The sequence below is a fragment of the Mixophyes fleayi genome, chromosome 4 (assembly GCF_038048845.1).
Source record: "Mixophyes fleayi isolate aMixFle1 chromosome 4, aMixFle1.hap1, whole genome shotgun sequence".
NCBI classification, from domain to species: domain Eukaryota; kingdom Metazoa; phylum Chordata; class Amphibia; order Anura; family Limnodynastidae; genus Mixophyes; species Mixophyes fleayi.
In genome coordinates this window covers 1,414,311-1,486,399 of record NC_134405.1, presented here as the reverse complement: position 1 = coordinate 1,486,399, position 72,089 = coordinate 1,414,311, and the positions used below count along the sequence as shown (strand labels likewise).

General features: G+C 43.6%; 1 protein-coding gene across 1 annotated transcript; it reads left to right on the top strand.

Annotated features, from left to right (window-relative positions):
* Nucleotides 1-18,420: 18,420 nt before the first annotated feature.
* LOC142149662 (asialoglycoprotein receptor 1-like) lies at nt 18,421-61,278 on the top strand. The gene is made up of 8 exons (XM_075204976.1): nt 18,421-18,482; nt 18,771-18,881; nt 41,592-41,702; nt 45,917-46,012; nt 52,048-52,122; nt 54,184-54,335; nt 59,180-59,286; nt 60,897-61,278. The coding sequence occupies exons 1-8, from the start codon at nt 18,467-18,469 to the stop codon at nt 61,039-61,041; spliced, it is 813 nt and encodes a 270-aa protein (XP_075061077.1). The 5' UTR covers nt 18,421-18,466; the 3' UTR covers nt 61,042-61,278.
* Nucleotides 61,279-72,089: the final 10,811 nt, after the last annotated feature.

The window sequence follows — 72,089 nt, the reverse complement described above, 5'->3', positions numbered from 1 at the left end:
ACAGACTATCAATTCATCGCCGCTTGAATCCGCCATTAGAGAACAGTCAGTGCTTGGATGTCTTGGATGGTGAAGGCCTTCCTCGTGGAAGATGTAGTTCATTTTTATAAACATCAATTTCTCCACATTTTTGGGACGTAACCTTCTACGGCGATCACTGACTAAGTTCCCGGCTGTGCTGAACACTCGTTCAGAGTACACACTGGAGGGTGGGCAGCTTAGGTATTGCAAAGCAAGTTTGTACATGGGTTTCCAAATGGCCTGCTTTTCTTCCCAGTAAGGAAAGGGACTGTCTGACATTTCCATATCAATTACTTCTTGAAAATAATCCTCCACCATCCTTTTCATGTTGATACTCGTATTGGATGGAGTTATGGGCAAGGTCACACATTTTTTTGAAAAATCTTTTAAACCAGCCCAGATGTTAAACTGTTCTGGTCTGCCCTGTGCGTCATCTCTGCTTGTGTTTGGAAAGTGCATATTGTTGCCAGAACCTCACCCGCCACTGATGCAGAACTTGCACAATCAACCGCATACTCAGCAGCGCCCTCGTCGGATACCCAAATCTCCCCAACATCATCTTCTAAAGACAAAGGGCTAGATTTACTAAGCTGCGGGTTTGCAAAAAAGTGGGGATGTTGCCTATAGCAACCATTAAGATTCTAGCTTTCATTTATTTAGTACTTTCTACAAAATGACAGCTAGAATCTGATTGGTTGCTATAGGCAACATCCCCACATTTTCAAACCCGCAGCTTAGTAAATCTAGCCCAAAGTGTCATCCTCACAGTGGCGGATCCAGGGGGGGGGGCGATAGGGGCGATCGCCCCCCCTAGCAGACACTTGCTGCTGACGACTGCACACTATGTGCAGGTCCGTCCAGCCGTGACAGCTTAAAACACAATCAGAGCAGCCGGGCAGCACACTGTCCCTGCCTGTCACGGCTGGACGGACCTGCACATAGTGTGCAGCCGTCAGCAGCCTACGATTTTAGAAAGGGGCGGGGCCTAAATCGCCCCGGGTAGAGTACTTTTCTAGATCCGCCCCTGGTTCCTCACTTGGTGTATCACCGGCTACACTCGGGCTGTTCAGGCACACATAATCAGAAATGCTGAAGGGGCCCTTCTTTATGGGTACACTATCAGAATGCTCACGATTAGACATACCACTGGTGGATGGACTCTCCACAGGGATTGGTGTCATTTCTGATTCAGAGCATACATTATCCTCTAATGTCTTACTGTTTTCTTGCTCGGCTTTGACGCATAACAGTAGTTGTGCACCACTTTTAGACTCCAAATTACTTGGTCTTGCTCGGTCACGAGTGACCGTACAAGAAGAAGGCTCGGTAACATTTTTGGATCTGCCACTAATAGAGAAAGGCAAAGGCCTCATTCTTTCTTTGCCACTGCGTGTGTAGAATGGCATGTTGGCAATTTTTTTTTATCGGCACTTAACTTTTCCTCAGTTACACTTCTTTTTCGCTTCAACGCGGTAACATTTTTTTAGGTGTGTGTTTTTTCCCCAGATTTAAAAAGACTATGTACTTTTACATCGCCTTTCCCAGATGACGTACTGGGAACACTACCATCAGGACTGGTGACAGAACCTGGTTGCGGATTCTGCTCATATGTGGACTGCTTTGAATCCATTTTAATGAGCCCAAATCACTTGTAGTGCAAAATATTGTATTAGATAGATATTGCTGACAAAGATGACTTTTATTGACAGCCAGGAAAGTTAGTGTAAAACACTGGGGAATATGAGACACCCCAAAAGCACTTGCCCACAAAAGAAAAAACCTCCTCTATCCTCCTCTATTACTGCTCTAACAATTGCAAATGGTATTAATATTATAATTGAAGATATTAGTATAGACCCTCTTATCTGTACACTACATGCTCTGTCCCTGCGCTAATACAGCCTGTGACCTAACCCTGCTCTCTCCCTCTGTCAAATGGCGATGGATTGCTGTGGAAGTATTTATGCTTTTCAAATCTCGCGAGAACCGAGCTCCGAAATACGAATACATCACGATGACGTTTTGCCTCGATTTCGATTCCGAATGGGCGGGAGAGCTCGGTACTCGGATAGGCGATTTTCGGATGGATTCGGTTCATGGGGAACCGAGACCGCCCATCTCTAGTATCGATAGACACTGTAGTTGTAGCAGCTGCAGCCATTACATCTATAGTAGCGGCAGGCATTGTAGTAGTAGCAGACACAGTAACAGGCATTGGAGCTGTTAATTCACACTCTTCATGCACACAGTTAACTTGCACTTTACCTTCCATGTCTTCACATTGAATAAACATATACTGACTTTTCAGCTGTGAGCTTGCATGCACCTCCACCTCAGCCCATGTTATCCAAAGTTTCCTTAACTTCAGGATCCTTCCCAGGCCAATTGTTGAAATCAGGTCTTCTGGATTATTTCCACATGAAACTGGAACAGAGCTCTGAGCTTCCCCTGGACAATGTCCAAATACACATGGTTTGCTTTCATCCCCAGCCAAACTGGTCTGTAAATTGAACTCAGGGAGAGCTGGGCCCAAGCTAGGCCCTGAAGCCTGGGGACTCTCCTCCAAAACTCCACCCCCAGAGTTTGCTTCCTGGTGTTTGGGCCTAGGGTAAGCCCAGAAGCCTGGGGCCTCTCCATCTCCTTCTTCCCAGGTTTCCGAATGATCCCCTGGGTGCTATGTCAGGGATCTTTTGGTTCACTGCAGCTAGCAACAACACCTCCTTCCACCCAGCCGTAATGCACTCACAATATTGGGGGCATTATCAGAAATGACATATCCTGAGGAGAATGCAAGCGGGAAAAGCCATGTTGCAATGACATCCCTTCGTTTTTCAAACAGGTTGTCAGCGGTATGCTTCTTAGTGAAGTCGGTGAAACACAGAGTAGCCTGCCTCTGAAAGATCTGGCGTTGTTTTTTAGATGCTGCTGCTGTTCCTGCTGCTGATGGTGATTCACCAACCCAATGGGCTGTCACAGTCATATAATCTTTAGTTTGCCCAGTTCCGCTTGTCCACATTTCTGTGGTTAAGTGTACAGTGGGTAGAATGGCATTTTGTTGCCCAATAATTAGAATTTTTCTAACCTTCTGGTACAGGTGAGGAATTGCTTGTCTAGTAAAATGGTGTTGAGATGGAATTTAGTAACGGGGACACAGGACCTCAAATAACTGTCTACAACCTGCTGCATTAATTGTGGATAATGGACGCAGAACTAATACTAGTATAGTCGCCATTGCGCCCGAGACCCGCTGTGCGACTGGGTGACAGCTTTCATACTTGCTTCCTCTTGCAAAGGATTATTTATGTCAGGATCTGCCTGCAAGCTTATGCATTGCATGCTGCTTTGCCTGGCAGCTCCTGCCTTTTGGTCCTTATTATTGTATTTATATTGGCAGTACCTCTATTCACCAGAGGTGTTGCTATTGTGCCTTACTTGTTTCTATCAGGGGTTAACCTGCTCTGTAATTATCTCTTGCACCTGGATGTGTCCCTTCTTAAACCTGTCACTTCCAGCATACATTGCTGGTTATTGTTGTTGTTACACTCTGTTGTCTCAAGCTGTTGTTGTTACTTCCTGTTGTTACATGCTGCTGTGCTTCCTTTCTGCTGTACTTGTGGTTTACCTGCTACCTGGGATCAGAGCCGGATTTAGACCACATGGGGCCCTAGGCAAGATACTGTTTTGGGGCCCCCTCCCTGAAAAAATCCATAGCACTATAGTTTTTTAGCATAACATATACCCCTATTCAGGGGCTGGCTGGAAGACTTTAGCCCGGGGGGGCAAGCATATAGCACTGGCCCATAAGTAGCGGCCCATTTTTAAAGGGTGGTCTCACCTCCAGCCCTGGGAGGGCCCACTTGGGACCGCTGGGCCCTAGGCAATTGCCTAGGTTGCCTAATGGTAAATCCGGCCCTGCCTGGGATCTCTTCATATTACCGCTTACCTGCATCAGCCATCTACCCATTATTTGATTCTGCATTTTCCTGCAGGGGGACTAACGCTCAAGGATTTTTCTGAGGAATCCTGGATAGGGGAGGAGTCATCTAGCCTTAGCAACTTGGATGCAGGACTAACTCCGATCACTAGTGAGCATATTGATGATGAAGGTGTTGGGGGTGTAGATTGCAGGTGCTGGGATCTAGATGAGAGAAGGGAGGTAGCTGATGCTGGACTGCTTGTTATTATTTTTTAGCATAAGTTTCTGATTTTACCAACAGCTTGCCATGAACTCGCTTCAAATGGCATAGCATGGGTGAGGTTCCTAGATGGCTAAGGTCCCTACCTCTACTGACTGTGGCTTTACAATGCTACAAATGGCTAGACAACTGTTGTCAGGATTTGGGTAAAAATAATTCCACAAATAAGAGGTGGATTTTTTGGTCTTATGACAAGCCTGGAATATGGCCTTCTTCTTATCACTGGCAAGAACGTATTCCACCGGTGCAGGACTTACACTAACATTATCATCAACATCCTCATTAGCGCCATCGTCAGCTACACAAATATCCCCCTCATCCTGTTGCCAATCCAAAGTGGCATCCTCAGTTTCTATATCACCAGCTATACTTGGGCTGCTCATCCACACATTTGCATAAATGGTGAAAGGAGGCTTCTTTATGAGTACAGTATCAGAATGGTCAAGCTTAGACATAGCACTCGTGGATAGGCTCTCTTCAGGGATTTGTGACATTTTCCGAACATACAGTTTCTTCAACTGCCTTATTGTTTTTTCCAGCTCGGCTTTTACACATGAAATGTTTTTTCCACCTCTTTTTTACTCAGAATGACAAGGTCTTGCATCAGACCTTAGAAGAAGGTACCTCTCTAACAACTGCAGAGCTAGCACTCATACATAAAGGCAAATGCCTGATTCTTTCTTTGCCACTGCGTGTGTAGGATGGCATATTGGCAAATTTTTGTTTTTCTACAGTTAACTGCCTCTCTATAGAAGTATTTTTTTTCTTAACCAATGTAAAAGCTTGTTATTTGGATTTAAATTTTCCTGGCTTAAACCCACTATACACTTGAGCATAGGTTTTAGTAGGTGACGTAGAGGGACTAGTATCATCATGACTGGTGCCAGCAGCTGTTGAATGCTCCTGCTCTTCTGTGGACTGATCAGATTTCATATCGATGGCACTGAGCAATGTTACTGGACACTAGAGAGTTACAAAAATACTGCTATCCTTCATTTCTCTGTGTGAGCAATGGCACAGAGCACTGGAGCAATGGCACTGGAGACTGGAGAGTGACAAGAACACTGCTACCTCTACTTATTCTGTGTGAACAATGGCACTGGAGACTGGAGAGTGCCAAGAACACTGCTACCTCTACTTATTCTGTGTGAGCAATGGCAGCATTGGAGACTTTAGAATCCAAAATTTGAGTAATCTCAAGCTCTTCTTGTTGAGAAAATTTGGGCGCTGCAGAGAAAGGTGTAGGTGAAGAGAACCTATTGATGATCAAAGGTTTCGGGAGAGATATGTTGAAGGAGTTAGAGATGTGGAGCGAGGAAGGAAGCTTCAATTTGAAGGAAACTGGGTTGATGACCGGTAGAATCTTATATGGGCAATGAACCGAGGAGCAAATTTCATTGAGTGCACCTTAAGACGAATGTTCCGGGTGGAAAACCACACTTTGTCTCTGGCCTTGAGGGCAGGTACAGTGCGAGGTTTCTTATCTGCTGCGGTCATGTAACGAATTAATGTTTTTTTGAGCTGGGACAAAACCCGAGACCAGGTAGAGGAGAAATTCCGTAGAAGTTCTGTAGCAGCAGGAACATGGGTGGGCGGGAAGGCTCAAAACCTGGGAAGGATAGGATGTAGACCATAGACAATAAAGAATGGAGTGGAAGAGGTGAATTCGGGGAACAAATTATTCTAAGCAAATTCTGTCCATGGTAAGAGGTCAGTCCAATTGTCTTGATTGGAGGAAGAAAACACTCTGATAAAGGTCTCAAGGTATTGGTTCACCGTCTCCGTTTGGCCGTTGGACTGCGGGTGGTAGACGGATGAGAAATTAAGTTGAACATCCAGAGCTTTACATAATGCACCCCAAGACTTGGATGTAAACTGGACCCCTCTATCAGAGACAATCTCTTGTGGACAACAATGTAACCAAAATATTTCTTTGATGAAGTGCTACGCTAGGATTGAGGACGAGGGTAGACCCACTAGAGGTATAAAGTGGGCCTTTTAGAAAAATGGTCTACCACGACCCAGATGGTATTATACCCCTTGCTGATAGGGAAGTTGGTAACGAAGTCCATGTAGGCCACCAATCAACACCGTCCATCACTGTATCGCTGTGTAGCTCGGGCACTGGATGGTGGCAGAACCTGGAAAAGAGGTGGTCTCAGGACAGGATGTGAGCATCACATGATCACCTCACATTATACCCTGATGTGTCCTCTCTGGTCTGGTATGTGCTGCTACTGCTTTCCGGTCCTACTGCCCCTTGTACTATGGCTGAAGGGTGTCTTTAGTAATACCACTGTGAGCCCTGCAGGTAGATTGCTAGGACGCTTCTAGGAATATGATCTGCCCCCATTCTGCAGAGCTTGGGGCATGTCCCACTAGTGCCCAGACTTATGATACCACTGCTATTACTTACACATACTATAGAACCGTCACATATGTGTGTGGGGACTGGTTTTCATTCAGTCCCATTGGTTCTTCTTCCCTTTGAAAATCACCTAAAATATGCCGCCATCTGAAATAAGAACTTGGACGGTCTTTGGAACCAAAATGTTTCCAATTGCTCTGCACATATTTATCTTATCTTACAACATTTTCTTCAGTATTCTGCACCCACACCCACAACAAGAGCAATAACGGGAACCTTGGTGAGGGGTAATAGAAACACAACATCATTTCTTTTTTTGCTTTTCAAACTGAGTGCTAAATATACTTTTCAACTTTATTTCCCCTTCTATTGGCTTCCTGTTTTCTATCTTCAACAATCTCTATTCTCTAAAACTGACTTTTTCAGATATTTATCATAAATGTAAATTACATCGTTCAGTGTTACACTAACACTCAGTGCTGCTCTGCTATAAAGTAAATTATTTTCTCCTGTCACGTTACTGGGCCACCTATAGGCTACCTAATAGAGATGCTTAGGCTCGGTTCCTCGGAAACCGAACACACCCGAACTTAGGGGATTCGTCGGTACTTTCGCGCTTTTTCGGATTCAAAGCAAAATGTCATTGTGACGTCGTCGGACCTCGGATCTCGCGAGTTTTGGAATCTATAAATACCGATCTCCATGGCAATTTAGCGCCATTTGAGAGAGGGATACAGAAGGGGTAGGATAGGGTGTAGAGCAGTTGTGCAGACAAACTTACAGAATTGAAAGAGGAGGGTGGTAGCAGTGTTAAAGAAAGCTCCATTGCTAATTGTCATTGCTGAAATTCAAATATACTAGTCCTTGCAGGCTTCTCTTATGAATTTGCACCAAAAAGTGTAGGGTGTTATCCAAATGGATTCACAGCAGTACACAGAAGAGCAGGAGCAGCAAGCAGCTGCTGCAACCAGTCCTGATTATAGTTATCCTTGTATGTCATCTGGTAAAGCCTATGTAAAAGTACATAGTCTTTTAAAGTCAGGGAAAAAAAACATAAACCTTTTACCGTGGTGAAGAAAAAAAGAGCTGTACTCCATGAAAAGTTATCTACCGGAAAAAAAAATTGCCAACATGTCATTCTACACAGTGGCCAAGAAAGAATGAGGCCTTTGCCTTTCTCTATGAGTGCGAGATCTAAAATTGTTACTGCAGCTCCTTCTTGTAACATCACTTGTGACCAAGCAAGACCAAGTAATTCGGACTCCAAAAGTGGTGCACAACCAGTGGCGGATCCAGGGGGGGGGGGGGGGGGGGGCGATCGGGGCGATCACCCCCCTAGCAGGGGCTTGCTGCCGGCGGCTGCACACTGTGCAGGTCCGTTTGGCAGTGACAGTGTGCTGCCCGGCTGCTCTGATTGTGTTTTAAACACAATCAGAGCAGCGGGGCAGCACACTGTCACTGCCAAGCGGACCTGCACATACTGTGCAGCCGCCGGCAGCCTTAGAAATTAGAAAGGGGGCGGGGCCTAAATCACCCCCCCTAAAATCGCCTGGGGTATAGCAAAAGTCTGGATCCGCCCCTGTGCACAACTACTGTTACGTGTAAAAGCCGAGCTGGAAGAAAACAGTAAGGCATTAGAGGAAAATGTATGCTCAGATTTAGAAATGACACCAATCCCTGAGGAGAGTCCATGCGCGAGTACTATGTGTAATCGTGACCATTCTGATAGTGTACCCATGAAGAAGGTCCCTTTCAATCTTTCTGCAGATGTGTGCCTGAACAGCCCCAGTGTAGCCGGTGATACACTAATTGAGGATGCCACTTTGGAATTTGAACAGGATTAGAGGAATATTTGTGTAGCCGACGAGGGCGCTAATGAGGATGTTGATGAGGATGATGTTGTTTGTGTAAGTCCTGCACCAGTGGAAGCAGTTCTGGCACGTGATAAGAAGAAGGCCATTGTCATGCCTGGACATAAGACCAAAAAAGCCACTTCTTATGTGTGGAATTATTTCTACCCAAAACCTGCCAACAGTTGTCTAGACATTTGTAGTGTATGTAAAGCCAAAGTCAGTAGAGGGAGGGGCCTTAACCATCTAGGAACCTCATCCATGTTATGCCATTTGACGCGAGTTCATGGCAAGGTGTTGGGAAAATCTGAAAGTTATGGTAAAAAAATAACAACAAGCCGTCCATCATCAGCTAGGGCCCTTCTCTCACCTACATCCCGACGCCTGCAATCTACACCCACAACACTGTCCTCATCAATATCCTCAGTAGCGATCGGAGTTAGTCCGGCATCCAAGTTGGTAAGGCTAGATGACTCCTGCACTATCCTTGATTCCTTTGACGAATTCTTGAGCATTAGTCAAACTGATGCTGCTTTTGCTGCTGCTGGGGGTGAATCTTCATCCCAGAAGCAGATCAAGAAGAAGACTACTAGTAGTTTACAACAATTGACTGTTAAACAATCCTTTGCAAGAGGAAGAAAGTATGAAAGATGTCACCCAGTCGTAAAGCGGATCACAGACGCCATATCAACTATGCTCATATTAGATCTGCGTCCAATGTCCACTATTAATGTAATTGGTTTTAGACTGTTACTTGAGGTCTTGTGTCCCCGTTACCAAATTCCTTCACGACACCATTTCAGTAGAAAAGCTATTCCTCACCTCTACCAGAAGGTTCGTAAAAATGTTATTATTGGGTTGCAAAATGCCATCCTACCCACTGTACACTTAACCACAGATATGTGGACAACAGAACTGGGCAAACGAAAGATTATATGACTGTGACAGCCCACTGGGTTGGTGATTCGCCTTCACCAGCAGGGACAGCATCAGCATGTACCCAAGTATGTCACATTTGTCGGAGGCAGGCTACTCTGTGTATCACCGGCCTCACTAAGAGGCATACAGCTGACAATCTGTTACAAAAACTAGGGGATGTCATTGCAACATGGCTTATCCCGCTTGGACTCTCGTCAGGATATGTCACTTCTGATAACGCCACCAATATTGTGAAAGCATTACAGCTGGGTGAAATCCATCACATTTCCTGTTTTGCTCACACAATTAACTTGGTGGTACAAAGCTTTTTAAAAAATGACAGGGACGTGCAGGAGATGCTGTCTGTGGCCCATATAATATATGGACATTTCCGGCATTTGGCAACAGCGTGTAGGAGATTGCAGGAGCTGCAAGAGCAATTTAATTTGCCCTACCACCAACTGAAGGAAGAGGTGGTGATAAGGTAGAATTCCACCCTGTATATGCTTCTGAGGATGTAGGAACAGCGAAAAGCCATCCCCGCCTACTCCACGAGCCATGACATTGGGAAAGTAGGGGGGATGTATTTTAGTCAAGTGCAGTGGAGAATACTTTCCGTGTTGTGAAGTAGGCACCTGTGAAGTGAGTTCAGACACTGATAGCTTGAGTCACGTTATTCCCTTAATTCGACTTTTGGAAAATCAGCTTGAGAAACTGAAGGAGGAGATTAAACAAAGCAATTTCACTAAGTTTGTCGGACTTGTAAATCAAGTACTTTATTCGCTTCACCAGGATCCAAGAGTTATCAAAATCTTGAAATCGGATCACTACATTTTAGCGACTGCTTGAACCTCAGTTTAAGACATATGTCTTCTCTTTGTTTCCAACTGACCCAGATCTGAAGAGATGCAAGGAGCTCCTGGTGAGCAAGATGACAGCTCAAGTGTTATGTGACAGGATGGCGTCTCCTCCTTCAGTTTCTCACTCAACTGCTGCTAGGAAAAAACTTAACTTTCCCAAGAGAACCAGGGATGATGCAGATGACAATGCACCAAATTTTGACATCTGGTCTGGTCTAAAAGAATTGACCAAAAAACGTAAAACTTCTGCCGTAACTCCACCGGATCCTACTATCAACATCCAAAGGATGGTGAAGGATTATTTTCACAACGTCATAGAAATAGACACATCAGACATTCCCTTTACATACTGGGAGCAAAAAAAGGGAATTTGGAGACCCATGTACAAACTCGCTTTGCACTGAATAAGCTGCCCACCTTCCAGTGTGTACTCGAAAATAGTTTTCAGCACATCCGGGAACCTTGTCAGCGATCGCCGTAGAAGGCAACTTCCATAAAATGTGGAAAAGATGATGTTCATAAAAATGAACTTCAAGTTCCACGAGGAAGGCCTTTCCCGCCAACTACATCAAAGTACAGAGAGTTCTGTAATGGTGGATTCCAGCGGTGATGAATTAATAATGTGTGAGGATGATGTACACACTGATGATTGTGAGGATGAGGCTGAGGATGATGACAACAACATCTTGCCACTGTAGAGTTCATTAACACCACTGTTACCTTAGGTGGCTTAAGGCCATTGTTACCTTGTTTTGTGGGGGCCCAAACAAACCAAGCACTTCAGCCACAAGAAATCAATAGCAAAGTAATTAAAAACAAAAAGTGATAGTGATACATTGTGCTGAATATATGTGATTACAATTGTCAGTACTTCATTCTGCATTGATACGATCAAATAGGGCTGCAGGAATCCTAATATGTCTCTATATATGACTATACAATGTGCAATGTATACAATGTATATACACCATGTGAGAACTGCAGGATAAAATGTGTATATAGGCCACCAATCATCACCGTCCATCGCTGTATCGCTGTGTAGCTCGGGCACTGGATGGTGGCAGAACCTGGAATAGAGGTGGTCTCATGACAGGATGTGAGCATCACATGATCACCTCACATTATACCCTGGAGTGTCCTCTCTGGTCTGGTATGTGCTGCTGCTGCTGTCCAGTCCTACTGCCCCTTGTACCATGGCTGAAGGGTGTCTTTAGTAATACCACTGTGAGCCCTGCAGGTAGATTGCTAGGACGCTTCTAGGAATATAATCTGCCCCCATTCTGCAGAGTTGGGGCATGTCCCATAGTGCCCAGACTTATGATACCACTGTTATTACACATACTATAGAACCGTCACATATGTGTGTGGGGACTGGTTTTGTTTCTCGCCCGTTGGTTCTTCTTCCCTTTGAAAATCACCTAAAAAATTGCCGCCATCTGAAATAAGAACTTGGACGGTCTTTGGAACTAAGATGTTTCCAATTGCTCTGCACATATTTATCTTATCTTACAACATTTTCTTCAGAATTCTGCACCCACACCCACAACAAGAGCAATAACGGGAACCTTGGTGAGGGGTAATAGAAACACAACATCCTTTCTTTTTTTGCTTTTCAAACTGAGTGTTAAATATACATTTCAACTTTATTTCCCCGTCTAGTGACTTCCTGTTTTCTCTCTACCAAGAATCTTTATTCTCCAAAATTAACATTTTGAGATATTTATCATAAATGTAAATTACATCGTTCAGTGTTACACTAACATACAGTGCTCAGTGTTACACTAACATACAGTGCTCAGTATTACACTAACATACAGTGCTCAGTGTTACACTAACATACAGTGCTCAGTATTACACTAACATACAGTGCTCAGTGTTACACTAACATACAGTGCTCAGTGTTACACTAACATACAGTGCTCAGTGTTACACTAACATACAGTGCTCAGTGTTACACTAACATACAGTGCTCAGTGTTACACTAACACTCAGTGCTCAGTGTTACACTAACATACAGTGCTCAGTGTTACACTAACATACAGTGCTCAGTATTACACTACCACTTTTTCTTGCCCTGATAATCAGGGCCGGATTAACCCGAGGTTTAACTGGGCTACAGCCCAGGGGCCTCGGGCATCCAGGGGGCCCTTGACAGAGCTCAGCAGAATTATTGATCAGGACAGGGGCGGGGGCGCCCCGACCCGATCAATACTAAGCTCTGTCACTGCAGTCCTCCTTCTACGGCGCTCAGTAATCTCCTTACTGAGGAGATCTCGTGAGAGTGTCACGAGATCTCCTCAGTAAGCAGCTTACAGCGCGCCGCGGAAGGAGGACTGCAGTGACAGGAGAAGGTAAGCGCTTGGGGGGGGAGGGGCGGTCGGCTAACAGGGGGGCCAGTCTGCTAACGGGGGGGCCTCACGGGGGAATGGGGGCCCCCTTAGCCCAGGGGCCTCCATTCCGTTAATCCGGCCCTGCTGATAAGGCTGTCTCCTTCTACAATCGCACTCTTACCGCTGCACTTGACTCTGTCGCCCCAGCTGTCACCGTCAAGCTTCGTCGGTCCCCGCCACAACCGTGGCACACTAAACTTACCCGCTATCTTCAAAAATGCTTCCGCAGTGCAGAACGGCTTTGGAGAAAGTCACGCACTGATGCTGACTTCCTACACTTCAAGTTCATGCTCGCATCTTATAGTTCGGCCCTTTCCCTCTCTAAACAATCTTTCTTCAAAGCTCTCATTTCTTCCCAATCCTCTAACCCCCGTTGGCTTTTTGCCACCTTCAACTCCCTCCTCTCCCCTCCCCCTCTCCCACTCCCCACCACGCTCTCTGCTGTTGACTTTGCTACCCACTTCACCTCCAAGATTAAGTCTATACGTCATGACATCTCCCAGCAGTCCCTTCTTACCCCACCCTCTCCCCCCTCCATGTCCATTCTGTCCCCCTTCTCACCCTCCTCTGCTGCTGCTATCTCCTTTCTCCCCTCCCCTCCAGCTAGCTCACCCTCCTTCTCTTCCTTCACTCCGGTATGTGCAGATGAAGTCCATACCCTTCTCTCTTCCTCTCCCCCCTCCACTTGCACACAGGACCCAATCCCCTCCCACCTTCTCTGCTCCCTCTCTCCCGAAGCTTGCTCCCACCTTGCCCACCTCCTCAACCTCTCCCTCTCCTCTGGAATCTTCCCCTCCTCTTTTAAACATACTCTTGTCTCCTCCATACTCAAGAAACCGTCCTTTGATCCCGCCTCTCTCTCTAATTACCGCCCTATTTCACTTCTTACTTTTGCCTCCAAACTCCTTGAATGGGTTGTCTACAACCGTCTCACCTCCTTTCTTTCCTCTCACTCACTACTTGACCCGCTCCAATCTGGTTTTCGCCCCCTCCACTCCACTGAAACTGCCCTCACTAAGGTCGCTAATGACCTTCTCCTTGCTAAAACCAATAGACACTACTCCCTTCTTATCCTTCTTGACCTCTCTGCTGCCTTCGATACCGTTGACCACGCACTCCTTTTGCAAACTCTCAAATCTTTAGGCCTATGTAACACTGTCCTCTCCTGGTTTTCCTCTTACCTTACCAACCGCTCATTCTCAGTCTCTACTCATGATTCTACATCACTCCCTCTTCCCCTACCCGTTGGCGTTCCTCAAGGCTCCGTTCTTGGCCCCCTGCTTTTCTCCCTCTACACCTCCTCCCTTGGTGTCCTCATCCGCTCCTTTGGCCTCCAGTACCACCTCTATGCTGATGATACCCAAATCTATCTTTTATCCCCTGACCTCTCCCCTTCCCTTCTGTCTCGTGTCTCCTCCTGTCTCTCGGCCATCTCATCTTGGATGTCCCAACGCTTCCTTAAACTCAATATTTCCAAGACCGAGCTTATAGTCTTCCCCCCTGCCAAGACTCTCCCACCTCCCCCCCTCTCTATTTCTGTTAATAACACTACCCTCGTTTCTGTCCCCCAAGTCCGATGCCTTGGGGTCATCCTTGATTCCTCCCTCTCATTTAAGCCTCACATTCTGTCCCTCTCTAAATCCTGTTACTTCCACCTTCGGAATATATCTAAGATACGTCCCTTTCTCACCACGGAAGCCACGAAAACCCTTGTTCACTCGCTTATTATCTCTCGCCTTGACTACTGTAACCTTCTTCTCTCTGGCCTACCTGTTTCTCGCCTTGAAACTCTTAAGTCTATCCTCAATGCTGCTGCCCGCCTCATTTTTCTCTCCCGCCGCTCTATCTCTGCGGTCTCTCTCCAACAGTCACTACATTGGCTCCCCATACCCTACAGAATTTAAACTCCTCACCCCTCACCTTTAAAGCTCTTAGTCAATCTTCCCCTCTCTACATCTCCAATCTCATCTCTACCTACACTCCTACCCGCTCCCTCCGCTCTGCCTCTGACCGCCGCCTCACTACTTCACTGATCACCTCCTCTCACTCTCGTCTTCAGGACTTTGCCCGGGCTGCTCCCCTGCTGTGGAACTAACTTCCACGTTCCATCAGGTTAGCATCTGCTCTCAAAGGCTTCAAGCATGCCTTTAAGACTCATTATTTTATTCAAGTCTATCAGTCCTCCTAACTTTCTTGTCCTGGCTGTCTCCCCTAGTTAGTACCCCCATTTATGTGTATCCCCCTCCCTCTAGGTTGTTAGCTCTCATGAGCAGGGCCCTCTTTCCTTGTGTGCTCCTTCTACAGTTCCTTCACCCTCTGTACCTCTTGGCTGCTTCGCTAGCCCTGTTTTCCCTGTTTTATTAATCTTCGGCCTTCTTCTTGCTGATTTCTACTATCCCTTTCTCTATCTGTCAGATATAATCTAATTTGCTTTACCCTGTCACCTGTCTTTGTATATATTTGTATCATGTTGTGTCTTGGTTCTGTTTTCTGTATATGAAATGTACGGCGCTGCGGACCCTTTGTGGCGCCTTATAAGTCAAAGATTATAATAATAATAATAATTACACTAACACTCAGTGCTCAGTGTTACACTAACACTCAGTGCTCAGTGTTACACTACAATACAGGTATCTTTAAGCCAATCCCTGGAGTATCCTCAGACATAGTCCGGTGGTACCCAAGCAGGAAACCCCAGTGATTGCCTTCATGAGACTGATATTTATATGTTTCCCTTTATGTTGTATTCTAGTTGTAAGGATCCATCTAGAATTGAGAACTGGTGCTTTATCTATCTTCTTAATATGGACAGGAAGATTCTGGCAAAGTCTCTCTTTAATAGGGTAATGAAATATTCTAACCTGGTGGGTTTTGTTATGATACCGAGCTTAATGTATCACTGTGCTGCACAGCTGCCTACCCGATACCTACCCAAGGTTCAAAATCACCAAGGCAAATATCCAAAATAAATAGGTTTATTGAACAAATTGTTAGCACCAAACAGCAATAAACATATTTAAATAATAACCTGCAACAAATATCACTACAGTCGGCACAGACAACATACAGGGTATAATGAAAACACCTAACCGGTTTCTTAGCCATTCTCAGGGGGGGCTGTCTATCCATCTTCTACTGGCTACAGCAAGGCAGCAGTCTTGAGTAACTGTCACTCTGCTTTTGACAGACACACAGCTCCCCAAGACCTAGAGAGAGTAGATCAGGACAAAGGCAGCACTCCAAGGAACCAAGGACCGATTGTCCCTTTCCTGCCAGGGCAGAGACCGAGGCCTCAATGCTAGCCTGACTTCAGCTATCACTGGATAGTAAATGCCTAGTGATGCTGACCCAGAAACTCTCTCAAATATGTTGAAGATAACAGGGGTTGGTTGTGGTGTGGATCTGTAAATCAGTCTTGGAAGTCGTTACAACTTGATCTGGAACAGGTGGCTGTGTTGGCAGGGGGGCATCATATCCTCTTCCGGAACAATTAACTTGCCCTCCTCGGGCCTTGTCTCCTAATAGTGGTGTGGCTTCCTCCCTGTCTGAAGGATGAAGCTGGTGCAGGTGGTGCCTCCTGGCATCCATTTGTTTGATGTCTGCCTCCCCCAGTATAACATACAGGGCAGCCAGTGGTTGGTATTCACTTGACAAGTCCTCATCCTCCGAACCTATAAATGGCCAGTTGTAACACAGCTCAGACTAGTCAGTGAGAGTTTCACTATGATCTTCCACCAGAAAGGAGGGAGGAGGGAAGGGGTTGCAGGCAGTGCTTCCTAGCCTTCACCTGGTCGAGGTCGGCATCCCCATGAAAGCTAGCGGTTTAGCTGGTTGCACACACTTCTCTTTAGAAGCCTCGTTCCCAGCATCCACTTTGATGTGGTCCTTCCCCAACTGGGTTGGGTGGGGAGCAAGTAGCTGACTCCCTGTAGCTTACCCATAACATCATCAGCTGGATGGGGCATCTTTTCACTGGGGATGACCTCCATACACTGGATGACCAGTTCTTCTGCTAGTGGATGAAGCTGCGGAAGCTGGTGCCTTTCGGCATCCACCCTTCAGCACTGGTCTTGCCAGGTTGAGCTAATGAGCTGTTCACAATCTGATGTCTCTACTTGTGCCAGTTCAAAACACTCTTCTAAGGATTCCAGCTACTCCAGGATTATTGCCCTACGATCCTGATAACAATAAGGAACACCACACTGTTGACATTCAGTTACTAGTGCAATCCGGTCCATCCATTCCGAAGGATCTATTGGGGTTGATTCCCAGGATTCTTGCCGCTCATTTGCTTTTGTACAAGCAATAGGCCCCTTGGAAGCCTAGCAGAACAGCTGGATATGAGGGCTGGGATTCAACAATGCTTCAGCTGGCTTTTCCTTTGATCACTGACTCAGCGTTTTGGATTTTCTCTAACAGAAACTTGGATCTCTTGAGACAGTTGGCATAACTTCCAGGTGACTGATTTAATGAGCATCTCCCACCCAAGTTCTTCGGTCAGACCTCGGTTTATAGCATCCTTTTTGCACAGGTAGAAGGCATCCATGAGTGCTCTCATCTGCTCCCAGTTGTAGGCTCCTATTTTTTAACTCTGCTCAGACATTGAAGAAGTGCTCCCAGAGATAAGGGCACTTATTACTTATTGGTGAAGGTGATAACTCCACACACTGCAGCCTTACTGGGGTCCATTCATCTAGGACCGCCATCTTGCCAGAGGACCTATAACAATTCTGTCCCTTTTTCTGGGGCGTTATGGTGGGGTTGATACCCACTCTAATCGCTGTAGGGCTGGGACCCACTCGACTGGCAGTTGGGCTATGAAACACTACAGTGTACTCTTTGGGGAAGGGACCCACTCTACTTGCTGTGGGGTTACGACCCACCACTGCGTAATCTGCGGGGCTGAAACCCACTACTCTTTCTGATATCTCAGGGCCTTGTCCCAAAATCTCACACTGCTGGCTGGGTGCATGGACCCGCTGACAGGCTGGTCTGTAGGTGGGCTCTAGCTTCAACCTACTGCAGGTGTCACAATTCCTTAGTGGGGCTCTCTTCATACATGGTGGGGCTGGGACCCACTACACGCTCTCTGCTCCAAGGGCTTCCGAGGCCTAATCAGTATCTGCAGCAGGGTTCTGTCCTGCTGTCACCTCACTTAGTACCTCTCACATCTAGGTGCACTGTAATCCTAGCCTAATCCCGGAGTCATCTGTCTGTGATCCCCCTTGTGGGACACGGACCACTATTCTGTACTGCTCGAAGGGTGAACACACCGACCCCATGCCAGTACCCTTGTCGCCCTTGAATCCCTTTGCAGCTCCCAACTACTACTTACTGGTATCCAAGCAACTATGCCACAGACTGTAGTGTGCACGGTTGGTGCTTCAGGTATTAGCAGAGCCCTGGACCACACCTCGTGTGTGATTACCCTGCAGCTCTACCTGGCTTACCTAACCAGGACTGGGTGATTATTGAACTTTTGATAGCACAGAGCAATACACTAAGCCCGGTATCATCACAGGTTAATCCTTTATTTGTACATTCCAATTATAAATATGTAGACAGTTACATCCTATCTGGGGCTGGAATTATAAAGAAAATTATTAAATTCCACCAAATGATGCAAAAATCTACATAAAACCCTAACAGGAGAAATGGTTAATAGAATGGGTGCACTTATCATTTATCACAATATCTAAATGTAAGACACTGAGTTCTGCTTTTCACTCCGCTTATCACATTTTGAGAAGATGGAAGTTGATAAAAAGTTTTACTGTATAACTTTAGTACAGTGTAAGTTCCTAAAGTGCACAGCACAGAACACAACAGATCCACACACAGAGAAATAAGGGAGACCAATGATATGGAAATGAGGACAGGTAATTGTGTTGGTGTTATTGTGTCAAGTAACAAAAATTGCAAGGATTGGTCTGGTCACACAGGAGATATAAATATGGAGGCTCTACCCGCTTTCAAATGAACAGAGTAGAACCCTCTTCTGACCAGTGGCATGTGTCACACTGGGCATTCTCAGAATAGGGTCTGGAGGTCAGTGTGACATCACAGAGACCCTACCCAAATTCTGCTGTGGTGCTGGGTGATGCACTGTTCTGCCCCTGTGTCGTCATATTTTGTGGTTCGTAATTATTGTCTCTAATTTTCTTTAGAAACTGCTAATCAGGAAGACGAGGAAGACGTGTACGTCAATATGAGTGATCACAATGTACTAGAAAGACTGGAGAATCTACTGAGGACGATTAAAGAGACAGAAGATAAGGGTAAAGGTTTGGTGCTGAGTCTGAATGCCTATAACTAATACTCCGCTGCGTCAGAATGATGCATGAAAGCTAAGCACTGCTTCTTATAGGAAAACCTGTTGTAAAGGGCAGAACTAGAGGCAGGATGAACATATCATTAAGTATTCCATGTATATAGTTTAGCTCAGAAATACACTGCAGGTAACACCTACCAGGTCTATTCACAGCCTTGTACCCCTGGCCCGGTACTGTGATGTGGGTAAGAGCTCGCACCTATGCTAATATCCAAGATGATAAAATACTGTATTTTAAATAATATAAAAAAGACAATCACTCAACAAAAGTAAGCAAAAGAGCCTTACTGTGCATAGTAATAGATACAAGGGAATCCCAAGTTAGGACAGAGATCCATCACATAGTCCTTAGAGCAGTTGCTGGGACAGCTCCATCACTCTCCAGCTAACTTCTGCTTAATACCTATTTGTCAGCCGTCCTGCCCGGGTATCACCAACTACCTTGTCTTCCTTCTGTCCTCCTGGGCCCATATCGATCTACCAACCATGATTCCCACACTAGTGCATTGTAGGAACAGGAGAAATTTATCTTAAGATGGAAGATCATGTCTTATCTTTAGGGGTAACCAGGTTCCCATGGGTTCCTTGCAGGCTCTGTACAGTACAGGAGAAAAAGGAGAGGACAGCGAGGAACTATTCTTATGGACCAGTGACCACATCTCAGTGAGGTGGGTTTAGTTCCTTCTGCAGGTTAACGCCTCAGAAACACCTGTTGGCTGACACTATAAGGGGCTTTCATTGGGCAGTGGTCCTGTTATCCTCAGTTTGTCTCTTCCCTAGGAAAGAACCCAGATCAGGCTCTTTTAGGGGTGTAGGTATTAGGCACAAAGAGGGGGCAAAAGGTTACAGCAATGTTTGAGAATTACACTAATGTAAATAACTGAGGGATATGGGTTTATAAATAAGCATGACATAAACATTATATAACACAGTACAAGGGAATTTGGGAACATTGGAGAATCTTACTACATGCATGATGAGTGTGCTTGGTACCCACCTCCTTGTCACCGTCAGTTTACATGATCACCACATATCATCAGAATAAGTGTGGGGGGCGGGGACTAAGGTGTATGTCATACTGCAACTTCTCTTACTGCCTTCTTTGCAACAATATCAAATTCCAGTCATATATATATATATATACACATATACAAGTTAACCCGTGCATGATACTCATGCATTCTAGTCAAGTCAAGCTACTTAAGGTGTTAAAAAGGTTCTTGTCATGCATTTGGGCCTAGCCCAGGCCTCAACCACCAACCACTCCCCACTGTCACCCCCAGCAACCACCAACCACTCCCAACTGTCACTTCTCCTTCAAGAAATATATATATATTTTTTTAAAATCTTTATAAACACTTTTAACAATTAACAAATTAAAAACATCTTAGTATACCAAATTTCAGCCCTTTCTGAATTTTTTTTTCCACACACACTAAGAATTTAGTAGGTCAGTGTATAACTCCGCCCAGCAGGTGGCGCTGCAGCTTAGTTTTATTTTTTCCACACACACACAGACAGACTAATACACGCCACTAGACATTTATATTATAGATATATATATATATGGCAGACCCATAATAGCAGGCATAGATTCCCTTACCTCTCACATTTCAGAGTATGTAGACATTTTTCTACATAAGTATGTAAATAATCTTGAATCCTTTCTCAAGGACACAACCAGTGTCCTAAAAATGTTTAAACATTTTCAGTGGAAACCCAACTATATATGGGTCACAACTGACGTGCAATCCCTGTACACTTCCATTAAACATCAGAAAGGAGTTGAGGCCTGTAAAGAATACCTAGACTCAGACCCTGACCTTGGCTTAGATCACAAAGACTTCATTTGTGAACTCATGACTTTTATTCTCACACACAACTATTTTAAATTTTTAGACGAATTCTATTTACAGACAGTTGGCACCGCTATGGGCACAATTTTTGCACCGAGCTTTGCGAATCTTGTTATGGGCAGTTGGGAACAACAATATATCTATAATCCCAACCCATATTCAGAAAATATAATTTTATATAAAAGATACATCGATGATATCATATTAGTCTGGAATGGCAACAAAGAACACCTTAACCATTTCCTTTCTTATCTAAACCTGAATGAGTATAATCTTTCGTTTACAGCAAAAGTTGACACCTTACAAGTAGAATACCTGGACCTAATCCTTACACATACAGGTGATGCAGTAATTACTAAAAACTTTATTAAGGAAGTAGACACTAACAGCTACTTACATTTTAAAAGTGCTCATTTAAAGAAATGGAAGACAAATATACCTTTTTCGCAATTTCAAAGGATTAAAAGAAATTGTAGCAATGAAGCCTCCTGTAAAGAACAATTGTCTGTGTATGCCGACAGATTTAAGAAAAGAGGCTACCCTGAGCAACTCATAAAAGGAGCAATAGAAAAAACACAAGCAATCGATAGACTTGATCTCCTCGAATACCATAAAAATGAAAATAGGAAGGACACAGTTTCATTTATCACCCAATACAATAGCGGTGAAGCAAAAACTAATTCTACTATTAATAAACATTGGAACATTCTAAAGAAAGATCCCGTACTCAGCAGCATCCTCCCAGATAAACCAGTAGTTATCTTTAAGAAAAACAAGAACCTGAAAGATCTCCTGGCTCCAAGCATGCTTGCAAATGAAAAACAAACTACGAACACTTTCCTAGCCATCAAAGGTTTTTTTAAATGTAATCACTGCAACATCTGCAGATACACCAATCAAAAAAAGACTTTTTATAATTTTAACAATAGCAAAGAATATCACACTAAGCACTTTATGAACTGTCTGACCACCTCGGTGATATACTTATTAGAATGCTCATGCGGTCTCAAGTACATAGGAAAGACCAAACGCCCCCTAAAACTGAGGATACAAGAACACGTGAGGAACATTGAAAAAAAGTTGAAAGCCACTCAGTATCACGCCATTTCTTAGAGAAACATAATTCAAATCCTTGCGAACTAAACTTCAGAGCAATTGAAAATGTTACATTAGGTCCACGAGGCGGGGCCCTAGATACCAAACTCTCACAAAGGGAAATGTTGTGGATCTTTGAATTAGGGACCCAGCCCCACAAGGCCTTAATGACTACTACGAAATAGCTCATTTTTTGTAACCGTTATGAAGTACCTTAATAATGGATGTCTCCTGCTGTTTTAAATCCTATTTTACTATTATTATTTTAAGTTCCATAGTTTTCTTTTATTCTTTTATTAATACCTTTTTAGGAGTGTATTAACTAGTGTTTTTATTAATATGTTTTCTGTATATGCTTTATTGGTATGTTTTTTATTTTATTTTATTTTTTCAATATTCATCACATGTACTGTATATTATATACATATTATATATATTTATATATATGTCCTCATGGCAATATGACCCCTATGTTTATATAGATATATAGGGACTTGCAATTATGACATTAAATGTCACTTTGATAATATCACGTGGGCTCCACACAGTATGCCCTTATCCAACATGGCCACCGATGTATCCCTCTATAGGGACACTGCCCACACTCTGTAAACTCCTGTTGCATACCTAGTTTTCCACCTTTTAAAACCCTTAAAAGGCACAGGATAGATGTCCCCACAAAGAATCTTACTGCATCATCCACAAATGAATGCTTAACGCACAGCCGCTACATCGCGGGTTAGAATGCCGTTTCGCGCATGCGCGATGACGTCATCGATGACGCGGGCCCAAAATGGCGCCGCGCATCGCATATAACAGACCTAAACTCTCACACAAGCCATTCTATTACTCCTGATGAAGTTCTTTGAATGAACGAAATGCGTTGAGCCCCTACACCACATCTGAAAGACCACTGGCTGTACTGCTACACCCTGAGACACATACCATTAGAATTTCCTGCACTGAGCTTCTGTGTGGAGCCTGCTGAGAGACTTCTACTACCTAAGGGGATGAGACTGCAGACCAGTCACTTACAGATAAGCCTATTTAAAGCATATATATTGTGAGTTTGCACTCTAAATGCTATACTTGAATAAAATGTCTATATAAAATACTACACCATATGGCTTCTTATATATTTCCTTTTATGATGAGCCGATAAGTTTGGTGTTGCGGTTGTTTTAGAACATACATTTTATCCATCGCTAAGGAGAATTGGTTGCAGATCATACTCCGGGATTTCTAAGGAGCTACTATACAGATAAGCGGTTTGATTTTATATATCTGGTACGCACACCACTTCTATTTATTCTGCACGATCAACTTTAGAATATCTTTATCCTGTACTACAGTGATTTTGAGTTACCTGCGGTGCATATACAGACACCGTCCTGTTTTAACTCCTCTGGACTATTATGTGTACATTTGTGCTTATATGTTTATATACACAGTATACACCTGAAGGCGCCGCCCTTTACCATTTATATCTTACTATATATATATGTATATATATTATTTACACACAGGTGGAAATGGGTATACAGGGGTATGTCATACCACCACTATTCATACTGCCTTCATTGTGACAAATGTAGGCAAGTCTCTCTAGAAGTTTGGAGGATTATCAAAGCTGAGAGATGGGGCGGTAATTTGAGAGAGACTTTGGGTCAGAATTTTGTTTTTTCAGAATAGTAATTGTCACTGCCTGCTTGAGTAGTGATGGAAAGATACCAGTAGAGAGAGATAGATTACATATTTTAGTTAGAGGTAGAATAAGCACAGGAGACAGGGATCTACCAATTTGTGAGGGTATAGGATCAAGAGGACAGGAGGTACAGTAGGAAGATAAGGAGAGAGTAGATACATCGATTGATAGAACATAGATTCATCTTCATTTGTGAGAACAAATGAAGAGAGTGTGTCATAGGGTGCTGGGAAGGAATTGAGCGGATTGCTTGTCAAGGAAGATGATACCATTTCTAGTCGGATATTATTTTTGAAATAGGAAGCAAGATCCTGGGCACTGATAGTAGTTGGAGGGTTTAGGGTGGGAGAGTTGAGAAGATCCTGAGCTTAGCTGAGAGATTGGAAGTATGCTTGTTTAGCTGTATCCAGAGCATTTTGATAGACATGATAGATAGCAGTATATGTGAGGAAATCATTAGAGGTTGGAGATTTACACCTCCACACAGTGACGATCTGATCTTTGGGAAAATTTTTGAAGGTTTCGTGTACTGTAATGTGCCACGGTTGACATCGAAGTTGACGTGATGTATAAATATTCACTAGAGCCATTCGCTCAAGGGCTGGTGCTAGGGATGATTAAAATGAACTGCCCTATCAGCGGAGGAATATGTAGAGATTGGGGAGTGAAGGTGTTGGAGAGAGATGTAAAACTGTTAAAGATTAAAAGAGTTAAGATTTCTGCGAGTATGAGGAGTATAACAGCAGAGAATTTAATATACTGGGAGTGAGCGTGTAGTTGATAAGGTGATGATCCGAGAGGGGGAAAGGTGTGTATGGAAATCAGAAACTGTCCATAGTCTAGAGAAAACAAGATCAAGACAGTGGCCATCCTAATGAGTAGCGGATTCAATCCACTGTGAGAGGTCAAGTGTATGATCTGGCAGGCAGTGGTGGGGTGCAGTATGTATGTATGTATGATCTGGCAGGCAGTGGTAGGGTGCAGTATATATGTATGTATGATCTGGCAGGCAGTGGTAGGGTGCAGTATGTATGTATGATCTGGCAGGCAGTGGTGGGGTGCAGTATATATGTATGTATGATCTGGCAGGCAGTGGTAGGGTGCATTATGTATGTATGATCTGGCAGGCAGTGGTGGGGTGCAGTATGTATGTATGTATGATCTGGCAGGCAGTGGTGGGGTGCAGTATGTATGTATGTATGATCTGGCAGGCAGTGGTAGGGTGCAGTATATATGTATGTATGATCTGGCAGGCAGTGGTAGGGTGCAGTATGTATGTATGATCTGGCAGGCAGTGGTGGGGTGCAGTATGTATGTATGATCTGGCAGGCAGTGGTGGGGTGCAGTATGTATGTATGATCTGGCAGGCAGCGGTAGGGTGCAGTATGTATGTATGATCTGGCAGGCAGTGGTGGGGTGCAGTATGTATGTATGTATGATCTGGCAGGCAGTGGTGTGGTGCAGTATATATATCTGTTCTGGCAGGCAGTGGTGAGGTGCAGTATGAATGTATGATCTGGCAGGCAGTGGTGGGGTGCAGTATGTATGTATGATCTGGCAGTCAGTGGTGGGGTGCAACATGTATGTATGATCTGGCAGGCAGTGGTAGAGTCTAGTATATATGTATGATCTAGCAGGCAGTGGGGAGGTGCAACATGTATGTATGATCTGGCAGGCAGTGGGGAGTTGCAACATGTATGTATGATCTGGCTGGCAGTGGTGGGCTGCAACATGTATGTATGGCCTCACAAGCAGTAGTGGAGTGCAGTATATATGTCTGTTCTGACAGGCAGTGGTGGGGTGCAGTATGTATGTATGTATGTATGATCTGGCACACAGTGGTGGGGTGCAACATGTATGTATGATTTCACAGGCAGTGGTGAGGTGCAACATATATGTATGATCTGGCAGGCAGTGGTGGGCTGTAACATGTATGTATGGCCTCACAAGCAGTGTTTTGGTGCAGTATATATGTAAGATCTCACAGGCAGTGGTGAGGTGCAACATATATGTATGATCTGGCAGGCAGTGGTGGGCTGTAACATGTATGTATGGCCTCACAAGCAGTGTTGGGGTGCAGTATATATGTAAGATCTCACAGGCAGTGGTGGGCTGGAACATGTATGTATGATCTGGCAGGCAGTGGTGGGGTGCAATATGTATGTATGTATGTATGTATGTTCTGGCAGGCAGTGGTGGGCTGGAACATGTATGTATGGCCTCACAGGCAGTGTTGGGGTGCAGTATATATCTATGATCCGGCTGGCAGTGGTGGACTTGCTGCTTCTTTGTTTTTAGACCTTTTGTCAGATGTGTCTATGGTATAATGAAGTAACATTACAAGCATTTCATAAGTGTCAAAGGATTTTATTGACAATTACATTAAGTTTATGCAGAGAGTCAATATTTGCAGTGTTGATCCTTCTTTTTGAAGACCTCTGCAATTCGCCCTGCCATGCTGTCAATCAACTTCTGGGCCACATACTGACTGATGGGCGCCCATTCTTCCCTAATCAATGCTTGGAGTTTGTCAGAATTTGTGGGTTTTTATTTGTCCACCCGTCTCTTGAGGATTGACCACAAGTTCTCAATAAGATTAAGGTCTAGGGAGTTTCCTGGCCATGGACCCAAAATATTGATGTTTTGATCCCGAGCCACATGCCCATTGTAGGCACTTTTGGTGGTGGACCGGGGTCAGCATGGGCACTCGGACCAGTACGCAGCCCCATACACAGCAAGCTGCGATGTACTATATGTTCTGACACTTTTATATCATACCCAGCATTATCTTTTTCAGCAATTTGTGCTACAGTAGCCCTTCTGTGTATTGGACCAGGCAGGCTATCCTTTGCTCCCCACGTACATCGGTGAGCCTTGGATGCCCAAGACCCTATCGCTGGTTCACTGGTTGTCCTTCCTTGAACCTCTTTTGGTAGGTACTAAACATTGTATACCAGGAACACACCACAAGACCTGCCGTTTTAGAGATGGTGTGACCCAGTTGTCTAACCATCATAAATTGGTCCTTGTCACAAATTGCTCAGATCTTTACATTTTCCTGCTTCCAAAACCTACAATTAACTGTTCACTTGCTGCCTAATTTATCCCACCCCTGGACAGGTGTCATTGTAACAAGATAATTAATGGTATTCACTTCTCTGTGTTTTCTTGTTACCAATTGTGCATATATAATGTATTCTGACTACTAACTTGATAGACATACCAAATAAAAATATATAAATTTAAAGAAGAGGAAGAGGATCTTAATTATTCACATTATTTCTACCTGGATACTTCACCACTTAATTATTTATAGAGAAAATATGTCGTCTAATTTGCATAATATTACTGCACTTACTTTTAAACCAAAATGCTGCAAATTAGATATAAAACTAAAGCATCAGACCTTTAGCATAATGTATATGTATATATGTAAGCAAATAAATGGCCATTTTATAGTGTTAACTACACACCTACATATTCTCATTGTCTATACATCATCTAAACTGTCCATTCAAGGATAATATACAGCTGGAAACATTATACAAAGCTCTCAAATGTGTCTATGGTGTGATCAGATATATAAACTGTCCCTTAGGATGTAAGCTCGTATGAGCAGGGCCCCTCTCCCCTCCTGTCTTCATACAGACTCTCCTGCTCCGCCCTCACTCCATATGTCTGCCCGGAGTTTCCGAAGCATTGGTACCTTGTGTTTATTGTTCTGTGATGTTTACCCTGTATGGTCTACTGCTCGTATTATGTAAGGCGCTGCGAAAACCCTGTGGCGCCAAACAAATACATGATAATAATAATAATAATAATATAAACATCTTCAATCAGACATTCAGAGACTCCATAAATATCATTCTAATCTCCAGTCAATCCACAATTATTATAATACTCCAGAACATATAAACTACGTCAATTTCATCTTATGAGAGAACTTCATTTAGCTGTAGAGTTTCATTGAGTCCCAATGGGCTCAACGCATTTAGTTGATGTATCCAGAATACTTCTTGGATACACAGTTTGTTGAACCTATCCCCTCCCCCCCCTGCGCTGTGTTCTTTATAAATGCGACCCCCACTTCTGATAAACTTTCCCCTCCTCCGTTCTGATAAGAGTTACAATGACGTGACACACTATGAGTTTATTTTCTGCTTTGGATGTTGCGTCTTTGGTCCATAACTCTGGATGTGAGTGTTCTGGTCCTTCCTACATAATAAGTAGGGATGTGCACCGGCGACTTTTGAGGTCTCGTGTTTTGTGTTTTGGATCCGGATTTTCTCGATGTTTTGGGTTCGGATATGTTTTGCAAAACACCTGCCGAAACGTTTTGGTTCGGATTTAAGGTTTTGGATTCGGATTTTTTTTTGAAAAAAAACTAAAAAGTGTAAAAATCAAGTTTTTGGGCTTATTTTCACTCCTACGCTATTATTAACCTCAATAACATTCAATAACAATAATTTCCACTAATTTAAAGGCTATTCTGAACACCTAACACCTCACAATAATTTTTTTTTTTTAGTACAAAACGTTGCAACGAGGTATCTTTCTGGACTGCGTAGAGGAGTGTTCCCCACAATACAATTAAAAACCCATCAACTGGTCTGAATTACACCCAAAAATAGTATCTGGACTGCGTAGAGAACTGGCCACTGGCCACCACAATATAATATATAGAAAACCTTCAACAGGTCAGAATTACACCCAAAAATAGTATCTGGACTGCGTAGCGTAGTGGGCACTGGGCACCACAATAAAAAATATATAGAAAACCTTCAACAGGTCAGAATTACACCCAAAAATAGTATCTGGACTGCGTAGAGGACTGGCCACTGGCCACCACAATATAATATATAGAAAACATTCAACAGGTCTGCATTACACCCAAAAATAGTATCTGTACTGCGTAGAGGACTGGCCACTGGCCACCACAATATAATGTATAGAAAACCTTCAACAGGTCTGCATTACACCCAAAAATAATATCTGGACTGCATAGAGGACTGGCCACTGGCCACTACAATATAATATATAGAAAACCTTCAACAGGTCAGAATTACACCCAAAAATAGTATCTGGACTGCGTAGAGTAGTGGGCACTGGGCACCACAATAAAAAATATATAGAAAACCTTCAACAGGTCAGAATTACACCCAAAAATAGTATCTGGACTGCGTAGAGGACTGGCCACTGGGCACCACAATAAAAAATATATAGAAAACCTTCAACAGGTCAGAATTACACCCAAAAATAGTATCTGGACTGCGTAGAGTAGTGGGCACTGGGCACCACAATAAAAAATATATAGAAAACCTTCAACAGGTCAGAATTACACCCAAAAATAGTATCTGGACTGCGTAGAGGACAGGCCACTGGCCACCACAATATAATATATAGAAAACATTCAACAGGTCTGCATTACACCCAAAAATAGTATCTGTACTGCGTAGAGGACTGGCCACTGGCCACCACAATATAATATATAGAAAACCTTCAACAGGTCTGCATTACACCCAAAAATAGTATCTGGGCTGCATAGAGGACTGGCCACTGGCCACCACAATATAATATATAGAAAACCTTCAACAGATCAGAATTACACCCAAAAATAGTATCTGGACTGCGTAGAGTAGTGGGCACTGGGCACCACAATAAAAAATATATAGAAAACCTTCAACAGGTCAGAATTACACCCAAAAATAGTATCTGGACTGCGTAGAGGACTGGCCACTGGGCACCACAATAAAAAATATATAGAAAACCTTCAACAGGTCAGAATTACACCCAAAAATAGTATCTGGACTGCGTAGAGTAGTGGGCACTGGGCACCACAATAAAAAATATATAGAAAACCTTCAACAGGTCAGAATTACACCCAAAAATAGTATCTGGACTGCGTAGAGGACAGGCCACTGGCCACCACAATATAATATATAGAAAACATTCAACAGGTCTGCATTACACCCAAAAATAGTATCTGTACTGCGTAGAGGACTGGCCACTGGCCACCACAATATAATATATAGAAAACCTTCAACAGGTCTGCATTACACCCAAAAATAGTATCTGGGCTGCATAGAGGACTGGCCACTGGCCACCACAATATAATATATAGAAAACCTTCAACAGGTCAGAATTACACCCAAAAATAGTATCTGGACTGCGTAGAGTAGTGGGCACTGGGCACCAGAATAAAAAATATATAGAAAACCTTCAACAGGTCAGAATTACACCCAAAAATAGTATCTGGACTGCGTAGAGGACTGGCCACTGGGCACCACAATAAAAAATATATAGAAAACCTTCAACAGGTCTGCATTACACCCAAAAATAGTATCTGGACTGCATAGAGGACTGGCCACTGGCCACCACAATATAATATATAGAAAACCTTCAACAGGTCAGAATTACACCCAAAAATAGTATCTGGACTGCGTAGAGTAGTGGGCACTGGGCACCACAATAAAATATATAAAAAACCTTCAACAGGTCTGCATTACACTGCACATACGGCTGCTCCTCCATCCTCTCCATCATATACATGTTGGAGTTTCAGCGTGTGAAAACCTCTTGTTTTTGATAATGTCAGTGCATTTTGAATATTTTTCAATTTGCCCCACACCACTGAATGTACTTTATCTATGATACGCATCTATCTATCTTGACTGCGTAGTGTGGTGGCCCCGGTACACAATTTGGTACCGAGGCCACAATATAATTAAAAAACCCTCCACGGGTCAGAATTCCACCAAAAAAGGGTATGGACTGCGTAGTGTGGTGTGCCCGGAACACAATTTTTTACAGCGCCAACAATATAATTAAAAAATTGGGCATCAACTGTCACCGTTGTTTAATATCTGATACACCTAAATATGGACTGCACAGTGGAGTGGCCCCGGTAGTAAATTTGGTGCCGGGGTCACAATACCTCCTCCAACTTCCAAGTGTAGTGTTTATAAAGACAGACAGCGTCGAAGTGTTATTAGTTGACTTTCTTAACCCTAAAATTGTCCCTGTTGCAAATATTCGTGCAATGGAGAGTTACTTTTTCATTGAAAGACTCAAGCTTTCAAGTGTAGTGTTTATAAAATATAAACAACAATACAGTAGTTTTAGAGCACGTCAATAACTCTTGTTTTAAATTATGACAGGGCATTTTACTTTTGGTTTAATTTCTTAAATTTGTTTAAATTTGGTTTTACTTTTTGAACATGGCAAACGACTGTTGATTGGTCATATAATGCAAAAAAAAAAGTTCCAAGATGGAATTGTCCTTGGGCCCTCACACCCACCCTTATGTTGTTGAAATAGGACATGCACACTTTAACAAACCAATCATTTCAGCGACAGGGCCTACCAATCAACTTTGGCTGAAATGATTGGTTTGTTTGGGCCCCCACACCAATAAAACAATTCATCTCTCCCTGTACAGACTAAACAGGCTCTACTGAGGAAAGATGTCGTTCTCATCCTCAACCTCTGATTCCTCTCCCCCTACAGTGTGTACTTCCTCCTCATAACACATTATCAATTCGTCCCCGCTGGACTTCACAACCACAGGTCCCTCTGTAGTATCTGGAGGGCAGTGCTGTACTTCATTGAGGAATTGATTATTCATTTTTATAAACATCATTTTTTCAACATTATGAGGAAGCAACCTCCTTCGCCGCTCACTGACCAGGTTCCCCGCTGCACTAAAAACTCTTTCCGAGTACACACTGGACTGGGGACAACTCAGGTAAAATAGAGCCAGTTTGTACAGGGGCTTCCAAACTGCCTTTTTTCCTGCCAGTAACAATATGGACTGTCTGACATGTCTACTTGGATGGTGTCAGCAAAGTAATCATCCACAATTTTTTCTATTGTGACAGCATCCAATGCAGCGAGAGTAGACATGTCTGCAATGGTTGGCAGGTCCTTCAATCCGGACCAGATGTTATCAGCATCCCCGCCAGCGCCTCTTTTGGGAAAACTGAGCTTTTTCCTCGCAGCCATAGATGTGGAAGAAAATGAGGGTGGAGCTGTTGGCATGTCACGGTCCTCTTCAGAGGACAATCTCCTGACAAGCAGGTCTTTGCACCGCTGTAGACTTGTGTCCGCCGGAAACAGAGACACAACATACGCTTTAAACCGAGGATCGAGAACGGTGGCCAGAATGTATTCCTCTGACTTTAAAAGAGTGACCACCCTCGGATCCTGGCAAAGCGTACGAAGGACTACATCTACAAGAGCTACATGCTTGGTGTAATCGCAATGGCTTACCAGCTCCTCCCTCACTTTCTCCAGCTGCTTCTGCAACAGCCTGATCAGGGGAATGACCTGACTCAAGCTGGCAGTGTCGGAACTGACTTCTCGTGTGGCAAGTTCAAATGGCTGCAGAACCTTGCACAACACGGAAATCAGTCTCCACTGCGCTTGAATGAGGCACATCCCACTCCTTTGCCTATGTCGTAGGTGGCTGTGTAGGCCTGAATGGCCTTTTGCTGCTCCTCCATCCTCTGCAGCATATAGAGGGTGGAGTTCCAGCGCGTCACAACCTCTTGTTTGAGGTGATGGCATGGCAGGTTCATGCTTTTTTGATGTGCCTCTAGTCTGCGGTAGGCACTGGCTGAATGCCGAAAGTGTCCAGCAATTTTGCGCGCCACCGCAAGCATCTCCTGCACACCCCTGTCACTCTTGAGGTAATGCTGCACCACCAAATTAATGGTGTGGGCAAAACATGGGACGTGCTGGAAATTGCCCATATTTAATGCCCGCACAATGTTACTGGCGTTGTCTGACACCACAAATCCCCATGAGAGTCTAAGTGGGGTAAGCCACTGGGAGATAATTTCCCTCAGTTTCTCTAATATGTTGTCAGCGTTGTGCCTCTTATTAAAGCCTGTAATACACAATGTTGCCTGCCTTTGCACGAGCAGCCATTTTGTAGATGCTGCTACTGATGCAGCTGTTGCTGTTGCTGCGGAAGGGGATGCATCTACCCAGTGGGCTGTCACAGTCATATAGTCCTTCGTTTGCCCAGAACCACTTGTCCACATGTCCATGGTTAAGTGGACAGTGGGTACAACCGCATTTTTTAGAGCACTGAGGACACTTGATCGTACTTCTCTGTACATTTTTGGTATCGCCTGCCTAGTGAAGTGGAATCTCGATGGGATTTGGTACCGGGGACACAATACCTCCATCAACCCTCTAAATCCCACTCCACTGATGGCGGACACCGGGCGCACGTCTAACACCAACATTGCAGTTACAGCCGCAGTTATACGCTTTGCAATAGGGTGACTACTATCGTATTTTGTGGTCATGGCAAACGACTGTTGGACGGTCAATTGTTTTGTGAAAGACTTAGCGGTCTTACGACTTCCCCTCTGGGAAGATGACCGACTAACAGCAGCAACAGCAGCAGTGGCAGTAGTAGGCGTACCGCTGCAGGATTCCTCGGATGAATCCCGTATTGAGGAGGACTCAGTCTGGCTGCTGACTTGGGCTGCAGGACTGAATCTGATGGAGATTGTGGAGGAAGTTGACGAGGAGGGTGTTGCTGGTGTGTATCCAACTGGACCACGGGATTTAGGTGTCCCTGTACCGATGAGGGTCCTAGCCCCAGTTCCTGAACTAACCACTGAACTATGAAGGTTATTCAGGTGACGTATAAGGGAGGATGTTCCTAGGTGGGCAAGATCCTTACCCCTGCTTATTTGAGCTTTACATAAGCTACATATGGCCATACATTGGTTGTCTGGATTTGGATAAAAATAACTCCAGATCGAAGAGGTGCATTTTTTGGTCTTCTGACCAGGCATGACGATGGGCTTTTTCATCCCATGGACATCAGCTGTTTCCCCCCCTTTTGCCTCATTTACAATAACCACATCACCATCCTCATCATCAAGTTCCTCCACAGCGCCAGCTACATCATCAATAGGCTCCTCCCGAGCCACCTCTTCCCGTACAGTGATGGGAAGGTCAGGCTTGACAACCACCAACACCCTTGGACTCGCCTTGAGGATTTGTGATAATTTCTCTTTAGAAGGCAGAGTTGTTTGCTGTTTTGTTGCTGACAGCATAACTCTCTTCAATTTTTTGTAGGGGGGGGGAGGAGGAGGAGGGATAAGATCCGTGGGTGCAGCTGAACCACTAGTCATGAACACGGGCCAGGGCCTAAGCCATTCCTTGCCACTCCGTGTCGTAAATGGCATATTGGCAACTTTACGTTTCTCCTCAGATGATTTTAAGTTTCTCTTTTTGCTACTTTTTCTTAACTTGGGCTTTTTGGATTTTACATGCCCGGTACTACGAGATTGGGCATCGGGCTTGGAAGACGATGTTGATGGCATTTCATCGTCTATGTCATGACTAGTGGCAGCAGCTTCAGCATTAGGAGGAAGTGGGTCTTGATCTTTCCCTACTTTATCCTCCAAATTTTTGGTCTCCATTATATGTAGCACAAGATACTGCAGAATGTGTGAACTTGGTAATATTGCAGTACCAATGGACTTATACTGCTGGATTGGTTTTGCAAATTTGGTTATAATTACTTTTTTTTTTAAATTTTTTATTTTAATATTTTTTATAACTTTTTTTTTATTTTTTAAAAACTTGGGAATAATGGGGAAATAACTATGCCCTTAGAAGCACAGAGCACAGGACACAGCACCACTGGACTGAACAGGACACAGCACAGGACCCAGCAGCACTACGGAACTCAGCAGGACAGAGCACAGGACACAGCACCACTGGACTGATACTGCAGAATGTGTGAACTTTGTAATATTGCAGTACCACTGGACTTTTACTGCTGAATGTGTGAACTTGGTAATATTGCAGTACCAATGGGCTTATACTGCAGGATTGGTTGTGCAAATTTTGTGGTAATTAAAAAAAAAGTTAATTAGTTTTTGGTATTTTTTTAAATAACTTTTTTTTATTTTTTTAAACACAGGGGAATATTGGGGAAATAACTATGCCCTTAGAAGCACAGAGCACAGGACACAGCACCACTGGACTGAACAGGACACAGCACAGGACCCAGCAGCACCACTGACCTCAGAAGGACAGAGCACAGGACACAGCACCACTGGACTGAGCACAGCACAGCACAGCACAGCACTGAACTGAACAGCACGAGATATAGCAGGACAGAGGACCACCTAACACACCCTCCCTCTACCCTGATCAATGCCCGAGTGAAGATGGCGGCGACTAGCGGGAAATTTATAGGATCCGAGTATCGCGAGATCCGACAGCGGGATTATGAGTCAGAGCCTCAGTTTTTAGATTTGAATTTGGCGCCAATACCCGGATCTGTCGCGGATCCGACTCGGATCGGCAACGTTCGGGTGGGCTCGGATTTCATAAATCTGAGTGCGCTCATCTCTAATAATAAGGTCCCAGCTACACCTTAGTGCATAAATTACACAGCACGTGCTACAATTAATGAAGCCCCCAAATGTATAACTCCTACCAGCACGTACAAGGTCATTATATGAGAGCAGGTTGTGCACCTCCTTGTCCCACATTCAAACCAACCCTCTGGTTTAGGTGGAATCCAATTAAATTAGAGATGAGCGGGCTCGGATATCTGAAATCCGAGCCCACCCGAACGTTGCTGATCCGAGCCGGATCCGAGACAGATCCGGGTATTCCCGCCAATTGCAAAACTGAAACCGAGGCTCTGAGTCATAATCCCGCTGTCGGATCTCGCGATACTCGGATCCTATAATTCCCCGCTAGTCGCCGCCATCTTCATTCGGGCATTGATCAGGGTAGAGGGAGGTTGTGTTAGGTGGTCCTCTGTCCTGCTATATCTCGTGCTGTTCAGTTCTGTGCTGTGCTGTGCTGTGTGTTCTGCTCAGTCCAGTGGTGCTGTGTCCTGTGCTCTGTCCTTCTGAGTTCAGTGGGGCTGCTGGGTCCTGTGCTGTGTCCAGTTCAGTCCACTGGTGCTGTATAAGTCCAGTGGTACTGCTATTACAAAGTTCACTGATTCAGCAGTATAAGTCCAGTGGTACTGATATATTACAAAGTTCACTGATTCAGCAGTATAAGTCCAGTGGTACTGATATATTACAAAGTTCACTGATTCAGCAGTATAAGTCCAGTGGTACTGATATATTACAAAGTTCACTGATTCAGCAGTTTAAGTCCAGTGGTACTGATATATTACAAAGTTCACTGATTCAGCAGTATAAGTCCAGTGGTACTGCTATATTACAAAGTTCACTGATTCAGCAGTATAAGTCCAGTGGTACTGCTATATTACAAAGTTCACTGATTCAGCAGTATAAGTCCAGCGGTACTGATATATTACAAAGTTCACTGATTCAGCAGTATAAGTCCAGTGGTACTGATATATTACAAAGTTCACTGATTCAGCAGTATAAGTCCAGTGGTACTGCTATATTACAAAGTTCACTGATTCAGCAGTATAAGTCCAGTGGTACTGATATATTACAAAGTTCACTGATTCAGCAGTATAAGTCCAGTGGAACTGATATATTACAAAGTTCACTGATTCAGCAGTATAAGTCCAGTGGTACTGCTATTACAAATTTCACTGATTCAGCAGTATAAGTCCAGTGGTACTGATATATTACAAAGTTCACTGATTCAGCAGTATAAGTTCAATGGTACTGATATATTACAAAGTTCACTGATTCAGCAGTATAAGTCCAGTGGTACTGATATATTACAAAGTTCACTGATTCAGCAGTATAAGTCCAGTGGTACTGATATATTACAAAGTCCACTGATTCAGCAGTATAAGTCCAGTGGTACTCTCCTGTGCTGCATATAATTTTTAAAGGCTTTGCCGAGTGTGTGTGGCTTAGGGGTACGCTCTCTTGTGCTACATATAATGGAAAACAAAAATTTGGAGGATAAAGTAGGGAAAGATCAAGACCCACTTCCTCCTAATGCTGAAGCTGCTGCCACTAGTCATGACATAGATGATGAAATGCCATCAACGTCGTCTGGCAAGCCCGATGCCAAATCTCCTAGTACAGGGCATGTAAAATCCAAAAAGCCCAAGTTCTCAAAAAGTAGCAAAAAAAGAAACTTAAAATCATCTGAGGAGAAACGTAAAGTTGGCAATATGCCATTTACGACACGTAGTGGCAAGGAACGGCTTAGGCCCTGGCCCGTGTTCATGACTAGTGGTCCAGCTTCACCCAAGGATCTAAGCCCTCCTCCTCCCCCCCAACAAAAAATTTAAGAGAGTTATGCTGTCAGCAACAACAACAACAAAACAGCAAAGAACTCTGCCTTCTAAACAGATGATATCACAAATCCCCAAGGCGAGTCCAAGGGTGTTGGTGGTTGTGAAGCCTGACCTTCCCATCACTGTACGGGAAGAGGTGACTCCATCCAGCATTTGCAGCATGCCCTCTGCATATGCTGGAAGGATCACCCACAGTCCAGTTACAGATTTGGCTAATGAAGGTGTGAATGTTGTACACTGGGAGGAGGATATTGATGTAGCTGGCGCTGAGGAGGATGTTGATGATTATGATGCAGACAGATACCAAATTGCCTTTCTCAATTTCTATTTATATTCTAGATTATATAACGGCTGAATACTTTTCTATTTTACTCCTAGTGGAGAGGGGATCTGATGCAGACAGATACCAAACTGCCTTTGTACATTTCTTTGTATATTTGAATCTCTAGTTCTACAGTCTATGCAGGCTGCTTTTTTTATATTCAACTACAAGTGTAGGGCGGGGGGGGGGGGGGCATAAATAGCCACCAAAGTAACGTGGTCCATTTAATTTCACTTTCTAGCTCCACAGTCTGTGCAGCCTGCTTTTTTTTATCTTCAAAGTATTTACAAGCCTTGCAATCTAAATTAACTAGAGGTAGTGACATTCTAGAACTCCACCCTCTATATGCTGCAGAGGGTGGAGGAGCATCAAAAGGCCATTCAAGCCTACACAGCCACCTATGACATAGGAAAAGGAGTGGGGATGCGCCTGAGTCAAGCGCACTGGAGAATGATTTCCGTGTTGTGCAAGGTTCTGCAGCCATTTGAACTTGCCACACGAGATGTCAGTTCCGACACTGCCAGCTTGAGTCAGGTGATTCCCCTGATCAGGCTTTTGCAGAAGCAGCTGGAGAAAGTTAGGGAGGAGCTGGTACACCATTGCAATTCCACCAAGCATGTAGCTCTTGTGGCTAAAGCCCTTCGTACGCTTTGCCAGGATCCGAGGGTGGTCAATCTTTTAAAGTCAGAGGGATACATTCTGCCCACCGTTCTCGATCCTCGGTTTAAAGCGTATGCTGTGTCTCTGTTTCCGGCGGACACAAGTCCACAGCGGTGCAAAGACCTGCTGGTCAGGAGATTGTCCTCTGAAGAGGAACGTGACATGCCACCAGCTCCACCTTCATTTTCATAACTGTTTGTGCAGTTCCAAAAAAGAGGAACTGCCATTTCTATTGCTACCTTCTTTCTTTCTGTATTTCCTGTGTCCTGTGGTCTGTTCTGCTAAGGGGATTGTTATTTCCAAGTTATCCAAAAGTTAAAAAAAAATTAATTTATTTTTATAAAAAAATTATAAAAAAATTAATTTAAAAAAAATAAATAAAACATTTTCCAAAATTAATTGGAAAAAAATATTACAAAATTTTAAAAAATCTAGCTTGTACTGCTATTTAAAAGTCTAACTACGATCATTCACTGTTGCTGTACCCAAAAATAATAGGTACTGCTATTAAAGTACAGTCCAGTGGTACTCTCCTGTGCCGCAGATAATTTGTAAAAGCTTTGCCGAGTGTGTGTAGTTATGTATCACAGGTTTTAAGAAGAGGCACAACACTGACAACCTGTTAGAGAAACTGAGGGAAATAATCTCTCTGTGGCTCACCCCACTTAGACTCTCATGGGGATTCGAATAACTGCCATTTCTATTACTACCTTCTTTCTTTCTCTATTTAAAAAAACCCAAAACTGTCATTTCTATTACTACGTTAATTGTTTGTGCAGTCACAAAAAAGAGGAACTGCGCCCTTAACTGCTATGTTGGTTTTAGACGTCCATCCGGTGTCCGCCATCTGTTCCCTGGAATTCAGACCAGTTGAGTTTTTTTTTTATTATATTGTGGGGACCACTCCACTACGCAGTCCAGATACTTTTTTGGTGGAATTCAGACCAGTTGAGGTTTTTTTTTATTATATTGTGGGGACCACTCCACTACGCAGTCCAGATACTTTTTTGGTGGAATTCAGACCAGTTGAGGGTTTTTTTATTATATTGTGGCCCCGATATCAAATTGGGTACCGGGGCCACTCCACTACACAGTCCAGATACTTGTTTGGTGGATTTCAGACCAGTTGAGGGTTTTTTTATTATATTGTGGGGACCACTCCACTACGCAGTCCAGATACTTGTTTGGTGGAATTCAGACCAGTTGAGGGTTTTTTTATTATAATGTGGGGGCCACTCCACTACGCAGTCCAGATACTTGTTTGGTGGAATTCAGGCCAGTTGAGGTTTTTTTTTATTAAATTGTGGGGACCACTCCACTACACAGTCCAGATACTTGTTTGGTGGAATTCAGGCCAGTTGAGGTTTTTTTTTATTAAATTGTGGGGACCACTCCACTACACAGTCCAGATACTTTTTTGGTTAAAATTAAGACCAGTTGAGGGTTTTTTTATTATATTGTGGCCCCGGTATCAAATTGGGTACCGGGGTCACTCCACTACGCAGTCCAGATACTTTTTTGGTAAAATTCAGACAAGTTGAGGGTTTTTTTATTATAGTGTGGCCCCGGTATCAAATTGGGTACCGGGGCCACTCCACTACGCAGTCCAGATACTTTTTTGGTGGAATTCAGACCAGTTGACGGTTTTTTTATTATATTGTGGGGACCACTCCACTACGCAGTCCAGATACTTGTTTGGTGAAATTCAGACCAGTTGAGGGTTTTTTTATTATATTGTGGGGGACCACTCCACTACGCAGTCGATACTTTTTTGGTAAAATTCAGACCAGTTGAGGGTTTTTTTATTATATTGTGGCCCCGGTATCAAATTGGGTACTGGGGCCACTCCACTACGCAGTCCAGATACTTTTTTGGTAAAATTCAGACCAGTTGAGTTTTTTTTTATTATATTGTGGGGACCACTCCACTACGCAGTCCAGATACTTTTTTGGTGGAATTGAGACCAGTTAAGGGTGATATATTGTGGCCCCGGTACCAAATTGTGTACCACTATGCAGTCCAGAAAGCTACCTCGGTGAAACGTTTTGGACTAAAAACAATATTGTGAGGTGTGAGGTGTTCAGAATAGACTGGGAATTAGTGGAAATGATTGCTAATGAATGTTATTGAGGTTAATAATAGCGTAGGAGTGAAAATAAACCAAAAAAACCTGATTTTAACACTTTTTATGTTTTTTTCAAAATAAATCCGAATCCAAAACCTTTTGTCAGGTGTTTTGCGAAACAAATCCGAACCCAAAACCTCAAGGAAATCCGAATCCAAAACACAAAACACGAGAGAAAGTGCACATCCCTAAATTAAATAAAACCGTAGTGTAACATCTCTTCATCTGGTTATTTGTATTAACTATCCTTTGTTCCCCACACCGACACTATATCTAATATTCCAGAATACACATATATCTAACACAAGATACTGCAAAAACACTAATTCTTGCATTCATCATCTACCACATTGACTATTCAATTTCCTTCTTACTGGTCTTCCCCAAAAAAAGACTCTTAATCCTACAATCTATTTTGCACGCAGCGGCTACATTGATTTTCCTTATAAATTGTTCTTCTTCTGCTGAGTCACTCTGTCAGTCTCTACATTTGTTGCCTGTTTTTTACCAAATCCAATATAAAATACTTCTACTAACCTACAAGGCCATCAACAAAGCTGCACCAACATACATCTCCTCACTTGTCTCAAAATATCTCCCAACCCGACTACTCCATTCTGCACAAGATCTGCTTCTCTCATCCACTCTCATCACATCCTCCCATTCCAGGTTACAGGACTTTTTTTGAGCTGCACCTCTTTTGTGGAATTCTCTCCATCGCACAACATGACTTTCCTCTGGACTACAAACCTTCAAGCGTTCTCTGAAAACCCACCTCTTCAGGCAAGCTTATAGTATTTCTCAGCCACCATCCTAACCTCATTAGGTTACCTTATTATCACCCTTTACACAGTTCACACAAGACAACAACCCTCTTACCCCCTGACCAACATTGCTGTGTGCCTGGATCATATACCATACTAATCACTTTTTACTTTTGCAATCTGGAGGGACCAAAATGCAATATGTAGACTTAACCTCATGTATCCGACTCCCATTATCCCATAGATTGTCAGCTTGCAAGCAGAGCCTTCTCACATCATCATCTGTATTACCCAGTATTGTCTATTACTGTGTTTAGCCCCAATTGTAAAGCGCTACGGAATTTGCGGGCGCTAAATAAATAAATGATGATGATGATGATATAATCTAGAACACATGTAATAACTATCTTAAATCATAATAGTAAATATAATCTAGAATATGTATCTAATAGCTATTCTAATGCACTAATAGTAACTATATCCTAGAAAATTCATTTAGCAACTATTCTAACTCATTGTTTGGTAGATATGGTCTAAATGTAATCTAGATTACACTTGTAATAGCTAGTCTAGCACACTTAGAAGCATTTAAGATCTTATCTTCCTAGTCCAGATCTCTTTCTTCCACCACCGGCCAATCAGTGTTAAGCGAAATATTTGTATAAGGGAATCTGTTCAAAGCTCCCAATTTAGCAGATCACATAACATGTTATTATATTTTATTTCCATTAGATTACCAGGAAATAAGATTCCCAATAGATTACTTGATGGAAGATTTTTGTTTTTTATACTGTGTTAAAATGTATTTTCTTAAACTGCATTTGTGTTTTATTGTAAAGGGGACTGTTCCCTTTATACCTGGACCAGTGGGCTCATCCTTCTCCCTCTCTGTCTGTTCTCCACAGGTCTCATGAGCAGAAACATCCCAAAGCCCCCCTATCTGGTCTACGCTCTACTATCCCTCTGTGCTGGTCTCCTCCTAATCATCATCATCATCCTCGTTGTCATCATGACCAGTGAGTGCGCCACACTCACACTCCTCATCCATTATGTTACGTTAACACTCAACTTTTATCTTTATACCCCCCACACTACATCTACACTCTATACCCCAAGCCTCACACTACATCTACACTCACACTCCTCATCCATTATGTTACGTTAACACTCACCTTATATTCCTACAATCCAATCCTCAGACTACATCTACACTCACACTCCATCTACACTCACACTCCATCTACACTCACACTCCATCTACACTCACACTCCATCTACACACTATACCCCAAACCTCACACTACATCTACACTCACACTCCATCTACACTCACACTCTATCTACACTCACACTCTATCTACACTCACACTCTATCTACACTCACACTCTATCTACACTCACACTCTATCTACACTCACACTACATCTACACACTATACCCCAAACCTCACACTACATCTACACTCACACTCCATCTACACTCACACTACATCTACACACTATACCCCAAGCCTCACACTACATCTACACTCACACTCTATCTACACTCACACTACATCTACACACTATACCCCAAACCTCACACTACATCTACACTCACACTCCATCTACACTCACACTACATCTACACACTATACCCCAAGCCTCACACTACATCTACACTCACACTCTATCTACACTCACACTACATCTACACACTATACCCCAAACCTCACACTACATCTACACTCACACTACATCTACACTCACACTACATCTACACACTATACCCCAAACCTCACACTACATCTACACACTATACCCCAAACCTCACACTACATCTATACACTATACCACAAACCTCACACTACATCTACACACTATACCCCAAACCTCACACTACATCTACACACTATACCCCAAACCTCACACTACATCTACACACTATACCCCAAACCTCACACTACATCTACACACTATACCCCAAACCTCACACTACATCTACACACTATACCCCAAACCTCACACTACATCTACACTCACACTACATCTACACTCACACTACATCTACACTCACACTACATCTACACTCACACTCTATCTACACTCACACTCTATCTACACTCACACTACATCTACACTCACACTACATCTACACTCACACTCTATCTACACTCACACTCTATCTACACTCACACTCTATCTACACTCACACTACATCTACACTCACACTCTATCTACACTCACACTCTATCTACACTCACACTCTATCTACACTCACACTACATCTACACTCACACTACATCTACACTCACACTACATCTACACTCACACTACATCTACACTCACACTACATCTACACTCACACTACATCTACACACTATACCCCAAACCTCACACTACATCTACACTCACACTCTATCTACACTCACACTACATCTACACACTATACCCCAAACCTCACACTACATCTACACTCACACTACATCTACACACTATACCCCAAACCTCACACTACATCTACACACTATACCCCAAACCTCACACTACATCTACACTCACACTACATCTACACACTATACCCCAAACCTCACACTACATCTACACACTATACCCCAAACCTCACACTACATCTACACTCACACTACATCTACACTCACACTACATCTACACTCACACTACATCTACACTCACACTCTATCTACACTCACACTCTATCTACACTCACACTACATCTACACTCACACTACATCTACACTCACACTACATCTACACTCACACTACATCTACACTCACACTACATCTACACTCACACTACATCTACACTCACACTACATCTACACTCACACTACATCTACACTCACACTACATCTACACTCACACTACATCTACACACTATACCGCTAACCTCACACTACATCTACACTCACACTCCATCTACACACTATACCCCGAGCCTCACTACATCTACACTCACACTACATCTACACTCACACTACATCTACACACTACACCCCTAACCTCACACTACATCTACACTCACACTACATCTACACACTATACCCCGAGCCTCACACTACATCAATGCTCACACTACATCTACACTCACACTACATCTACACTCACACTACATCTACACTCACACTACATCTACACACTATACTCCAAACCTCACACTACATCTACACTCACACTACATCTACACACTATACCCCTAACCTCACAATACATCTACACTCACACTCCATCTACACTCACACTCCATCTACACTCACACTCCATCTACACTCACACTCCATCTACACTCACACTCCATCTACACTCACACTCCATCTACACTCACACTCCATCTACACTCACACTCCATCTACACACTATACCCCAAACCTCACACTACATCTACACTCACACTACATCTACACTCACACTACATCTACACACTATACCCCAAACCTCACACTACATCTACACTCACACTCCATCTACACTCACACTACATCTACACACTATACCCCGACCCTCACTCCATCTACACTCACACTCCATCTACACTCACACTCCATCTACACACTATACCCCAAACCTCACACTACATCTACACTCACACTACAACTATGGGCCTGAAGTACAGTTGGATACAATTTATGTAAATAATGTAGCCATAATGGCATCCAAACAGCACAAGTCTGGGCTAGTGATACTATAGCCGGGGAAGCAACAGCATGGGGCCCCCCTCCCATACTGACAGCCGGGACCAACCCATTCAGCCTGGAGCAATATTCCCTATGGGATATGAGGGCTGCAAAATCATGTGCCCCCTCCCTAGGAAAACCAGCCCTTTATTTTATAGTGTTTTTTTGAACTACAAGCCATAGCGGGCCCTGGCACCCAGGATATGCTGCTGTCGTGGTCACACTATAGGCATGCCAGGACTTGCTGGGACCAGTTGTAACTGCTACAGGTCCCCACAATAGCAACTGATAACCCCTATACACAACCTATGGTGCAGAATGTTTATCACCATTAGCAGCCGTATTTTCCAGAACCACACTGTTCACTGGCACTCAGATGCCCCTGGACTTGATGTGTATAGTTGTTATGAATTGTGAGTGAATTAGAGTCAAGGAGACTCACAGCTATGGAGCAACACACAGACAAAGCAAGACAAACAGGACACAAAAGAGGAGAGGTACACAAAGTCAATAAACAGGCCAGGAGTTGAAGTGCAGGTAGAGATCCAACAGCAAGGTCCAGTGAACAAAGCCAGTGTCAAACATAGAAATCCAGCAGCAGAAGATAACAACGCCACTTTCATACCCTCATCAGCACATAATGTGACTCCTGCTGACAAACTTTGTATTCTTCCCCCCAGGAGACCCCAGAAGGGAGGTGAAGTGTGAATCTCGTTATTTTGCTATAGGAATTAGGCAGGCTGCGGAAAAATGGCCTGCTCTCCTGGAAGTCCGGGAGACCTACTCAGAATTCAGGAGCCTCCCGGACACTACGGGAGAGTGGGAGAGTATGCTGTATGCATGCGTGTGTTTGAACCTGCATCTAACTCCATGATACCATATATATATATATATATATATATATATATATATATATATATTAACAAAGAGGCATTTAGATGGCAATATGCAGAGAAAGCATGCAAGCAGAGTAACACATTTGTGCAGCAATGCACCTAGATTAAAGACAAACAGGTTGAAGACATATGTGTGACAAATAATAGTTTTCAAGCTTGATTTAACTTACAGCAGACAGACAGGGTGTGATTGAAGTGAGAGCAAGCAGAACAGCTGATGGGAGTTCCCTCTTAAAGGGAAGGTGGGGGTGTCACGTGTCCATCAAGCTAGAGCTGTGGGAGGAGTGTCAGGTATAATAACCTTGTTTAATTCACTGTTCAGGGTGACCAACACTGGGGAAGTTGGCTGGTGTTCAGGGAACTGGTCTTTGTCTAGTTAGTGTTTAGGGTCACAAGAAAGTGTATGGAATCTGTGTGGTGTCAAATACCTTTACCATCCCGATATTAAAACCAAGTAAAGAGCCAGAAGTTGTTTGAGTGTGTTTCACTAGAAGTGTGCTCTTGCCACATATATATATTTGAATTCACACTGCATACACATTTAGAATATATCCACATTCACACTATATTCACACTCACACTACATTTCCACCCCCACTACACCAGGGTGATGCTCACTGAGGAGAGGGGCAGAGAATAAACATTGACTTTCTTCCTACAACAGACAATGGAGTAAACAGGACAGAACGGAGCCTCAACTCCAAGCTCGGAAACCTGAGTGTGAGTCTAAGTGAAAAATTGGAACATCTGTTCCAGCATGGTGAGTGTCCCCTCAGTTGTGCTCTGTCTTATTATCCTGTCTATACTTCCTGCATGTGCTGGAATGATGGAGATTGAAATGCTAATAAAACCTAATTCTAGAGGTGAGAGATGAGGGGCAACAGATGGAAACTGGGAGTTAGGAATCTGATGCTTATACATGGCTGGGGGAGTGAGAGGCAAGTGGTGGAATTAGGAGTAAATAATGTAACACTTATACCTGACCTGGGGAATGGTATTAGGGAATTGGGATAAGGTATCTGACAAGGGAACATGGCTGGGGGAGAGTGAGGAGAAGAGATGGAGCTGGTAGTGATGAATATGACACTTATACATGGCTGGGGGAGAGTGAGGAGAAGAGATGGAGCTGGGAGTGAAGAATATGACACTTATACATGGCTGGGAGAGAGTGAGGAGAAGAGATGGAGCCAGGAGTGAGGAATATGACACTTATACATGGCGGAGGGAGAGTGAGGAGAAGAGATGGAGCCGGGAGTGAGGAATATGACACTTATACATGGCTGGGGGAGAGTGAGGAGAAGAGATGGAGCCAGGAGAGTGAGGAATATGACACTTATACATGGCTGGGGGAGAGTGAGGAGAAGAGATGGAGCCAGGAGTGAGGAATATGACACTTATACATGGCGGGGGGAGAGTGAGGAGAAGAGATGGAGCCGGGAGTGAGGAATATGACACTTATACATGGCTGGGGGAGAGTGAGGAGAAGAAATGGAGCTGGGAGTGAGGAATATGACACTTATACATGGCTGGGGGAGAGTGAGGAGAAGAGATGGAGCCGGGAGTGAGGAATATGACACTTATACATGGCTGGGGGAGAGTGAGGAGAAGAAATGGAGCTGGGAGTGAGGAATATGACACTTATACATGGCTGGGGGAGAGTGAGGAGAAGAGATGGAGCCGGGAGTGAGGAATATGACACTTATACATGGCTGGGGGAGTGTGAGGAGAAGAGATGGAGCCAGGAGTGAGGAATATGACACTTATACAAGTCTGTGGGAGAGTGAGGAGAAAAGATGGAGCCGGGAGTGAGGAATATGACACTTATACATGGCTGGGGGAGAGTGAGGAGAAGAGATGGATTCGGGAGTGAGGAATATGACACTTATACATGGCTGGGGGAGAGTGAGGAGAAGAGATGGAGCCGGGAGTGAGGAAACTTCCCTTTACAAGGCAGCACCGCTTTAAATTTAAGCGCCGAAGACGCCGAACTCGCGGGGGTTGAAGAAACTGGAGGTTAATACATTTACCCCTAGTTCTAGGGAGTGACCATTACAGTAGGTGGTGAAAGTTGGAGAGGTCATGGTAGGAAGTAAGAGTAAGGAATTTAGATGCAGCAGTAGTAATAGGAGAGTCGGTAGGGATGTTAAAATCCTCAATGATAATAGTGGGAAGATCAGAAGAGTGGAAATGTGAAAGCCAGACGGCAAAGGATGGGCTAGGGGGCGATAAATGACAGCAACATGAATGTGGAGAGGGGAGAAGAGGTAGATGGAGTGAACTTCAAAGGTGGAGTAGGAGAGGGAGGGGGTAGTGGGTTCAGGGGAATAAAGTTAAAGTTATAGCCAGGAGACAGTAGGACACCTACACCACCTTCTTGGCGGTTCCCAGGACAGGGAGTGTGGGAGAGGGAGTGAGCCCCATGGGAGAGTGCAGCAGTGGACGCAGTATCAGAGGGGGTGATCCATGTTTCTGTAAGATCCAGGAGACCAACGGAATGGGAGAGGAAGCGGTCATGAATGGAAGTGAGTTTGTTGCAGACAGATCTGGAGTACACAGGACAGGAGAAGGTGAGTAAGAGGAAAGATGGAAATGAGGTTGGTGGGACTGGATGTTTTGGGGGGACAGGGTGATATGTGGTGGAGGGGAGAGCGACAGGGATAAAGGTGGTAGGCTTGGGTCTGTAGTATCAAGTAATAATGTGGGGAGCCAAGAGGGGGAATGGTTGGAAGTTTTGAATGAAGAGTAATAAGGTACAGGAGATGTAGTAATTGAGACCCGGGGGTAAATGTATGAAGCTGAGAGTTTTCCGGCGGGTTTGAAAAGTGGAGATGTTGCCTATAGCAACCAATCAGATTATAGCTGTCATTTTGTAGAATGTGCTAAATAAATGATTGCTAGAATCTGATTGGTTTTTCAAACCCGCCGGAAAACTCTCAGCTTCATACATTTACCCCCTGGCAGAGTCATGAAATAGGAGAGAGGACAATATCCAGTCCAAACCCAGTTCATACTTAATTACAAATACTTGTGGTGCAGGGAAAGCTTTGAATAGGCTTGAAAATTCAATGAATTAGATAGAAGACTGAAACAGCAGTTGCAGTGGGAGGGTATAGCCGGTCACTTAGAACAGCAGGCTGATAAAACAGAGGGGATGTTGCAGTGAAATAAACTGACAGATCAAACAAATTTTTCTTGAGGAGAGAAGGAAATAAGTTCAGAGTTCAAAACAAAGTTTGTGAGATGTGAAGCTTACAGCTGGGGAGGGATGGAAGCATCAGGAGATAATATGGAGTTGCAGGTGAATGTTGTCCTCGTGCAGCTGTGTTTTCTGGTAGAATGTTTCCCAGCTGTTCTCCAATTGTTCAAGTCTTGTGTTAAACACACTGGCTGACAGCCTCTGTCTGTTCAATAAGTGAATTAACCCCAATAACAGCACATTACAAATACAGTCATAAATTATTAAACAAACTATAAATTAAATCTTATCCTTGAAGTAGGAAGCGAGATCCTGGGCACTGATAGTAGATAGTAGGCTTTGGTAGTAGTAGATAGTAGGCTTTGGTAGTAGTAGATAGTAGGCTTTGGTAGTAGTAGATAGTAGGCTTTGGTCGTAGTAGATAGTAGGCTTTGGTCGTAGTAGATAGTAGGCTTTGGTAGTAGTAGATAGTAGGCTTTGGTAGTAGTAGATAGTAGGCTTTGGTAGTAGTAGATAGTAGGCTTTGGTCGTAGTAGATAGTAGGCTTTAGTAGTAGTAGATAGTAGGCTTTGGTAGTAGTAGATAGTAGGCTTTGGTAGTAGTAGATAGTAGGCTTTGGTAGTAGTAGATAGTAGGCTTTGGTCGTAGTAGATAGTAGGCTTTGGTAGTAGTAGATAGTAGGCTTTGGTAGTAGTAGATAGTAGGCTTTGGTAGTAGTAGATAGTAGGCTTTGGTAGTAGTAGATAGTAGGCTTTGGTAGTAGTAAATAGTAGGCTTTGGTAGTAGTAGATAGTAGGCTTTGGTCGTAGTAGATAGTAGGCTTTGGTCGTAGTAGATAGTAGGCTTTGGTCGTAGTAGATAGTAGGCTTTGGTAGTAGTAGATAGTAGGCTTTGGTAGTAGTAGATAGTAGGCTTTGGTCGTAGTAGATAGTAGGCTTTGGTCGTAGTAGATAGTAGGCTTTGGTCGTAGTAGATAGTAGGCTTTGGTCGTAGTAGATAGTAGGCTTTGGTAGTAGTAGATAGTAGGCTTTGGTCGTAGTAGATAGTAGGCTTTGGTCGTAGTAGATAGTAGGCTTTGGTCGTAGTAGATAGTAGGCTTTGGTAGTAGTAGATAGTAGGCTTTGGTAGTAGTAGATAGTAGGCTTTGGTAGTAGTAGATAGTAGGCTTTGGTCGTAGTAGATAGTAGGCTTTGGTAGTAGTAGATAGTAGGCTTTGGTAGTAGTAGATAGTAGGCTTTGGTAGTAGTAGATAGTAGGCTTTGGTCGTAGTAGATAGTAGGCTTTGGTCGTAGTAGATAGTAGGCTTTGGTCGTAGTAGATAGTAGGCTTTGGTAGTAGTAGATAGTAGGCTTTGGTAGTAGTAGATAGTAGGCTTTGGTCGTAGTAGATAGTAGACTTTGGTAGTAGTAGATAGTAGGCTTTGGGGTGGGAGGATTGAGAAAAGATTTAGGGCTAGATTTACTAAGCTGCGGGTTTGAAAAAGTGGGGATGTTGCCTATAGCAACCAATCAGATTCTAGCTTTCATTTATTTAGTACCTTCTACATAATGACAGCTAGAATCTGATTGGTTGCTATAGGCAACATCCCCACTTTTTCAAACCCGCAGCTTAGTAAATCTAGCTCTTAATGTGTTAAACAGCCATTTGGGGTTAGAAGCCTGAGCATAGATGAGAGATTGGAAGTATGTTTGTTTTGCAGTGTCCAGAGCATTTCGATAGGAATGGTAGATAGAAGTATATGTGAAGAAATCATTAGAGGTGCGAGATTTACGCCAGTGATGTTCTACTTACGGGAAAGTTTTTGAAGATTTCGTGTTTACTTTAGTTTGTTACGGCTGAAATTAAAGTCGACGTGTAGCATGTACATTTGCTGAAGACACTAGATCAAAGGCTGTTGCTAGGGTTTGGTGAAAATGAGGTACAGCCATATCAGGGGAGGAGATTGTAGAGCTTGGGGAGAGAAGATGTTGGAGAGAGGTTGAAAAGTGTTGAAAATTAATAGAGCTAAGATTTCTGCGGGTGTGAGGAGGCTTGGTAGAGTTTGACAGCAGGGAGGTTAAAGTAGTGTGGGTGAGCGTGTAGCTGATAAGATGATGATCCAAGAAAGGGAAAGATGTGTTAAGGAAATCAGAAACTGAACGAAGTCTAGAGAAAACTAGGTAAAGGCAATGGCCATCCCGATGAGTAACGGATTAAACCCACTGGGAGAGGTCGAGGGAGGAGGTTAGAGAATAGTTTGGATGCAGCAGTGGAACATTAATTAGCAATGGTGATGCTAAAATCACCAATGAGGATGGTGGGAATGTTGGAGGATAAGAAAAGAGGGAGCCATGCAGAGAAATCCTCAAGAAATTGTTGGTGCACTCCAGGGGAGGGGGGCGATAGATAACAGCAGCACGCATAGAGAATGGATTAAAAATCCGAATAGCATGTACTTCAAAAGATGTGACCGTGAGTGATGGGACATTTGGTGGAACTGTGAATGTGTGGGAGAAATGGAGGCCACCATGTGAAAGGGCTGCATTCCATAGGGCACATTTAAAGGTCTTTGGAAGAGATGGGGGACAGGTGATGTGTTTCAAGTTTGCTGGATTTCAGTACTGTTCAGATATACTGTATGTGTATTGGAGGAGTGTAGGGGACCTGGATTAGGTGATATATCACCAGCTAAGAGAGAAAGCTAGGTAAGATGATTGTAAAATGTGTGACCATTTATGTTCCAGTTAGTGAAATTAAATAGGACAAAGGTTCATGAGTGTTAACTAGAGGTGAGTGGACTAATGAAGGGGCAATGTGGACAGATGTTTGTTTTGCAGGAAGGGTGAAGGGCAAAATGTCTGTCCCAGGAGAACTGGATTCCACAAATTGAAATTAAGGGAATCCAGTGTTTTTGAGAGAGAAAACCACAGTGAAATATTGAGGTCTGAACCACAGCAATAAAAGGTCTATGTGTTTTGTGTGTTCAGCCACTAAAGGTAAACTAGCTGCCCTCTAATAGAGGTAGTGCCATGAATAGGAGGTAGGTGTTTGTGGAATATTGTGAATCCAGCATTGTTTTACCTGTGTTATATCACAGGTACGGTGCTGCTAATTAAAGCTAATCTATATTCACTAGTCTGAATGACCCATTAGAGACCCGTGTATTACACCTAAACATTATAGTCCTATAGTGCTATATTTAGTCCTTGTACTGGCTGCAGTAAGCACTTTGGTTAGGATGTATTTCTGAGAAGAAATGTAGCTGGGTCTACCTTAAGTAATTACCTAATGAATCCATATTTATTGGTGTTTCAAGATTACAGAAAACTGTTACCAAGTTGCCTAAAACTTCATGAGCCCCAGAAAATTGCCTCTGCCCCATAGGCTGGTGTCTGGTACATGAGTAGTATGAGATATTATAGTGGGACTGCTAGTTCCAGAGTTAGTGATTGCTGTGTCCTATGGAGATGGGGCGGGTGAGAGACTGGGGTGTAAGACCCAGAAAGAGAGTTTGCAGTGTGCAGAAGGTATAAATGCTGTTTGGTTATCTGGAGTTACCTATGAGGGGGCAGATGGGTATCTGCTGGGACTGTGAGTAACCGGTATTCTCCATATCACAGGCTCACGTCAGAGTGATCTTCAGAGAATTATCAATGCTGTTGGAAGATTGAGAGAAGAGATCCGAAAAGAAAACAGTGAGTTCATACTAGTCCAGAACACTTACCCACCAGACCTGTCATTTCCCAACAACACTCATAGATCTGACCACTGTCTCCAGTCACCTCTAGTTTCCACATTTCTTATCACCTATCACATGATATCACCTAATACAGTATGTGACCAATGTCCCTGATTCCCCACAACAGTCCCACAGTCCTAAACATTTGACAATATCACTGCTTAATTCTTCATATTGATCAGATGCATAGTACTATTTCTATAGTTATATATGCTGGGTGTAATTCTCAGTATCTGTTTCTATACTGTATGTATAGACAACAGCACAGTACAACTCCTCGTGTCCTTTTCCACACATAGAAAAGGAGGCAGGAGAATGATATAGGACTCTCTTCCATTCCGTAAATTATCTGAGATGTGTAAAGTGGCAAAAATTATACAAAATCTCAAAGAAATCGACATTTTTTGCTTTTCTCTACTTATATATTTTCATTTATTTATATAGCACCAATATGTTACACAGCGCTGTAGAGAGAATAATTAATTATCCATCTCAATCCCTTCCACATTGGCGCTTACAATGTAAATCCTCTACCACTCGAGCACACACTGAGGTCCATCTTGTCAGCGGCTGTGAGGATACCAGGCTCATGTGCCGCCATGATCTCCATGGCCCTGATTCATGAAAGAAAGTAAAGAAAAAAAAATGAGTAACTTTGCTCCTTGACAAAACCATGTTGCATTGGAGGGGGAGGTAAATTTAAAATGTGGGGACAGATGTATAGTTGGGGTAGGACATGTCTTAGTTCAACTTTAAATTTCAGTGTAATAAAGCTATCAAGTACTTGTGTGCTACATGAAATACAGCCAGTATTTATCTTATGTGCAGAATAATAAACTAATATCCACCACTTGCATAGTAACATGGTTTTGCCAAAGTTCAAAGTCACTCATTGTTTTGCTTTACTTTCCTTAATGAATAAGGCCCCATGAGTTCGTAATCACTGAGGCTAAACAACTGGAAAAATGTTTATTTTTTTTTTTACAAATAACAGGAATATATCACAGGTAAGGGCTGCCCTATCCAATGAACCACACCATTCACCCCCTGCCAGCAAAACATGGACTAAGCCAAGTGTCCTCCTGCTTTTTACAGGTCCACAAAGTACCAAAGTCCATGAAGGATTAGCAGATGTGATCCTCAGCACATTCATAGATCAGTCCAACAGAAGCTTTAACCCCATAGGGAATAAGTGCTAAGTAGAATGTAGGTCACAGGACTGCACGGCTAGCCTCCCGCTGTTAAGCCTGGTCTGGTTCCCATGGTGGTGTGGCCTTAGTGGGGCTGGTCTCACATAACATTTTCCCGCTGGACAGGATAATTGCATCATGGAGGGTGGCCACTGATCCTCCCCCAAGTCCTCGGATTGCAGAGAGACTCTGGGAATCCCTGATAAACTGTAGAAAATGGGCACTCTTTTGCTTGGCCATAAAAAATAACTCGCTTAAGCCAGAGCCTTATCCCTGATTTACCACATGAGAGACTTTTTGGCCCTACAGTTTATCAGCAATTTCAGATAAACATGACCTTGGTCTTTAGCCAGCGCTCACTACAACTTCCAAGGTCCTGGATGCCCTAATATGCCCAAATTAAAATAGCTCTTCCAGGGAACATGTAGGAGAATCCAGTGTAAAGAACCCACCTAGTGACATTTAAGAATAGCAAAACACCACACTTTAATAATACACACATTCAATGCCTTATAATACAGTAGTGAGTGAGAAGGGATACCAAGCAGTCTTGTTCTTCATCTTCAATATGCCAGGACCTCTGCTCTTGTCACAGCCACCAATAAGCCTAATAATATGTTTTTAGAGTATGGGAGGACAGATGCGCACCTGGAAGGTACCCACAATGTTTGAAATGAAATTCATGACCCCCAACACTGTGTCACCATGCTACTTACTGTGATTGTACCAAAATGTTCAATTTGGATAGCTGTAGAATGTCAGAAATGTTCTCACTCTAAACACTGACAATTTCCGAGACCTTCCTAAACCATTATCACTTCCGGCAGGAACTCTGGACCCTCTCTGTAGCTCTGAATGGAGATATTACGCATTGAGCTGTTATTATGTGTCCAAGGGACTCCGAACATGGTCTAATGCCAAAAAATACTGTGAATATAAGAAGTCTCATCTGGTCGTAATTAATAGTGTTGAGGAGCAGGTGAGTGACTAGGGAGCAACATAGGAGACCTGGAGATCACTAGATAAGAGGGAGTAGGGGGAGCAACATAGGAGACCTGGAGGTCACTAGAAAAGATGGAGTAGGGGGAGCACAAGGAGACCTGGAGATCACTAGATAAGAGGGAGTAGGGGGAGCACAGGGAGATCACGGGAACATCACTAGATATGGGGAGTAGCATTGGGTGAATTTCAATTGGTGTAAAATCAGTTGAAATGGGGTAATAACCTTGGATCACAGGACGTAACTGGAACATCACTAAATATAGGGAAAAAGTATTGGGTACCTGGAGATTATTATAAGATCATTAGATATGGGGGGTAGTGTTGGGTACCTGGAGATTATTATAAGATCACTAGATATGGGGGAGTAGTGTTGGGTACCTGGAGATTATTATAAGATCACTAGATATGGGGGAGTAGTGTTGGATACTGGGAGAAAATGTGAACATACTGGGCCTGAGTCATTAACAAAAGTAAAGCAAACAAAATTAGTACCTTGAATGTTGGCAAAACCATGTTGTGTTGGAGGGGGGGTCAATTTAAAATGTGAGGACAGATTTATAATTGGGGAAGAGCATGACCTAGATCAACTTTAAGTTTCAGTGTACAAATAAGGTAACAAGTATTTGTGAGCTACATGAAAAAACAGCCAGTATTTTCCTTGTGTGCAAAATAATAAACTAATGTGCACCCCTTGTACTGTAATATGGTTTTGTCCATTAGAAACTTACACATTTTTCTGCCTTACTCTCCTAAATGAATCCGGCCCACTGCGTGTATGTGTATATATATATATATATTTATTTAAAACGCATAGTCCAGAAATCGGTGTATAAGTAAATATGGGTACACATAGTCCAGAAATCGGTGTATAAGTAAATGTGGGTACACATAGACCAGAGATGGGTGTATAAGTAAATGTGGGTACATATAGTCCAGAAATCGGTGTATAAGTAAATGTGGGTGTACATAGTCCAGAAATGGGTGTATAAGTAAATGTGGGTGCACATAGTCCAGAGATGGGAGTATAAGTAAATGTGGGTGCACATAGTCCAGAGATGGGTGTATAAGTAAATGTGGGCGCACATAGTCCAGAGATGGGTGTATAAGTAAATGTGGGTGTACATAGTCCAGAGATGGGTGTATAAGTAAATGTGGGCGCACATAGTCCAGAGATGGGTGTATAAGTAAATGTGGGTGTACATGGTCCAGAAATGGGTGTATAAGTAAATGTGGGTGCACATAGTCCAGAGATGGGTGTATAAGTAAATGTGGGTGCACATAGTCCAGAGATGGGTATATAAGTAAATGTGGGCGCACACAGTCCAGAGATGGGTGTATAAGTAAATGTGGGCGCACACAGTCCAGAGATGGGTGTATAAGTAAATGTGGGTGCACATAGTCCAGAGATGGGTGTATAAGTAAATGTGGGTGCACATAGTCCAGAGATGGGTGTATAAGTAAATGTGGGTACACAGAGGAAAGAGATGGGTGTATAAGTAAATGTGGGTACACATAGTCCAGAGATGGGTGTATAAGTAAATGTGGGTACACATAGTCCAGAGATGGGTGTATAAGTAAATGTGGGTACACATAGTCCAGAGATGGGTGTATAAGTAAATGTGGGTGTACATGAACTGTTTTGTCTCCTGCACCCACCACACTCACCAGCTACATAGACAGAAATAAACCTCACACCCACAAACCCTCCTTGTATGTCCTCTTACTCACCCTGCTCCTTCTCATGGCTGCTGGTGATCTCTCACATAACCCTAGGTCTTGTACAATCCCCAATATCAGCTCAAGCTTCTTGCTCCACCCCAAACCTTTCCATCCATCCCGTACTTCCAATCCCACCAACCTTATCCACATATCTCCACTACCCTCTCTTCCCTTCTCCTGTGCACTATGAAACGCCAGATCTGTTTGTAACAAACTTACATCCATCCATGGTCTAATAATTTCTAAATCCCTCAAACTCCTTGCCATTACAGAAACCTGGCTCACCTCCTCTGACACTACACCCATGCAGATCTCTCCTGTGGGGGACTCTCCCTCAGCCACACTTCCAGACCTGGAAACAGACAAGGTGCTGGAGTAAGCATTCTACTCTTTCCAAGCTGCATCTACCAAGTCATACCCTCTGAACCCTCCCTCTCATTCTCCTCCTTTGAAGTCTACACTATCCGTCTATTTTTTTCCTCTTCACCTTCCTGTTGCTGTCATTTATCTCCCCCCAGGTTCAGTTTCCCAATTCCTTGACAACTTTGAGGCATTGCTCACTTATTTCCTATCATTTGACCTGACTACTCTCATACTAGGTGATTTCAACATTACCATTGATAATCCCACTGTCTCTTCTTCCACTAAACTTCTTTCACTTACGTCCTCCTTTGGTCGATCCCAATGGACGTCATCTCCTTCCTACTGTGATGGGCATTTGCTTGACCTTGTCTTCTCCCGTTACTGCTCCATCTCTAATTTCTCCAATTTAACCTTCCCACTCTCCAATCACAACCTCCATTCCTTCAGCCTCACCTTACCTCATGCCCCCCCTCCTGCACCCAAATACACACGTACACAATGAAACCTAAGTACTTTTAACCCAATCCACCTCTCATATTCATTTAAAAATCAATTTGCACCAATGACTGCATTGTCCTAATCAGGCTGCCTCTGTCTATAACAAAACACTCACTTCACCCTAGACAATGCAGCTATAGCTACTACATATAGTCTCCGACGATCCAAACCCCAGCCATGGCACAACAAACAGACCCGCTACCTGCAAAAGTGCTCCTGTACTGCAGAGCGCTGGAGGAAATCTCATTCCTATCCCGATTTCCTCCACTATAAATTCATACTTTCACCTTACAGCGCTGCCCTTTCAATTGTCAAACAAACATTCTTCAAATCTCTAATATCCACCCAGTCTTCTTACCCACTTCGCCTCTTTGCCACCTTCAAATCACTTCTCTGCCCACCTGCACCTCCTTCTCCTTGCTCCCTCACTGCCCATGATTTTACTACCTATTTCAAAGACAAAATTGACACTATTCAACAAGATATTTCCTCAGGCCAAATTACACCCAATATACCCACCTTTACCTACACTTCCCAATCCACCCTTAATACATTCTCTCCAGTAACTGAAGATGAAGTCTCTGCACTCATCATCTCACCTTACAACGTGTCCACTCAACCCTATCTCCACTCCCTCTCCTCCACTGCATGGCCACCTCTAACTCATCTCTTCAACCTGTCTCTCTCCGATGGCACATTTCCATCCTCCTTTAAACATATGCTAATCTCACCTATTCTAAAGAAACCGTTTGTCGATCCAGCCTCTCTCTCCACCCTATTTCTCTCCTCCCCTTTGCTTCCAAACAACTTGAGTGATTAGTGTACAAACGCCTGTCTCACTTTTATCCTCTCATTCCATTCACGACTCTCTACAATCAGGCTTCTGCCCAACATTCCACTGAAACTGTTCTCACACAAGTAACCAATGATCTACTTACTGCAAAATCTAAGGGTAATTTCTCCATCTCATCTCCTGGACCTCTCTACTGCTTTTGATACTATTGATCACCCTCTTCTCCTACATACCCTTCACTCCATTGGCCTTCATGACAAACTTCTTTCCTGGTTCACTTCCTACCTATTGAACCACTACTTTAGTGTTTCTACCTCTGGCACATCCTCCCCTCCACTCCCACTATCTGTTGGGGTCCCACAATGCTTTGTTCTTGGCCCTTTACTTTTTTGAATACACACCTCCTCTTTTGGGCCACTAATTCGCTCATTCAGCATCCAACACCACCTTTACAATGATGACACCCAAATCTATATCTTTTCCCCTGACCTCTCTCCTTCTGTACTATCTCGTATAACCAACTGTCTTTCTGCTATATCCACATGACTGTCCCAATGCTACCTAAAGCTCAACATGTCCAAAACTGAGCATATTATCTTCCCTCCTGCCAGAGTGACCACCTGCCCTCAGATCTCACTCACTGTCAATAACACCACAATATCCTCAGTCTCCCGCTGCCTTGGTGTCACACTTGACTCCACCCTCTGCTTTATTTCTCACATCCAGACTCTCTCCCAGTCCCGTCGACTCCACTTTAAAAACATTGCCAAAATGCGCCCATTTGTTACTCAACATGTTACCAAAACTCTTATCCATTCTCTCATCATCTCCCATCTTGACTATTGCAGCCTCCTGCTATCTGACATTCCTGACACCCGTATATCCACACTTCAATCCATCCTAAATGCTGCTGCAAGACAGATCTTCTTCTCTCACTGCTCCACATCTGCTGCACCACTCTGCAAATCCCTACACTGGCTCCCTGTGTCCTCCAGAATCCAATAAAAATTACTCACCGTTACCTACAACGCCCTCAACAACACCCCCCTGCATACATCTCACATCTCATATCAAAATACTCTCCCTCCCGTCCTATTAGATCTACCTCTGACCTGCGCCTTGTCTGGTCTCTGGTAACCACCTCTCACTCCCGCCTACAAGACTTCTCCCGTGCTGCTCCCCACTTATGGAATTCCCTACCACGCCTAATCAGGCTTTCACACAGCCTTAAAATCTTTAAAAAACCCATCTCTTTTTAGAGGTGACCTAATCCTCGATAACACTATTCACACTAATACACCCTCACAACTGTCCCAATCACCACTCTGAGCCACACTCGCTCCTCTTGTTTCAGCTGTGCCCTCTTCCCCATAGAATGTAAACTGTCTAATGAGCAGGGTATGTTGGAGAGGATTTGTCTAATAATCTCTATTTCTACTTTGGTGAAGGATTATGTAAGTAACATAACCCAGAACAAAGACATGTGGATCGGCCTCACAGATATGGACGGCAGCTGGAAATGGGTGGATGGGACGTCCTATGACACTACACCAAAGTAAGATGTTGATCTAATAACAACCCATGTAACATGTTCAGCCCAAAATAAAAATCACTCATTACACCAACGGCTGGTGGGATAATATCTTACTCAACCAATATCAGTGTCCAGGTATAGGATCTTTATCCGATATATCTTTATTCAGACTGACAGTAATATGGTAAATAATTACTTCTACTTCAATATAATGCCCTGAACACAGAACTCCTTCTCCTGCAGTCACTATGTGAGTCACAACAGCAAATGATGAGAAAGAGGCAGAATAATGGAGTATTATAGAATGTGTAGTATGAGGCAGGATAATGGAGTATTATAGAATGTGTAGTATGAGGCAGGATAATGGAGTATTATAGAATATGTAGTATGAGGCAGGATAATGGACTATTATAGAATGTGTAGTATGAGGCAGGATAATGGATTATTATAGAATGTGTAGTATGAGGGAGGATAATGGAGTATTATAGAATGTGTAGTATGAGGCAGGATAATGGAGTATTATAGAATGTGTAGTATGAGGCAGGATAATGGAGTATTATAGAATGTGTAGTATGAGGCAGGATAATGGAGTATTATAGAATGTGTAGTATGAGGCAGGATAATGGATTATTATAGAATGTGTGGTATGAGGCAGGATAATGGAGTATTATAGAATGTGTGGTATGAGGCAGGATAATGGAGTATTATAGAATGTGTAGTATGAGGCAGGATAATGGAGTATTATAGAATTCCTAGTATGAGGCAGGATAATGGAGTATTATAGAATTCCTAGTATGAGGCAGGATAATGGAGTATTATAGAATTCCTAGTATGAGGCAGGATAATGGAGTATTATAGAATTCCTAGTATGAGGCAGGATAATGGAGTAATATAGAATTCCTAGTATGAGGCAGGATAATGGAGTAATATAGAATTTCTAGTATGAGGCTTAGCAAAACATAGATTTACATGCATTGCAAAGCTAGCAGCACTTATCTGTGATATCTTACAAATTCAGTGATGTCCTGCGTCTGGGTTTTAGACACAGGAAATCTAGTAGCAAGGTCTTAATTAACCCTTCCTGCCTTCAAAAGGCCTCACATAGCAAAAGATCCAATCAACATGAATCCTATCTTTAGACAGTATCAGAATACGCATTCCCAAAGACAGGTACAACCCCAAACAAAGCATTTACCTTACACCAAGATATGCAAAAGGTTTTCAAAACAAAGACTTATTGTATCAGATATACATCAGAAATAAGGTATTTGCTTTTGAAAGGTTAGAAAAGGAAAAAACGAATTTTCCACACTGGTCTCAGAATTAACAATTTCCTATCTCAAAATATACATAATATCAAAAGTAAGTGCAATGGCAATTATATGAATATGCGCCCTGCGCTATTTCCTTTAAATAAATTTATACCATAAGTTATTTATATGTGATCCAGTCACAGGTGGGGTAGTCATTGAGGCATGAAAATATTTTGACAAAGGGCCATGACTTCAATTCCTTTGGTCCCTCCACTTGTCCCTTTTCTGCTTGTGAACAGGGGGCAACCTAAAGTCACTAGGTCTATCACTGTGAGAGTTATACTTAGGCATGTAACAAGTCTTTGTTGTTTATTACAGGTTCTGGGACCTCAACCAGCCAGATGACTTGCAGGGTCAGGACTGCGCTCACATTAGATATAGTGACAAGTTTAAGGATAAGCGGTGGAATGATCGGAACTGCTCTCTGAAGTTTCAGTACATTTGTGAATTGGAAATTTCATGATACAACACATTGTGGAGAATGTACCAGCACATGGACCTCCGGGATCTGTAATCTGCTGGGAGCCTAATTATCTAATGATCTTTCCTGCTTTCTGTTAATAATAGAGGAAAACTCCTCCTTCTGCTCCTCATATTACATTTTCCAGGTCCTAAGAGGTGAACGACCTTCAAGCCATAGAGGGCACATAGAGAATTTCACATATAATGTTATAACTAATAAAGTCTTAGTGACCCATCAGTCAGGACCTTCATCATTACTGCCTAACACAAGATGCCAAAATTACTGTGTTCTGTAAAAGGAGATTAATACAAAATGGACTTATCTTAAAGGTCTCAACTCAGAAGATGTCGCGACCCCAGAGAAAATAACTTCACCATAGAGTAGGATGGAATCTCTCTGCTATTCCTGTACTGACCTCACACACACACAGCTCTATCACTACACCTCCATCCTGTCCTGTATCTCTCTACTATTCCTGTACTGACCTCACACACACAGCTCTGTCACTACACCTCCATCCTGTCCTGTATCTCTCTACTATTCCTGTACTGACCTCACACACACAGCTCTGTCACTACACCTCCATCCTGTCCTGTATCTCTCTACTATTCCTGTACTGACCTCACACACACACCTCTGTCACTACACCTCCATCCTGTCCTGTATCTCTCTACTATTCCTGTACTGACCTCACACACACACACACAGCTCTGTCACTACACCTCCATCCTGTCCTGTATCTCTCTACTATTCCTGTACTGACCTCACACACACAGCTCTGTCACTACACCTCCATCCTGTCCTGTATCTCTCTACTATTCCTGAACTGACCCCACACACACACACAGCTCTGTCACTACACCTCCATCCTGTCCTATATCTCTCTACTATTCCTGTACTGACCTCACACACACAGCTCTGTTACTACACCTCCATCCTGTCCTGTTTCTCTCTACTATTCCTGTACTGACCTCACACACACAGCTCTGTCCCTCATCATCATCATCATCATCAACATTTATTTATATAGCGCCAGCAAATTCCGTAGCACTTTACAATTGGGAACAAACATTAATAAGACAATACTGGGTAATACATACAGACAGAGAGGTAAGAGAACCCTGCTCACAAGCTTACAATCTATAGGACAATGGGAGTTAGGAACACAAGGGCATGTGCTACATCATATTGCACAATGGACCAGCTAGAATACAAAGATAAAAGTACTGAGTGGGCTGTGTGTGTTGCTGCATTGTTGGTCAGAGGGTTGTTGTCTTGCGTTAGCTGTGTAGAGGGTGGTAATAGGGTAATCTAGGGAAATTAAGATGATGGTTGAGGAATATCATAACCTTGTCTAAAGAGGTGGGTTTTCAGTGAACGCTCTAAGGTTTGAAGACTAGAGGAAATTCTTACTGTGCGTGGGAGGGAATTCCACAAAGTGGATGCAGCCCGGAAAAAATCCTGTAACCGAGAATGGGAGGATGTGATGAGAGTGGAGGAGAGACGTAGATCTTGTGCAGAACGGACGTGTCGAGTAGGGAGATATTTCGAGACAAGTGAGGAAATGTATGTCGGTGCAACTTTGTTGATGGCTGTGTATGTTAGTAGAAGAATTTTATATTGGATTCGTTGATATACAGGCAGCCAATGTAGAGACTGACAGAGTTGCTCAGCAGAGGAAAATGCGTGCAAAATAGATTGTAGGGGTTCAAGTCTGACTTTGGGAAGACCAGTAAGGAGGGAATTGCAATAGTCGATGCGGTAGATGATGAGTGCATGAATTAATGTTTTTGCGGTGTCTTGTGTGAGATGTGCGTATTCTGGAAATGTTCTTTAGGTGTATGTAACATGATTTAGATATAAAGTTGATGTGGGGAATAAATGACAGTTGTGAATCAAGGATTACACCTAGGCAACGAGCTTGCGGGGTGGGATTTATGGTCATGTTATCAACAGAAATAGAAATGTCAGGCAGGAAGCCTCTGTTTTTGGGTGGGAATATTATTAATAGAGATGGGCGGGTCCGGTTCCCCGAGAACCGAACCCACCCGAACTTTGGGTATCCGAGTACCGAGCTGAGGAGCTCGGTACTCTCCCGCCCGTTCCGAATCCAAATCGAGGCCGAACGTCATTGTGACGTCGTCGGATCTCGGGGCTCAGTTCTCGCGATACTTCAACTTTATAAATACACGCCTCCACAGCAATCCATCGCCATTTGACAGAGTGAGAGAGCAGGGTGTAGTCATAGGCTAATTAGAGCAGGGACAGAGAATACAATATTGTTCTTGCAATTGCTCTAACCAAAATCACTAGTGCAGAGAGGAGGATAGAGGTTTATTATTTTTTGTTAATATTTGGCACTCCCTAGTGCTTTTGGGGTGTCCCCCATAATTGTGCATAAATATTTCTGGCTGTCAAAAGTCATATCTGTCAGCAGTATCTACTAAATAATTTTTAGCACTCCTCAGTGCTTTTGGGGTGTCCCCCATAATTGTGCATAAATATTTCTGGCTGTCAAAAGTCATATCTGTCAGCAGTATCTACCAAATAATTTTTAGCACTCCTCAGTGATTTTGGGGTGTCCCCCATAATTGTGCATAAATATTTCTGGCTGTCAAAAGTCATATCTGTCAGCAGTATCTATTAAATAATTTTTAGCACTCCTCAGTGCTTTTGGGGTGTCCCCCATAATTGTGCATAAATATTTCTGGCTGTCAAAAGTCATATCTGTCAGCAGTATCTACCAAATAATTTTTAGCACTCCCTAGTGCTTTGCGCTCAGAATAGATTCAAAGCAGTCCACATATGATCAGAATGAGCAACCAGGTTCTGTCACCAGTCCTGATGTTAGTGTTCCCAGTACGTCATCTGGCCAAGGCGATGTCAAACAACAGAGTGTTTCCAAATTAGTGCAAAAAACAAAAACCAAAAAAAAATTTACTGTATTGAAGCGAAAAAGAAGTGTAACTGAGCAAAAGTTAAGTGACGATAAAAAAAAATTGCAAGCATGCCATTCTACACACGCAGTGGCAAAGAGAGAATGAGGCCTTCACCTTTGGCTATTAGTGGCAGATCCCAAAAAGTTACCCAGCCTACAATTGGTGCACAACAACTGTTACGCGTCAAAGCCGAGCTGCAAGATAACAGTAAGGCATTAGAGGAAAATATTTGCTCTGATTCACAAATGACAACAATCCCTGTGTAGAGTCCATCCAACAGTGGGATGTCTAATCGTGAGCATTCTGTTGATGTGTGCCTTAATAGTCCGAGTGTAGCCGGTGATACCCAAATTAAGGATGCCACTTTGGAATTAGAAGAGGATGAGGGGGAGATTTGTGTAGGTGACGAGGGCGCTAATGAGGATGTTGATGAGGATGAGGTTGTTTGTGTAAGTCCTGCACCAGTGGCAGCAGTTCTGGCACGTGACAAGAAAAAAGCCATTGTCATGCCTGGGCATAAAACAAAAAAATCCACTTCTTATGTGTGGAATTATTTCTACCCAAATCCAGACAACAATTGTATAGCCATTTGTAGTGTATGTCAAGCCACAGTCAGTCGAGGGAGGGACCTTAACCATCTTGGAACCTCGTCTATGTTACGCCATTTAACGAGAGTTCATGGCAAAGTGTTGGGAAAATCTGAAAGTTCTTCCCAAAAAAATACAAGCACTCCATCATCAGCTAAGACCCTCCGCTCACCGACATCCCGACGGCTACAAAATACACCCACCACACCATCCTCATCAATATCCTCAGTAGTGCTCGGAGTTAGCCCGGCATCTCACTTAAGGCTGGATGACTCCTGCACTATTATTTATTCTTCTGAAGAAAGCGTTAGTCCCACTGCTGCTGCTGCTGCTGTTGCTGCTGGGGGTGAATCGTCATCCCAGAGGCAGGTCAAGAAATTTATCCTTAAGGGTAGGGTGTCATAGACAGAGTGACCCCAAACTGACTTTGTCCATTTCTCATAATATTGTACAGTCTATAACGGCTGAATTTTTTGTTTTTTTAAACAAGTGGAGGGGGGCCTATAGAGACAGAAAGCAAACTGCCTTTTTCCATTTCTTTACATATTTAACTATAAGTGTAGGGTGTAATATACATCCAAAGACGATGGCTGCATTGCCAATATGCATAGATGGAGAAGAAGACAATCTGTTTTGTGTGTAGAATAAATGAAGGCCTACCAACGAAGAATTAAACTGTTTTTTTGGATGATTTATTACCTCAACAATTAGATTAGACATCCAAGATGAAATGGCAGAAAGACAGTCAGTAACGCGAGTCAACACAGATGATGAAAGATCAGGAGAGGATAGATACATTTGTGTATCATCCGCATAGAGATGATACTGAAATCCAAAGGAGCTTATTAGTTTTCCAAGAGAAGTGGTGTAGATAGAGAATAGCAGAGGACCTAATACTGAGCCTTGTGGTACTCCAACTGATAAACAAAGCGGAGCAGAGGTGGATCCAGAGAAATTAACACTGAAAGAGCGATTAGATAGGTAGGATGAGAACCAGGATAGGACAGTGCCTTCAAGACCTAGGGATTGTAGCGTTTCTATGAGGAGAGAGTGGTCAACAGTGTCAAATGCAGCAGAGAGATCCAGGAGAATTAGAAGAGAGTATTGGTTATTATTTTTTGCTGTGATCAAATCATTGACAACCTTGGTCAGCGCAGTCTCTGTGGAGTGTTGAGAGCGAAAGCCTGACTGAAGAGGATCCAATAGGTTGTTTGCTGTAAGAAAGTGTGTGAGGCGTGTGTAGGCAATTCTCTCGAAAAGCTTGGAGGGGCATGGGAGCTGGGAGATGGGGCGGTAATTTATGAGAGAGTTAGGGTCAGAATTCTGTTTTTTTAAAATGGGAGTAATCACTGCATGCTTGAATAGTGATGAAAAAATACCAGTAGAAAGAGATAAATTACAGTTTTTAGTTAGAGGGGAATGAGCACAGGAGACAGGGACCTACCAATTTGTGAGGGAATGGGATCAAGAGGACAGGAGGTAGAGTAGGAAAATGAGAAGAGAGTAGAAACTTCCTCTTCATTTGTGGGATCAAATGAAGAGAGAGTGTCAGAGGGTGCTACAAAGGAATTCAGCCGATTGCTTGTCAAGGGAGATGATACCATTTCAAGCCTGATCTTATCAATTTTGTCCTTGAAATAGGAAGCAAGATCCTGTGCACTGATGTTAGTTGGAGGACTTGGGCAGGAGGATTCAGAAGAGAGTTAAATGTGTTAAAGAGGCATTTGGGGTTAGAAGCCTGAGCATAGATGGGAGATTGGTAGTATGCTTGTTTGGCAGTGTCCAGAGCATTTCTGTAGGAGTGGTTGATATCAGTATATGTGATAAAATCATTAGAGGCACAAGATTTATGCCAGTGACGTTCTGCTTTACGAGAAAGTTTTTGCAGAGTTCGTGTTACTGTAGTGTGCCACGGTTGGCAACGAATTCTATGCGAAGTATGTAGTGTCGCTAGAGCCACTTGACCCAGGGCAGTTGCTAGGGTTTGATGAAAATGGGGTACTGCCCGATCAGGGGAGGAGAATGTAGAAATTGGGGAGAAAAGGTGTTGGAGAGAGGTGGAAAACTGTTGAAAATCAATAGCGTTGATATTCCTGCGGGTACGAGGAGGCTTGGAAGAGTTTGACACTAGGGAGGGTAAAGAACTGGGGGTGAGCGCATAGCTAATAAGGTGATGATCTGAGAGGGGGAAAGGAGTGTTAAGGAAATGAGAAACTGAGCATAGTCTAGAGAAAATAAGATCAAGACAGTGGCCATCCTGATGAGTAGCAGATTCAATCCACTGGGAGAGGTCAAGTAAGGAGGTTAGAGAGAGTAGTTTTTAAGCAGCATTGGAACGTGGATTAGAAATAGGGATGTTGAAATCACCCATGATGATGGGTGATTTAAAAGTAGATAAGAAGTGAGGGAGCCATGCAGAGAAGTGTTCAAGAAATTGTTGGTGTGGACCAGGGGGGCGATAGATGACAGCAACACGCATAGAGAATGGGTTAAAAATCCTAACAGCATGTACTTCAAAAGATGTGAACGTGAGTGATGGGACACTTGGTAGAACTGTGAATGTGCACTGTGGGGAGAGAAGTAGTCCAACCCCCCCTCCTTGTCTGCTTCCCGGTCTGGGGGTGTGGGTGAGATGGAGACCACCATATGAAAGGGCTGCAGGTGAGGCAGTGTCTGATTACATGAGCCATGTTTCTGTTATTGCTAGAAGGTTGAGGTTGTTTGAGATGAAGAGATCATGAATGGAGGTAAGTTTGTTACAAACAGAGCGTGCATTCCAAAGGGCACATCTAAAGGACTTTGGAAGAGAGGGGAGACAGGTGATGTGTTTGAGGTTTGCTGGATTTCTGTAGTGTTCAGATATATGTGTGTGGGAGAATTGAGGGGGACCTGGATTAGGGGATATATCACCAGCTAATAGAAGCAGGGAGGAAGAAAGGTAGGAAAGATGATTGTAAGATGTGTGTTTTAGTTTCTGGCGGCAGGGTGCGGCTGTTAAAGTTATTGAATTTAAATAGCAAAAGAGTTCATGAGTGTTCACTAGAGGTGAGTGAAGTAATGAAGGGGCAATGTGGACAGAGGTGTGTGATGTAGGATGGGTGAGGGATAATATAGTCCTAAAGATAATGCCATGAAAGTGAGAAAGAAAAATATTTTGGCAAGCACTGGGACTATGAGTCAAATAGCAAAAATTAGGGAATTAAGGAATTACCTAATTACCTTGTATAATGGTAGTTTAGAAGTGGGACTCTCTCATCTTTCTGATTTTATAAAGTGCTTATTCGATAATCCCCTTATCATATCCTTTGTCTGAGAATTAAGTCTCTTGAACTTGTCTCTTTGTGTCAAAGGTTCATAATAGGGAGCAGCTTCTTCTCAACCTGGTGAACTGGCCCAACGGGATTGTCACGGGCACTAGGAGTCTTGCCCAGGATTTCACCAGATGACTGGGCTTACCAGAGTAGTGAAGTTCACACAACGGTCCTCTGGTAGCGGGGTGACTAGCGGAACAGATATCACAGCAGAAGGAGAGAGAATGCCCATAAATAATAGGAAAGTCAGTGACTTGCAGCAATCTTTGGTCAATAAATCAGCGACTAGCTGATATAATGGAAAGGCAGATTTGAACACGGAGATTAGGATGGACGTGAGTAGATGCAGGGAGGTAGCAGGGAAGTCAGTGGTCTGCGTACAGCAAGTTGTACCACTGCTTATGGTGAAGAGACTTGTCCAGGTGCAGGTAGGTAGCGGGGAAGTCAGTGGTCTGCGTATAGCAAGTTGTACCACTGCTTATGGTGAGAAGACTTGCCCAGGTGTAGGTAGGTAGCGGGGAAGTCAGTGGTCTGCGTATAGCAAGTTGTACCACTGCTTATGGTGAAGAGACTTGTCCAGGTGCAGGTAGGTAGCGGGGAAGTCAGTGGTCTGCGTATAGCAAGTTGTACCACTGCTTATGGTGAGAAGACTTGCCCAGGTGCAGGTAGGTAGCGGGGAAGTCAGTGGTCTGCGTATAGCAAGTTGTACCACTGCTTATGGTGAGAAGACTTGTCCAGGTGCAGGTAGGTAGCGGGGAAGTCAGTGGTCTGCGTATAGCAAGTTGTACCACTGCTTATGGTGAGAAGACTTGCCCAGGTGTAGGTAGGTAGCGGGGAAGTCAGTGGTCTGCGTATAGCAAGTTGTACCACTGCTTATGGTGAGAAGACTTGTCCAGGTGCAGGTAGGTAGCGGGGAAGTCAGTGGTCTGCGTATAGCAAGTTGTACCACTGCTTAATAGGTGAGGATGTGTACAAGTGTTGATGAGTGGAAGCATACAAAGATAATAGGATGCAGACACTGAGAGCACAGAGGAACTGGATCCCAATAGGTATGCAGCGTATCCAACAAAGTCTATATAACGGTATGTGTGGCGCTGCTTGGTAGAGACTTGCTCAGCACAGATATGCAGGCCAATAATGGATAGTCAATCACAGTTATGCATATAAGGACTGAGTAGTACGGTTAATTCCAAACAGGTATGCAGCGTAACAATAACAGTCTATAGCGGGTATGGATACCGCTGCTGAGAGTGTAAACTTGTCCTAGCGGATATGCAGAGTAAACGTAGAAAGTCAATAACAGATAGGCATACCGCTATTCAGTAGAACAGTCTGTCCACAGGGAGATGCAGGGACTGCAGAGACGCTGGACGGCAGAGACGAGTGTAGGAACCACAGGTGAGTAGATCCAGTAATCAGAGTCCAGCTGAGGACACAGGCAGGAAACAGAAGACTGTAGCAGGTATGGAAACCAGCGATGAGTAGCACAAGGAATCCACAGGAACTGAAGACACGAGTAGTACACAGGAGATAGTAGTGGGTATGGAAACCAGCAACGAGTATATCAGGAATCAGCAGGAAACTGAAGACACTAGTAGAACACAGGGAACACCATCAGAGACTCACAGGGAATGAGACTCCAAGATCAGGCAATGAGGTAATGCACACAGGTACCTTAAATAGGGAGTTGCCTGATCAACCAATTTGGATTAAAAGCAACAGTCACAAGAGTTCTTGGGAGCTGCGCATGCGCAGACCATCAGGATGGCGGACGGCCGCGGTTCAGGATAGGTGCCGGCCGGAAAGCTAGGGAGCCACGCACCAGCGCAGAGGCACTCACGGTCCGGTGAGTGACAGTACCCCCCCTTTTAAAGGTGGGCACAGAACACATGGAGCCGGGTTTGCCTGGATTCTTGGCATAGAATTTTTTTAGAAGAGCTAGGGCGTTGAGATCATCAACCCGGATCCAGGAACGCTCCTCTGGACCAAAGCCCTTCCAATGTACAAGGAAACGAAGAACTCCTTGCGAAATTTTTGCGTCTAATATATGAGTGATCTCAAACTCCTCCTCTTGATGAACTTGAACTGGCCAAGGTGCTGAAGGAGGAACAGAGAAACGGTTGATGATAAGAGGCTTGAGTAATGACACATGGAAGGCGTTTGAGATACGAAGGTTCTTGGGTAGTAGAAGTTTGAAGCAGACTGGATTTATCACTTGAATGATCCTATATGGACCAATGAAACGAGGAGCAAACTTCATAGATGGAACCTTCAAGCGAATATTTTTGGTAGAAAGCCATACACGATCTCCAATCTTTAGTGGTGGAATAGCCCGCCTCTTTTTATCCGCAAAGGACTTGTATCTGGCAGATGTCTTTTTTAAACAGGTTTTGACCTGAGACCAGATATCTTTGAAGGTCTGACAAACAGTCTCCACAGCAGGAACTTGGGTGGGAGGGAGGGCAGGAAATTCCGGGAAAGACGGATGGTGACCGTAAACCACAAAGAATGGACTTCTTGAAGATGACTCGTGATACATGTTGTTATGGGCGAATTCAGCCCATGGGAGTAAATCTACCCAGTTGTCTTGGTTGGCTGAGGAGAACATCTTAATGAAAGTTTCAAGATCTTGATTGACCCTCTCGGTCTGTCCGTTTGATTGAGGATGGTAGGAAGATGAGAGTGATAACCGAATACCTAAGGTCTTACAAAGGGCTCGCCAGAATCTGGAAACGTATTGCACTCCCCTATCCGAAACAATTTCAGAAGGACATCCATGAATTCGGAAAATCTCTTTGATGAAATGATCAGCCAGAGTAGATGAAGAAGGTAAACCGATCAAAGGAACGAAATGTGCCATTTTCGAAAATCGATCCACCACTACCCAGATGGTATTACACTTTTTACTTGGAGGAAAATCGGTGACAAAGTCCATACTAATATGGGTCCAAGGTTTGGAAGGAATGGGTAGTGGTTGTAGTAATCCAGCTGGTGTTCTGCGGCGGGTTTTAAACTGGGAACACAGCTCACAAGCGGCCACAAAGTCTTTGACATCTTTTCTCATAGAAGGCCACCATTAGCTTCGAGAAAGGACTTCTAGGGTCTTGCGTTCAACCGAATGTCCAGAAAAACGTGAGGAATGATACTAGGACAATATTTTCCTCTGTAGAGATGGAGGCACGAGGGTTCTCCCAAATGGTAGCACTTTGGTGGACGAAGTGGCCAGAGTCACACATTTGGGGTCTAAAATAGAATGGTTAGGACCATCTTCAACATCTGAGGACGTCACGAACGCCCGAGACAGGGCGTCTGCTTTTTTATTCTTGGAAGCTGGTTTGAAGGTTATAATCAGCTCAAAACGGGAAAAGAAAAGAGACCATCTTGCTTGACGGGGATTCGAGCATTGGGCTGACTGCAGATATGACAGGTTTTTGTGGTCCGTAAAAATGGTCATAGGATGACGAGCTCCCTCCAGCAGATATCTCCACTCCTGTAATGCTGCTTTTATGGCCAACAACTCCTTGTCACCGATGGTATAATTCCTCTCCGCGGGTAGAAGACCTCGGGAATAAAAGGCACAAGGATGGAATTTTTGTTGCTCCGATCTTTGGGATAATATGGCCCCTAAGCCAACATTAGAGGCGTCTACCTCTAGGAAGAAGGGAAGCTTCACATCAGGCTGTCGAAGAACAGGAGCAGAAGAGAAGGACTCTTTGAGAGACTGAAAGGCTTGAAGGGCCTCAGAGGACCACTGTTTAGTATTAGCCCCCTTGCGGGTCAGGGCTACTATAGGAGAGGCAATGGACGAAAAACCTTGAATGAAGCGTCTGTAATAATTCGCAAATCCTAAAAAGCGTTGGATTGCTCGGAGAGTAGTTGGCTGGGGCCAACGTAATACAGCGTTCACCTTTTCGGGATCCATCTTAAGACCGACTCCGGACACAATGTATCCCAGGAATGGAATCTGGGATAACTCGAATGAACATTTCTCTAGTTTGCAGAATAAAGAATTTCTTCAGAGTCTGGAAAGGACCTCTGCCACATGTTGATGATGAGTGGGCAGATCCTGAGAAAAAATTAATATGTCGTCCAGATAGATGACTGTCACTCACCGGACTGTGAGTGCTACTTCTAAGGTAACTAGGAACCGTGTCCGTCCATTATAATGAGGTACTGCGCATGTGCAGTCGCTTTTAACCTTCAGTTCTGTT

Bases quoted from the DNA above. Each gene is read 5' to 3' on its own strand.
- LOC142149662 (XM_075204976.1), top strand. The intron at 18,882-41,591 runs GTAAAGGTTTGG...TGTTCTCCACAG, and splicing joins TAAAGAGACAGAAGATAAGG to GTCTCATGAGCAGAAACATC. The intron at 46,013-52,047 runs GTGAGTGTCCCC...TCCATATCACAG, and splicing joins GGAACATCTGTTCCAGCATG to GCTCACGTCAGAGTGATCTT.